A 72,089-nucleotide genomic window follows, 5' to 3' on the forward strand; every position below is an offset into this window, starting at 1 on the left:
GGAAAAAGAAATGCTGTTAAACAAGGACATCATCATCTGAATCTCTAACACTCCAACAGTACTTATTCACTGCAGAATTTGCATGTACAGTAAAATGATCTTTGAGCTCAATTTTTTTTGTATATTTTCCCGCCTACTCACACAGTTCCACTGACCGTAAATGCTGAATAGCTTGTCTACAACTAAAACCTCTCAACCAAGCGAAAAATCAGACTCCGCTCCAGCTCAGTTTCCCATATCTTGTTGTTACATCTTTCACACAGTTGCTCAAACCCCAGGACAGAATGAACTGGCAGGCAGAGGAAAGTTTTCAGCCAAAAAAAAAAGGCAAACACAAACTGTGTGAATCACATAAATGTTTATTTTTGCAAATCATAATTTACACATGTGTCACTAAAGAAAAAAACAAAACAGAAAAGATATTATTTCTGTGACAGGTGAAACAGACTTCCAAATGAATATATAAAGACGAAGACGTATATTATAAACAATTATAAATTAATTATGCTGTGTTTTTTATTAATTATGCAATATGAGGAGGTTTCCTGGAGTGAATCTGCAACATGTGGATCTGTTCAGATGTTAAATCTGGTACATGTATTTAATTTTTAAAGCAAACTGTAATGATGTGAGCATCCGCAGCTTTGTTCATTGTAATGTGGCAGTTTTGTGAACTTTAAAGGAACAGTTCAGCCAAAAATAAACATTGTTATTATTTACTCACACTAACGTATGTTCAAAATTATGTGTTAAGCAGTTTCAAAATGATATGTCAATTGAGTGGTGCTAAAAAGCTAGCTAAACTTGTATTAAAAACCGATAAACAACGTACACTTAAAAAATACAGATTTGATGCTTGTTTAGTTGAACCAACACAATTTATGCACTTTTTGGGGACAACCTAATTGTTTTATGTTTCCTCCTGTGGAATAAATTCTGTGGAACCCTTTATTTTTTACAGTGTACACTTTATGTCCCAACACAAATCGATTAAGTTAGCTTAACAAATTCAAGTAGATTGAACATTAAACAACTAAGTTGTCCCAAAAAATCTGGAGAATTGGGTTGTTTCAACTCATTTAAAATAAGTAGCTTGAACAAGCAGCAAAATCTTTTTTTGATTGTACTAAACGGACACTAAACCTAAATAATAGTGGGGGAAGAAAAATCTAGGACTAATTTATTTAATGCTAATTTATGAAAAATTTTAATTAGTTGTTTTACATACACACCAAAAAAAGTTTACTCCACTGGAAAAAGAAATGTATTAGTTTACAAATGATACACTAATTTAAGGATGTTTTTAGTATAGCATAGCAGCAAGGTGTTGTACAAGGAACTGAGCTGAAAAGAGTCTGCATTAATTGATATGATTTTTATTACAGTTATTTTGTGTATTGCTGTACACAATATTTGTTTTAACTGAAAATGGCAGTGAACTGTATAGTTATATTTATGACATTTTGCAAAATGTTGGTAGTGGTTTGATTTTCCAGCGAGCCCTGGATGGTTTTTGTCCATATAATGCATGTCAGTAGGGTCCAAAAACCATATTTTACTTAGATTTCACAAAATACGAGGGTCAGTAACTAAAGATGAATTATTCAATTTTGGATGAATTGTCACTTTAAAGGGTACATTTACATGACACCAATGTACTAAAAGCAGAATTTCTTTGTCTTCGCTTTTTTGAGAAAAGTTTCATATGCATAAAATGGATTTACACAGCCACTCACATTTTAATCACTTTGGATAAGAGCATTTGCTAAATTAATAATTGTAAACAGATCTACAAAAACAGCTACAACCCTGTATTTTGCATGCCAGGTTAGTAGATGTCTCGAAAACTATTGCACATCTATACACATAAGGTCCTATATTCACCATTGTTTGTTTTTTATAGCAAGCACTCGCTTATGTCTACAGATTGAACATCTAGTAGTATTAATCACCTGCATGAGGTCACCATTTTCAGTAAAGCAGCATTTGTATCATTTTCATTATCTTCGAAACCCATTTTCAAACGCTCACATTTTTTGACGTTTTGTGTTGGCACCAAGAACGACAACTACAAAGACAAAAAACGTTCTGATAGAAAACAACAGACCAAACTGTAGCGTAAGAGAAACAGATGTGTGTGAATCCCTGTAAGAATAACAAACTTCAGCTAGACTTAAAGCTAATAAACGAAAAACAAAGTAGTAAGACAGGCTCGAACAATTTAAAGCTAAAGACGATAAAAATGAAACAATGATAAAAATACATGGAAGTGATGCAAGCCAGGCTAGCAAATTGAAGTATAAAAAGTATTTAGCATTTTTGTTCTGCCTCCTTTGAAAATGCTGGGGAAAACATTTTGTGTTGTTTTTATTTTAATACACTGAATACAATCTCTAAATTTGTTTAATTAGATACATACATTTAAGGTTACATGAGCTGGATTCACTGGTAAGATGTGCTAGCAGCGGTAATGGGATAGTGAGCAGTTAAAGCTAAAAGAAAAGCATAAACAAAAAATAAGCCGATTTTTAAAATTCATTTTAATGAACTCCACGGTAGTTTCTTATTTATCAGGGGTTACCACAGCAGAATGAACCCCCAACTATTTTAGCATAAGTAGATGCCTTTCCAACCGCAACCAAGTAGATTTTTAAATCAAGAATACACGATTCTGAATTCACTGGTCAGATGTGCTAGTAGTACAAGCGGGTACACACTACATACTAAGGACAAGCGGGTAATGCAAAAAAAAAAAAAAAGAAATATATATATATATATATATTTAGCATTCGTCAAATACATTTATTATATGTATATTTACGTCTATCATGCATGGTTTGAACTCGTTTTCGAAGGCTCCTCTAACCGCCTCATAGATGTCGAACTAAAATGATACGCTACCAATGACTAGTATGGTCTAAGCAGTTTTATTTGCAGTGAGACATACAGTAGATCATCCAGACAGCACATTGATAAAAGACACAAACTTTACTTGGTAAATTACACACATGCAACTCAGTCAACAACAAGTACAGATATGTGGCTCTGTGAAGCTCAAGTCCAAAGTGTTTAAACCGTCTGACGTTTTCAGGATGCGAATGAACAAAACAAAAGGGCACTGGAAGGAGAGCGAGAGAACTCTAAGAAACCACACATTTAGTGAAAGGCAAGGAAAGTGAGGCTAGTCCCGTACGGTTCTCCGCCAGTTTATAGTTAATAAAGCAAATAAATAAATAATCATAACGGAGGAAGCACACATAATGGTTTCCGCACAAGTGCACATTCGCCACTGAGTATCCGAACATACAGCAACACATTAAGATCAATCTCTTGACAAAAAGTAGGGACAAAAATACACCTTTTTTTTTAGCGGAGGATATTTCTTAAGCAAAGGCAGAGGGTGAGACGGTAGCAAAATTACAAGCTATAGAATAAAATAAAAAGAAAATCTTCGACAGTACCTGAATTTTATATAGATTTTTTAATCAAGAAATGGCACAGGATTGAGACTTTCATGATTCTTGATACCCCATCCAAACAAAATTGTGACTATTTTTGTTTATACTGAAGAGTTTTGCTCTATAGATTTCTCTGAATCTATGTACAGTTGAAGTCAGGATTATTAGCCCTCCTGAATTATTTAATAAGTCCTCCTTCTGTTTAATGAAAAGAAGACACATTTCTAGACATAATAGTTTTAATAACTCATTTTTAATAACTGATATATTTTATCTTTGCCATGATGACAGTAAATAATATTTTACTAGATATTTTTCAAGATGCTAGTATTCAGCTTAAAGTGCAATTTAAAGGCTTAATTAGGTTAATTAGGCAAGTTGGGATAATTAGGCAGGTCATTGTATATTGATAATTTGTTCTGTTGGCAATTGAAAAAATATTGCTTAAGGGAGCTAATAATATTGACCTTAAAATGGTTTAAAAAAATTATTCTTGCTAAAATAAAAAATAAAAATATTTTCTCCAGAAGAAAAAAAATTATCGGAAATACTGTGAAAAATTCCTTGCTCTGTTAAACATCATTTGATAACTATTTGAAAAAGGAAAGAAATTCACAGAAGGGCTAATATTTTTGTCTTCAACTGTATGTAAGTGGTCCAGATGTTTTTTTGTGTCCCCGAATAGGCATGTATATGAAATATCAGGCATATGGATACATAGTTGACTAGGGGTAGAGCCATCATTTGGTCCTTGGGATATTGTTAGTAATTTAGTCTTTTTTTTCAACACACCCAATTTTACTCATGCCAGCAGTTGTTATCTTCACACTAATAGTCATACACTTTGAGCTTCAGATTTTCACATTAAGACCTTCTCTCTGGTCTCGGGCAGTTTCAGGGCCAGCACTCCGCCACTGACCAGAGCAGCGAATGACAGCAGAATGGGGATGACTTTGGTAATGCCTATGAATGAGGCGAAGATTGAGCTTCCCAGAATGGCCGCCAGCTTACACATGGCGTTTAAGAATCCGAACGCTGTGGCTCTGCAGAAGAAGTTGAGAACAGGCAATGAAACACAGCATGTGAGTACAATTGATTTCTTTTATTAAGCCTGAAATAAAGCTACGATTAAAATGAAACAAAAAAAGTAACAAAGTTTGAAATGTTGCCATCGCAACTAATTAAATAATGTGCTCACATTCTGAATGTACTAAAAACTACATCTGAAATAAAGCCAAGAAAAGTTTAAAAGTTCACCCTTTGTAGCATGGGTATCATGCACTAAACAAGGTGTGAGACTTTCTATGAGCAAAACAGCAGAATGCTGCTAAAGCTAGTTTAGCATTTACTGATCTGCTAACAAAAACAAAACTAATTTGTAAGTTACCAAAGGCCCACTATAATTTACAATTGTCTATCCGCCAACCTGATTTCACCAAGTAGGACATGTTCCTGGATCAACATCTATGTTGATCCTAGAACAACATTCCAATCAGCCCATCAGAATTAAGGCATACTTTTAGCATTTATATTAAGTTTGTGTTTTTGCATTTCTTTGATTGTTATTCAACTATTATTCATCTCTGATTTCGGGAATAATTTATAGTTTGTGTTGGGTTTAGGTGTAGGTTATGGGTATGGATTACATTTTCAAACAAAAATAATGTTCCAGGATCAACATAGATATTAATCCAGGATTGCATCGTACTTGGTAAAATCACGATGTGCATTTGTTATCACTATACTTTCACCGGCCACTATATTAGGTACATCTGTCCAACTGCTAGTTAACGAAAATTTCTAATCAGCCAATCACATGGCAGCAACTCAGTGCATTTAGGCATGGAGACATGGTCAAGACAACCATGCTGCAGTTTAAACTAAGCATCAGAATGGGGAAGAAATGTGATTTAAGTGACTTTAAACATGGCATGGTTGTTGGTGCCAGACAGGCTGAATGTAAGTATTTCAGAAAATGCTGCTCTACTGAGATTTTCACGCACAACCATCTCTAGGGTTTACAACGAATGGTCAGAAGATTAGAAAATATCCAGTGAGCGGCAGTTCTGTTGGTGCAAATGCATTGTTGGTGCCAGAGGTCAGAGGAGAATGGCCAGACTAGTTTGAGCTGATAGAAAGGCAACAGTAACTCAAATACGCGTTACAACCGGGTTATGAAGAAAAGCACCTCTGAAAGCACAAAATGTCCAACCTTGAGGCGGATGGGCTACAGCAGCAGAAGACCCAACCGGGTGCCACTCCTGTCAGCTAAGAACAGGAAACTGAGGCTACAATTCACACAGGCTCAGCAAAATTTGACAATAGAAGATTGGAAAAACTTTGCCTGGTCTGATGAGTGTCAATTTCTGCTGCGATATTCGGATGTTAGGGTCAGAATTTGGTGTCAACAACATGAAAGCAACATGAATGCCTTGTAATAATGATTCAGGGTGGGTGAGGTCGTTTAATGGTGTGGGGGATATTTTCTTGGCACACTTTGGGCCCATTAGTACCAATTGAGCATCGTGTCAACACCACAGCCTTCCTGAGTATTGTTGCTGACCATGCCTTTATGACAAAAGTGTAGGCTACCCATCTTCTGATGGCCACTTCCAGCAGGATAACGCTCCATGTATTAAAGTGCAAATCATCTCAGACTGGTTTCTTGAGCATGACAATGAGTTCATTGTACTCAAGTGGTCTCCACAGTCACCAGAGCTCAATCCAATAGAGCACCTTTGGGATGTGGTGAAACGGGAGATTCGCATCATGGATGTGCAGCCAACAAATCTGCATCAACTGTGTGATGCTATCATGTCAATATAAACCAATATCTCTGAGGAACATTTCCAGTACCTTGTTGAATCTATGCCACAAAGGATTAAGGCAGTTCGGAAGGTAAAATAGGGTCCAACCCGGTACTAGTAAGGTGTACCTAATAAAGTGGCTGGTGAGTGTAGATTACAATAATTACTATTAGTCATACCTTTTAGAAGCTGGGTAGAGTTCCACAGTGATGACCTGAATGCCATTCCAGGCTGCTACGCTAACACCATAAAATAGACACTGCCAGGCAATGATGGCGGCTTGACTGAAGCTCAAGAACAGAAAAAAGGTGCATCCCGCAGAAACAAGCATCGAACCACCTGGAGAGAGAGAGAGAGAAAAAAAAAACATGTATTTTAGTTTTTAAATCCCATCCTGGTTAGAAACTAAACTAGCTTACAAGGTATTAGCCTTTAATTAGCGGTTTAGCTCACCTATAATCTTGATTCGTCCAATCTTATCCATGAAGAGTGCCGAAATAATATTTCCAGGCAACACGGCTAAGCTGCCCAAGAAGCTGACCAAGTAGATGAGGACGTCGTTGTCCTCCTCGTAGTCTAAATGGCATCCCTTCTTGTTGTGGAGGAAAGTGACGTTCTCCATAGTACAGTCAATGAACTTTTCTTCATACAAGTCTGTGGAAATAAAGAAACCATGAGTCCTATTGCTCAAAACTATCTCTGAATTACGAAAACAATCTCTTACCTGTGTCGTAAAAAACAGTACTGCGGATGGTGCAGTTTTCAAACATCGTTTCCGTTGATCGGACGTTTTCAAAGAAGCAATCAACAAATAAGGAGTCTTCAAATTTCACAGACTTCATCTCAATGTTGATGAACCTGCACGAAAGCCGACAAACATTGAGATCCTGACAATTAAAATGCATGGATGTCATGGATAACAGACTTTTGCAGATGGTGTTTATGTGAACGTACTTGTCGTTGATGTATTCCCCTTCTTTATGTACTTGGTTTTCCAAAGAGAAGTTGAAATGAAACTGCTCCACCTTTTCCCGATGGAACACTTTCACTTTGGATTCATATTCCTCATGCTGGAGGTGTTTGATCATGTCAGGAAACCATACCGAAAGCCCATAGTAGCTAAAAAAAATTGCAGAAGAAAGAGAAGCAATTGAATGTATAGTATTAAGACGCAGTTTTTGGGTGGGGTTATCTCTTTTTAGACCAATGGATGATTGGGATGCTGTTTGGGTGTGGAAATTTCAGCTTCTAACACTACAGGTGCTAAAGTTAGCCATTTTTGCTTTAACAGAAGATGATTTAAAGGCTATTTTTATGCAAAATAATCAATCTGTGCAAGAAACCAAACATTATTTACAACATTTCACTCATGGTGAACTTTTGCCAGTGCTAAGGATTAAAAAGTATAATGTTGTGATGTTTATTTAGTTGCAGACTGAACTTTTTACTTCATAAGACTTTAATTAGGAGTTATCAATGAGTATCGATGGGTTTGGCTGTTGATTTTATATTACCTCTATGATCTTAAATCACTCTGAAAGTGCTAGAAGTCATTGATGTGGATTTTATCAGTAATCAAGGGCCATAATTTCCGCTAAAATCTTCGTTAATGTTGTTCTGAAGATAAAAGTGTTAAGTAAAGATTATTAAATAATGAATAAAGTGGTTTACCTAAATGCCATAGTGAACCATATGATGGCCATCAGTAGAGTAGCGAGTCTTAGCTCACGACCAAAGAGAGACAAAACATTTTTGATGACCTGCACACAAAGATAGCTTCATTTTAAGATTGCATATTGAACAACTTGGTAAATCGATAAGACAGATGGTTTTATGGTTTACCAGCTTGGTCAGTGTTAAAGTTCGAACCACCCATCTTTGGAAAGCAGTTCCAGTTGCAGTCTGAATCTCAATGAACTCATCCTCTTGGGTCTTTGGAGTCCTGATTTGAGTTACCTGGAAAAAGGATTCATCATTCATGAGGCACTGTGGTAAAATCAGAGCTAACTGCATTATTTTGGTTAATAGTTTTCCCCAAAATAAAAATTCTGCCATTAAGTTATCCCAAACCTGTATGAGTTTCTCTTAACTGCTGAACACAAAGTAAGATATTTAGAAAAGCTTTGGTAACTAAATAAAAATCGATGGTATGCATTGACTGTCATAGTATTTTATTTCCTACTATCGACTGTCTAGTTACTCTGTTTTGAAACACAACATTTTGACATCTTTTAAAATATGTTTATTTTTTGTGTTCTTCAGATGAAAGGAACTCCTATAATTTTGGTACTGTCAGTAAATGTTAATTTTAGGTGAACTATTCCATATCAAACCAAACCAGCCAAACCAAACTCACAGTAAAGACTTTTTCTGGTTGTCCTTTGGCTCTCCAGTTGGTATCATGAACCTGTTTAAGGATCATCCAGGCTTCATCATGTTTAGCATTCTGGAAGAGAAAAAATATTCCTTTCTCATAACTGTGTGAATATTGCAAATTATGTTTTTGCTCATAATTTGATATTTTTATTCAGAAAGAATGAATTAAGTTGATCAAAAGTTACAGCAAACCAGGGTTTCTGCAGAGTCTTTAAAAGTCTTAAAATGTCTTAAATCTCAAAATCCTAATTTTAGACCTTAAAAAGTGGTAAAATTACTTAAATATTCTGTTGTTGGTTTTAAATCTTTTTAAAACATGTCTTAATGTTCCTTTGTTCATGTATTGCTACCAAATCTGGCCAAAAACCATACAATCACCAACTATAATCTCAATAAAACTGACTATAATCAATAAAAAGGTCATTTTTAACTCTATTTATCCTGATGGTTTAATTATTTTCCTTACTGTAACATTTTTTTAAAAGTTCTCCATGTATTTACTTCTGAGGACACTGACCTGGACAGATTGTTGTGCATAGATTTAGTTTATTATAGTTTTTAAAAGATTTATACATTTTTTTTATGTTAAAGACAGTTTATGTGGGGAAAAAAGTGTATGGATACAAGAAGAGCTTGCTTGTTTTTACACAATATTTAAAATATTTAGCTAAGAAAAAATATAAAATATATATATAAAAAAATAATTATTAATGTATTATTAAATGTAATTATATATATATATATATATATATATATATATATATATATATATATATATATATATATATATATATATATATATATATATATATATATATATATATATTTTGAAAAGGGCTAATAAAAATCTTTCCATTAGGGCCATTTAAAAAAACTCCTTAGCCTTTAGCCCTAGGGTCAAAAATTCAATTTATAATGGTGTTGAAAAGTCCTTAATTGAACTCCGTTTAACCTGCAAAAACCCTGGCAAACACACTCATTTGACAAAAGAGTTCTATTTAAAACAAATGTTTCTCATTTAAACCAAATAATACAAAAAAACACATATTACATTTGAGCAATTTTATACTTTCTTTACTGCAAACGCCAGCTCCATAACGCTGCTCATTTTTTAACTGATGGTAATATGAAATGTTACTTAAGCACCAAATTCAGCTTCGTCATCAGGAAAAAAAATCATGCTTTATCATGTGTTAAAATATATTTTCAAAACAGGTATCTTAAACTATTTTAAAATATTCTTGTTTACGGTACTTGATTTGATAAATAAATCTTTAGAAGCATAACATTTCAGAAATTAATATTCAAAAAGGATAACTTCTAAACTTTTGTATGGTATATAGACTACAGTAGATTTATAGAAGTTCAATTACACATTCGGTTTATTTAAATACCTTGCATAAGTAAAACTTTGCTTATGACAAAATAAGATTATAAATGAGGTGAAATCCACATTGTAAATAAGACTGAATCTATTAAATTAATTAGTCAATTAATTAATTACTCATTAAATTATCTTGCCCACTTATAAATTAGTTTGTGCTGTGTAGTTGTAGGCTGTGAAGTAGTATCACATAGTTTGATTACAAATGTCTACTCTTCTGCATATTCGCTTTGGATAAAAGCGTCTGCTAAATGACTAAATGTAAATGTAAATGAAAAATATTTTGAGGTAGTTTGACAGGTTATGGTAACCCTAAAGCAAGAAAACTTTTATGGTTTTGAAACATAAATTAAACATTTACCTCTAGCAGGAAGCGTGGGCTCTCAGGCATGAACATTAGTCCAACAAAAGCTGCTATAGCTGGGAGAGCACAAACCAGCACAAACACCCGCCAGCTGTGGAACTGGAACTCTGTGCCCATACTGAAACCCCAGCCTGAAAAACAGCACAACACAACCAACGTGTAAAAACTAAGAGGAAATCAGTTATATTATAATATATAAGGAATGGTAAGCTGATTTAACCTTAAGTTAAAAAACATACTACTATTTATTTTTATGCTACAAGTATTTATTTTGTTGTCACTATAGCTTAATATATAGGGTATCATATGTATTATATACTAGTTAGTGTAAGAAGTGCAATGATATTATACAGCGGCTGAAAATAGTCCCTATCTAGATTTCATTGTGCCTGCTGCAGCCGTGGTGCAGCAGCAAAGTTCCTTGATTATTACGCCAGATTGAGAATTTTTCCTAGCCATAAAACCATAGAAAATCTTTTAATTTTGATGTCTGTCTTAGTGCAAGATGTAACAACAGAAGTTTCAAGCTTTAAATAGGAAACAAAACTATTTAGTTATTTTTGAGATGCTAATGGTCTAATCCGATTCTGTGATCTATGCTAAGCTAAGCTAAAAGTGGTCCCGGCAGACCCGGAGATCAGCTGTATGGATTAAAACATGTTAAAACTCAATTGTTTATCTTTAGGGGAGTTGTAAAATGAGCATAGTGGAGAGTTCCTTCAAAACTGCTTGCCATTAACATGGTATATATGTATGTACTGTACCGTATCGTGGAATGATGCCCCATGCAGTGAAGGAGGCGTAGATGCCACCCATCATCCAAAACATGCAGAGCCAGCTGAGATGTTCTCCTCTCTTATCCATTTGCAGGAATTCCGAGAAGTACGAGTACACGATTGGGACGGAGCCACCGATCCTGCAAGACAACATGGGGCCGAAGTGCAATTATTCCAACCTACAAACATTCATTACCTTTTTCTGGTCCACAAAACCTCTGTAAATGAGGTACGAGAGCATTATTAAGAGTCATGATGTAGTCCTTAGGGTGTTATAACTTGAAACTACTACCAGAGGCTGCAAGATTAAAAGTTGCCTGTGAATCAGTATTATAATTACAGCCTTTCTTTGGAGTCAGGGGAAAAGGGATTTACAGCAGGACTCGACCTCTAATGGAAAACAGTGAGTTATTTTGATGCAATTAAATGGCTTCTGAGGTGGAGGGCAGACCTTTGTGCTTTATTTCTTAATGTATTGTTAGTATATCTTTGTTTTTGTTTTCTTTTCTCTTGCTTACCCTATTCCAGAAAACAGCCTGAAGAAGAGGAAGAAACCGTATCCCTGGGCGAACGAGGAGAAGAAGGCAGAGATGCAGTTCATGGCCAAGACGATGATCAGACATTTCCGTCGACCTACTTTATCAGCCAGACCACCCCAAATAAACGCTCCGAACATCATTCCCAGAAACACTATCAAACCTGCAGGAGAAATGGTAAACCATTAGAAATCAATTAACATCAATATTTAATTTTTTTTTATTTTTTTTTAGTTTAAGGTGGCATTAGGGGCAAAGCAGTGGCGCAGTAGGTAGTGCTGTCGCCTCACAGCAAGAAGGTCACTGGGTCGCTGGTTCGAACCTCGGCTCATTTCTGTGAGGAGTTTGCATGTTCTATTTTTTGCCTACCTACCCTAACCTGCCTAGTTAACCTAACTAACCTAGTTAAGCCTTTAAATGTCACTTTAAGCTGTATAAAAGTGTCTTATAATATCTAGTAAAATATTATTTACTGTCATAATAGCAAAAAAAAAAACAGTTATTAGAAATGAATTATTAAAACTATTATGCTTAGAAATTTGTTGAAAAAAATCTAAACAGAAATTGGGTAAAAAAAATAAACGGGGGCTAATAATTCAGGGGACTAATAATTCTGACTTTAACTGTGTGTGTTGTGTGTGTGTGTGTGTGTCTATATATATATATGGTAACTACTAACTAAGAATACTAATAATATGCCTTCATTTGTTTATTTTATAATACTAATTTAAAATATTAATTAGTATTTTTTCATTTATTACTTTTAGTAGTCATATTGTTTGACTTCCTCTAGATGGCATCCTCTCCTTCGTTTCCTTCTCAATTGGTATACAGTTAGCATTATGATTCTGTTCATCTCCCAAACGAAATTTACTGCAGAGTGTTTACTTTCAATCAATCTTATCTAATGAGATTCAGTAGATTCTACATGCGTTTTTTTTAATTAAATATGTAAGATCAGAACTCAAGTAACCACAATCAACTCAGGCTAATGCAGCCTCTCAAATGGAGGGAAAGGAACAAGGAATGAACAGTCAAAAGGTTAAGTGATTGCAATGAAAGGTTTTGCAATTCTGGTCAATCTTAATGAGCGCGAGTGGGTGTTCAGAAGCTATAGCAGAAATCACAGGTGTGCTGTTTGGCTGACGAAACACAGCTAGCGAATGTACCTGTCAGCGGGAAGCTCACTTAAGAGAACTGCCATTAGGTTTGAACCTTTGTGCAATGTCGGTGGAGGCACATTATCATTACTCCGCTAGATTACCTCCTTTTTTGAAAGCTGAAATTATTACAATTATGCTTCGCAAATGTACCAGAAATTTAAAAAGTTGAAATGGAGTTTAAAATAAGTTACAATTGCTTAAATGATAGGCTTGAAAATGGTGCTGACAAGGATGAGTTCAGTATCCAAGGAATGCACAAGTTTGTAACTAAAGTATTTTTTGTTTAAAAAAAAAGGCAAAAATGTTAATTCAATTAAGACTTCAGACATATATCCAGAAATCACAATCCATTATCAATACAAGGAAGACTCTGGTGCTTTAATCGCTGCCATAAATATTCAGAAAGACTTATTTTACATTTAAATTCAGTCAATTTGGGCTACACGGTGGCGCAGTGGGTAGTACAATCGCCTTACAGCAAGAAGGTTGCTGGTTCGAGCCTCGGCTGGGTCAGTTGGCATTTCTGTGAGGAGTTTGCATCTTCTCCCTGTGTTCACGTGGGTTTCCTCCGGGTTCGCTATATAGGTGAATTGGGTAAGCTAAATATCGTAGTATATGACTGTGATTGAGTGTGTATGGGTGTTTTCCAGTGATGGGTTGCAGCTGGAAGGGCATTTGCTGCATAAAACATATGCTGGATATGTTGGCAGTTCGTTCCACAGTGGCGACCCCGGATTGATAAAGGGACTAAAGAGGGTCACACACTAGAAGGTGTCCAGCCACGACTCAGGACACTGTTCATATTTCTGCCGTGACACAGAGTGTCATCTGATTAGTTTCATTTTAAATAGCGTGCGAATGTGCGCATCTGGTGTGTGACGCAGCGCTAAGACGAAAAGAAAATTAATGAATGGATGAATTTAGTAACATTTTTGTCCAAAGCGATTTATGATAGAGGAGATATTCAGCAAATCAAAAAGTAGAGGCAATGCACACAAGAAGTGCTAATTATACAAAGGAACTGTTAATGCTCAGAGAGTTAAGTTCCAAGGAGTGGGGAGTATATATATATATATATATATATATATATATATATATAGAGAGAGAGAGAGAGAGAGAGAGAGAGAGAGAGAGAGAGAGAGAGGGAGAGAGAGAGAAAGAGAAAGAAAGACAAAATAGTGTTTCTACAGGTGGTTTGTCAAGCCCACTCACTTGTGTTCATAAATGCACCATGTTTTTTTTTTTAGATGGAGTGATTGTAAGAAAGAATCTGGTGAAAATGTGCAAAAAACTAAACAAAAAAACAACATGGGCAAGTGTCTTTTACAGTGTCAGAAAGAGTTAGTTTTCTACAAGTGGTTTGTTAAGCCCACTCACCTGCGAGGCACAACCTCAATCATTTTGTTACATCATTACTTGTCTTCTACTTCTACAAAGTATTGCAATTTTTAAGATAAATCAACTTAATTAATAGTTAAATTCTCTTTAAACTTTATATGAATGCCTTCTAAATATATGATTATGCTTATTGAGAGATAAAGTTGTGGTCACATTTGTAAACTTCTGCAAAATGCAAAAAAGAAGTCCAGATTTATGGCATTCGTATAGAATTTAATGCATTTTAACAGTAAAAGTTTGTTGTACAACAATATGTTGGACAGTATTTAAAATAAGTAATTGACTACTATTGCAGCAACCCATCAACTAGTTTTAAAAACATATTTGCATTACAAAATCTAAGCAAATCTCAAAAGTATAAATCTAGTAAAAACATTTTACCAACATAAAAAAATTATAAAAAATAAAAACAATTAGTAAGTTTGGTTAGTGTTTTATTTGTAGAATGTCAAATAAAATTTCCTTTTTGTCTTAGTGAATACAATTTTAAGGCTGGTGCAGTAAATCAGCCATGAGACTGAGATTTGTCTTCAGATTTAACCAATTCAAATCATTTCAGTAAAACAGTAAAACATTAAAAATCACAAAATTAAGTTAGTTTAACTTATAACTTTTAATAAAGTTGCTTTGACTTAATGAAAAAAGAGTTATGGTAACTCATAAACTGATTATATTTAGCAAAACTCAAACTGAATGAGTTATGAATGAAATAATTCAATTTTTTGTGTTAATTTATCTCTAATACAAATCATTTGAGTAATTATATAGTTGTTTAGACTTAATTTGTATTACTTACTGAACTTAGCGATTTCATAACTGAACTTGTAACTGAAAATGTTTAAGTTACTAATACTCTGAACATTTGATGATAGCAACACAAATAATATGTCTATGGGACCCTCTCTCTCTCTCTCTCTCTCTCTCTCTCTCTCTCTCTCTCTATATATATATATATATATATATATATATATATATATATATATATATATATATATATATATATATATATGTATACTTTACAGTACACAAATAATTTGCCGCAACGGGTTTGCTCAAACAGTAACTTCTGCTATTAAAGGACTTTCTAAGCAAAATCTATTTAATTCTCCAAAGTATGTAACATGCTACCTAACAGCTTGTAAACCTCTCAATCTGCAATTCAAATAGAAGTGGTCTCATATAATTTGTTCATTAAAATGTATGTAATTAATATAAAATGAAAATAATACGTTCAAATATGTACAATTGGGCCAGGTATTCATTCATTCATTTTCTTTTCGGCTTAGTCACTTTATTAATCAGGGGTCACCACAGCAGAATGAACCGCCAACTTACCCAGCATATGTTTTACGCAGCTGATGCCCTTCCAGCTGCAACCCAGTACTGGGAAACATCCATTCACTCTTGCATTCACATACATACACTACGGACAATTTAGCTTACCCAATTCACCTATATAGCACGTCTTTGGACTGTAGGGGGAAACCGGAGCACCCAAAGGAAATCCACGTGAACATGGGGAGAACATGCAAAGCAAAAGACTCAAACCAGTGACCTTCTTAATGTGAGGTGACAGCACTACCCACTGTGCAACCGCGCTGCCCCGGGCCAGGTATAAATAAAACATTTTCCTCTTTATTATGCTTTCACCCACCAGTATGTGTATTCTCAGCTCCTCTGAACTCATTATCAATGTTCTCTGTAGATTTCCCCCTAAAACTACATACCAGAACAGGCATGAAACACAAGGGCCTGGCTTGGAGTATACAGATGGTCATGTGGTGAAGCAGGTTTGCTGTACTACTGGTGAGAGAGCGAGCAGATCAACATATGGAGCAGGTCTGCCATTATCCCCCACCGCTCGACACAAGGATCCTCCCAGCACACCATTGGTCAGGCGTAATCCACAGAGTCATGCAGTCGTGACGGTGTTTCAGAGCCAAAATGAGACACGAAGGCTGAGCCGATGCCGTGATTTCATTCTTTATTGCAGTCCAGATTAATATGACAACCTGAATTTACGTTTCAAGGGTTGAAGGCGGCGCTTGTCAGCTGAAATACTTTCTCGTATCCCAGACCAACACACGGAGGCTAAGTAAGATATTTGTACGTCTAGATTCTACCTTGCTTTCAAAACATTGTTATTTTTGTGTGTGAATTCCGCCCAGCCTGACTTACAACAGTGGATTAACCAATGGTGAGAGTTTTGGGTGGGGCTATTTGATTTTTAAGACCAAGAGATAAATGTGGGTTCAGTAAACTAACGAAAAGAAATTCAGAATGTTTCCAGTGGATAGTGGCAAGATGGCTCAGTGGTTAGCGCTGTGGCCTCACTGCAAGAAGGCCACTGGTTTGAATCCCAGCTGGGCCAGTTGGCATTTCTTTGTGGAGTTTGCATGTTCTTTCTGCGTCACGTTGGTTTCCTCTGGGTGCTCTTGTTTTCCCCACAGAAAAAAATCTAATTTCAATTTCAGTCAAGACACGATGAGATTGTGTACAGAAGATGCCGCATTGGACACACAAGACTCAAGCATGAACATTTACTTAAAGGAGAAGAACCACCAAAATGTCTACATTGCAACAGAAACCAAACAGTTAAACATATTCTTGTGGAATGCCCCATTTTTAATGTTCTCAGACAACAATTTTTATCTGGAGAGACTTTAAAGGAAATATTTTTAAATGGGAATCCATCTAAAATTGGAGAATTTTTATCAAAAGGAAATCTTAAAAAACTGTTTTCGATTTTTACCTTTATATTATCATCATTATTATTATTATTGTATTTTACCTTGTACATTATGTATTGCTGTTGATTACTTTTAATTGTTAGAATATTTTTTAATTATAGAAAATTGGTGTTTATAAAAAGTGATAAACTTGATCTATTTTCTTTTTGCCATGACATAGCCATAAAAGCCGAAATGGCAATAAAATTAAAACTCTCTTTCTGTTTCCCCCACAGTCTAAAGACATGTGATATGTGCTAGGGTATCTGCTGCATAAAACATATGCTGGAATAGTTGGTGGTTCATTCCGCTGTGTCGATCCCTGGTAAATAAGGGACTAAGCCAAAGGAATGATATTATTTTAATGTTTTCATTGAACCTTATCTTACAGGTTTTAAGATTTTTGTGAAAATAAAAATGTATGATTTTTTTTTTTATGTAAGCATGAACTTAACCATAAAATATATGAATAATAAAAACACTTGGTTAGTAAGTTCGATTAGTCTTTCAATTGAAAAATATCCTAAAATGTCACATTTTCTATACTCATTAGATATAATTTTAAGGCTAGAGCATATATTAGAATGTTGTACAGTAATTTAGCTGGGAGAAAGTTTGACTGGTAAAACCTTCTTCGGATTTTGACCAATTCAAACCACTTGTATCACTTCTGCCATTAAGATAGATGGACAATTTCGGCTACTACATTAACTTTTTCAAGGCAAAAGGCGTGATCACATTAGCAAAATGTAGCACACAAATAGTTTCATTGCCCATTTTAGCAATGTATGAAGCATAGCTCACATATAATCACTTTCAGAATAAACAGCTTTCAGTTGATCAACACTGCAAATCCACAATACCAAATGAACCCTACATGAAATCTCACTCACTCTCTACTTTTTCTTATTCCTTTTTTTATCAAGGGCCACCACATCAGAATTAACTGCCAATTAATCTGGCAAATGTTTTACCAGCAGATCCTTTTAGATTGAACTAACTCATGCAACCCTAATTGCTGGGAAAGACCCACAGACTTCCACTCAAACACTACGGCCAATTTACTTGATCTAATTCTCCTTTACCACATGTCTTTGGACTGTGGGGGAAACCGGAGCACCTGGAGGAAAACCATGCTAACACTGGAAACCATGCCAACTCCAAACAGAAATGCCTCCTGGTCCACCAGGGACTCAAACCAGGGACCGTCTTGCTGTGAGGTGACAATGCCAACCACCTAGCCACTATACCATGTGAAATATGTATGGGGAAATAATTCACCCTCACATAAAATTTGCTAGGATACCAGTTAAGATCACTGGATTTTACCAGGTTATTGTAAATGAGACCACTTTTTGAGAGAGTTTCAGTACCAGTGTAACCCCTGTGGGTCTACAATACCCACTTCACCAGTATCCCCACTATGACGGGCATCTTAACTAATGCCTGCAGCCTATAATGCAAGTTGCTCCTGAGTCCATTGGAGTGAGTTTTACTCATACAGCTTTAACTAATGACTCTCTTACCCACCCTACTCTTCATCCACCCACTTTTAGTTTTACCTATACTGCAACAAGTGGAATTCACACCCGTGCATCCAGCATGGGAGATGAGCATGTAAACAAAAACACTACAGGCCACAACTTCTAGTGCGAGAGACCCTTTCTCAGTGACACTGATTTCCCTTCAACCTTATTGTCCTCCAAGTTTTGCGAACAGTGTAACCCCTCTCTTTCAACCCTCACTTTTCCAAGTGGGATTCAGACTGACATCTCCAACATTAAAATCTGCACACTAACAAGGACACTAAAGACCACAGTATCTAGTATCAGTTGCTAGTGCGGCTCTGAAGCCAAGGGGGTTTTATTTGTGCAGACTATAGTACCTCACTCATTAAAACCTCACTTCTGTTCAGGTCACAGGACCAATGAAACCTCTCTTGTTCTACTTAGGCCAACATTTTTTTATTGTACAGCCATAGGTTGAACCAGTGGTTCTCAATTCCGGTCCTCGGAACGATCAACTCATTAACAGAGAGATCCATGAACTGATCCTTTTGTGTCAAAAAAGAAAATTAAACAAAATCTGCAGGGCGAACATTACAAAATACTTGTACTCACTTCCCTTTGGCGTATTCCTTGCTTTATGAGGGGTCACCACAGAGAAATGAACCACCAATTACTCTGGCATATGTTTTACTGGCACTGGGAATACAACACTCAGTGTGGAGGAAGCACAGACACACTGTCCTATTCACACACTACGGCCATTTCACATGTACCACATATTTGGATTGTGGGGGGAAATAAAGCACCTGGAGAAAACCCACACAGACATGGGGGGAGCATGCAAACTCCAGACAGAAGGTCTTCTGGTCCAGCTGGGACTAGAACCAGCCACATTCTTGGTGTGAGACAACTATGCTAACCACTTGAGCACCGTGCTTCTCTCCCTCATACTAATTAAGTACATTTAGAAGAAATGCTAACTGGACCACTGGCACTGAACCAATTTACACCATTCATTGCTACTCTTCCAACTAGATACACAAACATTGCACCATCATGAATTGAAGAATTCTGGGCTAAGAAGGAACTGCAAAGTGGCAGACCCACGTACAAGACTTCCTGTTTGGTTCAAGACCAGCTAAAGCTAGAATGTCTATATAAAGACGGCGGTTCAGAGCAGGCTCCATTAGTGATGTGAAGTATATGAAAAGCAAGTGATGAACATAACCTGACGGTGATTTGAGGGGGAGGTGGGCAAGGGATTGTGTATCAGAGCAAGGTCAGGAGGGAAGCTATCGATCTGTTGGGCTACTGCTGACTCGGTTTTTCTTCACCGACGGGCGTGCAGGATGGAAAGTGCTCGCTCATTCTGGCTCCCTGATGCTCACAGACAGTCTTTACTCTCATACACGTCACTTCTGCACACACATCAATATCACTTAACCAAACGGGGGGAGGTTTTGCACCGTCACCCCTGGTGCCTTGGAAAATTCAGTTTGATAGACAGATTTGTACATTATGTTGGGTATTACAAGGTAAGCCAAAGTCTTTAAATCTAGCTTCCAGCTGTAACTAATGAATTATTCAGCAGATCCATCTGAAAATGTTGGGATTATCAGGTAAAACTGATTGTTTTCTCCCAAATGAGATCAAGGGGAAAAAATCTAATATATTGATCTTGCTTCTTAGCTCCTCCTTTCATTTTTAATAGTGATTTATCACAAGGGAGTGCCTGCAGAAGCGAAAATCTTTTATAAAAATAAAATTCTGTCCTAGCTATAGAGACAGCTACCTGATTTGTATGCTTGCTTGGTCTTACTTAATTGTCTCTCCAAGGTTTTAATCTGGCCAAAACCCAGCCCAAATCTGGCCTACCTTTGGGAGTCACGAGTCAGTTTCCCCAACTGCTTTACTAAGCAAGAGCGGATTGATGTAAAACCGAGCGAGAAACCCAGCCGCATGAATCTCAGCCGTCGAATTCTCCATTAGCTAATTTAAGAACGTTTTTAATTGATGGTCTCTTTAAGTACCAGCTGGCTAAAATTGACTGTATGCCATCACTCTGCTCTGTCTCAATTCACAAAATCACTAGGATTCATTAGACTAAAACTTTCATCAGCATATGCATATGGAACAGCTTCCATGAGTCCATAACCAGCAGGATTTAATTTAGTTTTGCTTGGTAGCTTTATATACTCCAACAATGATTCAGGAAAAATTATATCTACATCTATATCCATAAAATTCATTACGTAGGTAAGTGTTTGTGATCATTTTAAGCTTATAGTAACTGCTGTATTGAACATTTATCACTGCTTAATAATCGAGCATGCCATAGACACTGTGCCATATGTACTGTATAATGTTAAATACTGTACATTTGGCACAGTGTTTATAGCATGCTCGATCATTGTGCGGTGATAAATGTTTAAAACAGCAGTATGCTAATTTATTTAAAAAAAATCTCCTTAGTTTGCATATTTTCTTCAGCTAACACTGTGCTGTTTGCATTTTTGTTAAATTGAGCATTTTGTTATGGCTTTATTTTATGAAAGTACAATCAAATAAGCATTCAAAAAGGATATGCTAGCAACCTATTAGCTTATTAGCAATAGAAATGTGAAACTGCAAGCAGTGCATCATGGAAAATGAGTAACTCAAATTATACTTTAAAATCAACACATGATTACAGAGCTAAAGGTTTCAATCATGTTTTGATCACTCATTTTGCTGGATTTTTACTTTAGCTAACAGTTAGCATTTCTGCTAAATTAGCGTAATTTAGCATTTTAATATTAGTCTTAGCAGTGGAGATGTAAATGTAAAGTTGCCGTTTGGCAGTACATTCAACATGCAACATTTTAGCTTAGCAGAAATGTAACGCAAAAATGCACTGCATCATGGGAAAACACTACAGAGCAAAGTATACTTAATAAAAAAACATGTAAAACAGTATGCTATGTAGTGCTAAAGATTTAAAACAATAATATGCTACATTGCTGACAGTATCATTATGATGCAGATTTACTTTAGCTAACAATGCCCTATTAATATTTCTAATATATTATTGGTATCAGCCTATATATCAGTTATCGGCTTCCGATGATAAATAATTATCAGTTATCAGCTTCCAAATACAAATAATTATCGGTTATCAGCTTCCAAATATAAGTAATTATTTTTATCGGCTTCCAAATATAAATAACTATCGGTTATCGGCTTCCAAATATAAAGAATTATCATTATCGGATTCCATATATAGAGAATTATCGATTATTGGCTTCCAAATATTAAAAATGATCTGTTATCAGATTCCAAATACAAAGTATTATTGATTATTGGCTTCCAAATATAAAGATTTATCGTTATCGGATACCATAAATAAAGAATTATCGATATCGGCTTTCAAATATAAATAATTAGTGGTTATCAGCTTCCAAACATAAGTAACTATGGGCTATCAGCTTCCAATTATAAATAATTATCGGTTGTCGGCTTCCATATATAAAGAATAATGGTTATCTGCTTCCAAATATAAAGAATTATTGGTTATCAGCTTCCGGAAAAAAAAAATTGTTATTGGCTTCCAAATATAAAGAGATATTGTTATCGGCTTCCATAAATAAAGAATTATCAGTTATCGGCTTCCACAGATTTATAGTTATCAGCTTTCAAATATATGTAATTATTGGCTATCAGCTTCCAAATATAAAAAATTATGGGCTATAGGCTTCCAGATATAAATAATTATCGTTTTTTAGCTTCCAAATATAAAGAATTATCAGTTATTGGCTTCCAAATGTAAAGAATTATCGGTCATCAGCTTCCAAATAAAAATAATTATCGTTGTCGGCTTGCAAATATAAAGAATTATCAGTTATTGGCTTCCATATAAAGAATTATCGGTTATCAGCTTCCAAATCAAAATAATTATTGTTATCGGTTTCCAAATATAAAGAATTATCAGTTATTGGCTTCCAAATGTAAGAAATTATCGGTTATCAGCTTCCAAATATAAAAAAAAATTTGGTTATCGGCTTTCAAATATAAAGATTTATGAATTATTGGCTTCCATATATTAATAATTATCAGTTATCAGATTCCAAATATTAAAAAAATATTGGTTATCGGCTTCCCAATATGAACAACTATTATTCCCAATAATTAGTTAGTTAATAGTTATTTCCCAAAATTTTCATTTAGGTCCATCCGTTGGTACTTTTTCAAACTCGTGAAAATGGTGACTTACCCAGCATTCCCTTCTCAGCGTGGGACAAACACATGTCTTTCTCAGCACTGGGTAGAACCAAAGCCACTACAAAGCACTCGACACTGTCTGCCATGAGCGCCAGACCCAACACCACAAACAGGGTCCACTGGAACTTCCCATGTCCACAGTCCTCCATGATGTCCTCGTATTGTTCGGCAAGCTCCTCGAGTTCCGACACGGTGTCCGTCGGGGTCCTTGCTTTCGCTCTCGCCGCCCTCCGAGCAGCCTTGACCTCATCTGGATGTGGGATACCCTGATATTCCCCTTCATACATTTGATCATCTTCATCGTGTCCTTCAGTAGCATCACTGGCAGCGTCTTCTTCTTGGGGAGGGTAGTCGGTTTGATACCCGTAGCCGTCCTGTCCTCCCTGTCCATACGTCCCATAACTGTCTCCATCTCCCTGGTGGTAAATGTTGTTTTGGTATGGGTCCGCCATGGTTTCAGAGATGTTCTTAGCTAAATTTCAAGTCGGAGCCTATATGTGCATAATCCGTAGCTGCTTTGGTACGTGTTTGATCTGCTTGCGTGTTTACTGCTAAAGAAATCAAGCTGAAGAACCTCCAGTCAGCAATGGGTCTCTTGAGTGTGGCTGTAAGGATGGCTGTTGGACACTTTTAATCACCTTTGATTTTTGGCGCTCTCAATGGGCCACATGCTGAGCCTGCAAATAGAAAACAACACTGATGAGTTGATTTGGATAAGTTCAACATGTTTCAGGATCAAGTTTAAATGGAGGACACATAAGAGTTTTATACACACTGATTATATTGAGCTTAAAACAGGTTTCATAAAGGAACATTCCACTTGCTAGTTAAGCTAATTTTACGACTACCCTAGAGTTAGATAAGTTTTACCATTTTTGAACCTATTCAGCCGATCTCAGAGTCTGGTGAGTGCACTTTTAGCTTAGCTTAGCATAGATCATTGAATCAGATTAGACCATTAGCATATTCCTCAAAAATGACCAAAGAGTTGTCTTTAAGGGTGCTTTCACACTTGGTTTGAATGCCTGGTCCAAACCCAAGTTTGACAGTCCCCCCTCTGTTTTTTTGTGTGTAGTTCCTTTATTCACCTGGATTCACCACAGTGGAATGAACCACCAACTTATCCAGCATATGTTTTACACAGCGGATACCCTTCCAGCCGCAACCCAGTACTGGGAAATACCCATACAAACTCATTCATATACACTATGACCAATTTAGTTAATCCAAGTCACCTATAGCACATGTCTTTAGACTGGGGGAAACCGGAGCACCCAGAGGAAACCCACGCCAACACAGGGAGAACATGCAAACTCCACACAGAAACGCCAACTGGGACTCGAACCAGCAACCTTCTTGCTGTGAGGCGACAGTGCTAACTACTGAGCCACTGTGTTGCCATATTCTAGGCCGAAATGTTGGAAGTTACATAGCTGGGGACTATTTTCAGGCATGATCTCATTGCATCTTCTGCAGCCATGGAATGACAGCTAAGTTCCTTTATTATTACACCGGAATGAGAGTAAAGTTAGCCATATCAGCCTAGAAAAAAGCTACTTTAAATTTTTCATCAGTCTTAAAACATGATGTAACTACAGAGGATCCAGGCTTTAAATAGAAACATTATCAAAGAAGAATTTTTGAGTGAGATGCTAATGGTCTAATCCGATTCAATGAATTATGCTAAGCTAAACTAAACTAAAATGTTCCTGCCATAACTGTATATCGGCTGATTGAATTCAAAAGTGAATAACCTCAAATATTTAACTCTAAAGATTTGTAAAATCAGCCTATTTTTTATTTTTATTTTTGGAGTGTTCCTTTAAGGTAGTGGTGTCCACACTCGGTCCTGGAGGGCCAGTGTCCTACATATTTTAGTTCTAACCCCAATTAAACACACCTGAACCAGCTAATCAAGCTCTTTCTGGGTATACTTCCAGACAGGTGTGTTAGTGGAAGTTAGAGCTAAACTATGCAGGACCTCCAGGAGCGAATTTGGACACCCCTTCTTTAAGGCTTTATGACGAGATAATTATTAATTGTCATATAATTCACATATGTTTCCTTATATCAATTATTTCAATAGAAATATTGATATAAAAGCAGCATAGTGACATATACTTTACAGCCAATAATATCTACAAGTACAATACACTAATCATGCATTATTTAAACAAAATCCCCTTTTTTGTTAAGCAAGTCACGACATGCCGCATTAATATTGTTTCCTCGATTTCACACTTTTTAAATAGCCTTTGTAAAGCTGTGACCAACAGAGCTTACAAATGAAAGCCAGGCCTGTCACAAAACATGAAAACCTCTGCTCATTTATTCACCAGCCATTCAGGTTTCTGCTAATACAGCAAATAAGATCGGTCTCACTCTACATGAGGATTTACGCAAAGGTTTTGCACATGTCTTATTCCCTATGGTTCATATTTTCACACCAGCAGAACGAAGACAGGTTGTGAATTATAATAAAATCCACCATACATATGTTAATAACATCCGACCGATCTGTTACTACCTTTACGGCCTGTGGATTCGTTACAGGAAATGCCGCTAGCGGAGACGTTCTTGAATTAGGTGCGCGGGTCATTAGTTTAGTTAAACACGGAGTCTGATTTGAATTTCTGTGGTCAGAGCGAGAGGGCACAAGTGGGATCTTCTTTTGAATTGCTAATTCGAGTAAGCGTATAATGAATGGCGAGGTCATATGCATGAGCCTCTTCCAGATTAATTAGCGCTGATGAGGAAGACATGGAGATGACGTACGTATAGTCAGCCTTATTCACTTTGCATTTGTCTAAATTGATTATTGTTATGTGTTTTATATGGCTTTAATTAGACAGGATAGAAGAAAGGAGCGGGTGAGTGTGAGAGTAGTATGAATACTGTCAAGAACATGCTAATCAAAGAAGGCTAACTGGAAACAGCTGGCCATTAGCAAACAAGCTCAATATATGTTTTCTGAGCTTTTGTAGTGGTAAATTATTAAACAGAAGCTAACTATCAAAGTAAACATGTGTTGTTCAGTTAGCTTATAGCTCATTACCCTAAAAGGCATATTACTAGCTGATTAGCAAGCAGTTAAACAAGTGGCTAAATTGGCTAATGTCGAACAAATAAGCAGGTATCTGTTTAGCCTACTACTTTGAATTTACAACTTTGTTATGCTCTTTTTAAAGTTCTGTAACTTTAAAACTTTGGCTTTCGTCAATGCTAATATTCGGGAGGGGTTAGCGTGTGTATTACGCTACAAATCCTCATACTAGTATCTCAGCCTGCTGAGTAATATGTTAGCCTATCACTTCAACAGTCTATTAGGCTCCAAATTTAGCACGACGCTAGCCATTTAACCTGCTAGATTAGTGACAAAATGTTACCTCTCACTTTAGCAATTACGCCACAAATGTAGCATGATGATAACCAATTAGCCTGTTAGATTAGTGAGAGAAATGTTTGAAAAGACAAACGGCTTGGGGAAAGGGAAATTTGGGTTTTTGTCAGTGCTAACTTCTGGTTTAGTCTATCACTTAGCTATCAATTAGGCTGACAATTTAGCATGATGCTAGACAACTAGCCTGCTAAAGTAGTGACACCTATGTTAGCTTATCAATTCAGCAGTCTAGTAGGCCTTGTGCAAATTTAGCATGATGATATAGACAACTGGCCTACCAGATTACTGACAAAATACGTCAGCCTGTCACTTTAGTAATTACATTGCAAATTTAGCATGATACTAGTTGATTAGCTTTTTAGATAAGTGACAGAATTATGAGAAAGGCCAAGCGGCTTGGAGAAAGGAAAAATTTGTTAGGGTTTTTGTCAGTGCTACTTTTGGTTTAGCTTAGTATATCTCTTAGCAGTCAATTAGGCTGACAATTTAGCATGATGCTAGTCAATTAACCTATAAAGTAGTGACACCAATGTTAGCTTATCAGTTCAACAGTCTAGTAAATTTAGCATGATGATAGCCAATTAGCCCACCAGATTACTAAAAAATAGAGTAGGCTGTCACTTTAGTAATTAAACTGCCAATGTAGCATGATGCTAGCCGTTTGGGTTAGACAAAACAAGAATGGGTGTTGTTCAATAGTTTTAGGACAACTTTGATGAAAGGTGATGAACCACGAATGTTGACTACTGTATGTACAGAGACCACATTTCATTACGGAGGTAGACAAAGTTCCTGTTTTTAAAATGCTTTGTGCTTGTCCACTTTCAGCCATTTCCTAAAGTAGTTAAAAAGAAATACCTCCATGTCGACGAATTAATTCAAATTGCCTCAAAATACTAATACTAAGGCGTAAATGATCTCTTGACCTCTTATAATCAGATCACCGAAAATCCAAAGTGGAAACAGGGCCAAACAAGCAAAGTAAAAACACATTTAGCATGTGCAAATGTTCATCAGGGTCATCAACAACAAACACAATGAGATTTCCCTCAGGAACAGACCCAATCAGGGCCTATTAGAGAACTGTTGTTCAGTAAAAAAAAATCAATTTGCAATCATTTTAGGCAGCACAAACCCATCCAAACTCTCGCGCTTGTCTTGTTAAACATTGGTTCCCATCTGTGCATTATATGAGAGCAGCGACTTCTGGCACCAAAGCGCTCGAGCTCATTAAATGGCTTTTTATTCAAGATTGATTCACTCCCCCCTTTTTTTCCGGCTCCTGTGTGGATAACAATGAATTTGTTTATTGTTCAAAAGAGGATTGCACTGGGTAAATGTGCAATTTGGCATTTTCTCAGGCCTTTCGGCATCTGCGACAAAGTGGCTCATTGCATGTTGACAAAGACGAGTGAAGGTCAGAGTTACCAGATGGGCTTTTCTCTAAAAGAATCCGTTGCAGGTTTATCTGATAGCTTTTCCACCGAGCCTTGCAGGAGACATTTGGTTCTTTGCAAACTGATATAAGAGGCACTTTCTGAGCAATAGTTACTATGACAATGCTAATAGTTACTATGACAATCAGGCAAGACTTTGCGAGTTAAAGGAAGGGCTGTTTTTGCTATTCAGGCTAATTATAAATGTTAAAAGAAGGGAGACTTGAGGAATCGTGGAATCGATGCTTGTTTGCATGGACACGTTGCCTTTGAAAGGAATGGCAAAGTCACTGGCATTGATTGCAAATATCGCAAAGACACCAGTCAATAAGTTCTTACACTGAATTTAAATGAGGAAAAAAGAGAGTGTGCACATTTTGTGGTACAACATTCATTCATTTTCTTTTTTGGCTTAGTCCCTTTATTAATTAGGGGTCGCCACAGCAGAATGAACCGCCAACTTATCCAGCATATGTTTAACGCAGCGGATGATACAATAAAATGAGGAAATAAAAAGATTAAATGGACAGTTTACCCAAACAAGAATAAAACCAACATAAGACTCATTCTGAAAATGTAGCCCTATACATTTCTGGAGATCGTAAATTGGGTAGCCAGAAGTAGGTATGGCTGTATTTCATTTTTTTACAGATGATGCAGGGCGGTATGATGGCGTTCTTTTTCACGCTTACCAGCTGACCGTTTAGCTTCATATGGCTTTCCGGCTGTTACCAGTTTGTTCAGTAGCTCGCCATGTACGTACGTCACGATGGGGTTCGAGTCTGGTGAAGAACGGTTTCAGAAAGCAACAGCCAATGGAAACACACTCTGTTGAATTCGTGACAACAAAAACTGCAAAAAAAACGTAGCTCCTGGGACGTATTTGACGGTCTCCAGAAATGTATATAGAGGTATGTTTTCAGAATGAGCCTGGGTTGAATATAACAGCTAAATATGTCGGCGAAATAAGGAAAATCACACAACAAAATAAGATAAAATTATTTAAATTAATGTTTTATTAATATTACGTCTCAGTGTTTTCACATAATCAAGACTTAAGCTGAACATATTCATTCATTCATTTTCTTGTTGGCTTAGTTCCTTTAATAATCCGGGGTCACCACAGCAGAATAAACTGCCAACTTATCCAGCACGTTTTTACATAGCGGATGCCCTTCCAGCTGCAACCCATCTCTGGGAAACATCCACACACACTCATTCACACACACATTCATATACTACAGACAATTAAGCCTACCCAATTCACCTGTACCGCATGTCTTTGGACTGTGTGGGAAACCGGAGCACTCGGAGGAAACCCACGCGAACGCAGGGAGAACATGCAAACTTCACACAGAAACGCCAACTGAGTCGAGGCTCGAACCAGCAACCCAGCAACCTTATTGCTGTAAGGCGACAGCACTACCTACTGCGCCACTGCGTCACCTGCTGAACATATTGTATAAGAATATAATATACAGGTGAACTGCCTATGCTAAAAAAAATTGACCGTAGTGTATGAGTGTGAATGAGTGTGTATGGATGTTTCCCAGGGATGAGTTGCAGCTGGAAGGGAATCCGCTGCATAAATTGCTAAATAAGTTGCCGGTTCATTCCGCTGTGGCGACCCCAGATTAATAAAGGGAATAAGCCGAAATGAAAATGAATGAATGAAAAACCCAATGTCAGAATTGTCTACATTTGACTAAATTTTTTGTTACAACAAAACACCATTTTTAAAAATGAAATACACACCAGAGGGCTGATTTGTGCATGTTAGGTAAAAAAAGAGAAAACACTCACCACACACACACACACACACGTCAAGCCAAATACACAACCCATGCATCAAACTAAAACCTGGGCATGAAACATTCAGCAGACCACGTGGAGCCCGTCATTCATTATCCATGGAGATAACAAGATTCTGCTTAGTTGCTGGATTCAGCTATAGCTATATACAGACATCAGACTTTTTGCAACATACTGGTGAAAATTCTAAGCAGTATTGAAATAAATCTTCCTATCATAATATCTACAGGATGAAACCCACAATCTGCAACTGGTCAGGCCTGTTCAGTGCAACAATAAATTGGTTTGTGCATTGAATAAATGTAGTAAAGTTGAAACAGTTTTACTTGTGGATGAGATTAAACTGACATACAGTACGTTTTATCCAAATTAACTTCATAACATCAGTTGAATGTTTGAAAACACTTCTGATTATTTCTATAAGGTTATTACTATTTATTCTATAATTGCTAATGTTGTAAATATCTTATTACTTGTTATCTTTGTTGTTGTATTTTTCTTATTTCTTTATAACATAATCTGATCATGTGATTTGTATGTTTCCACTTATACACATATTGAAACACACACAAACACACACAATTGAATACATATAAAAATATTTGTGAATGTTGGCAGTCATTCATACAATTTATTAGTTTGCTCATGTGATTTATGTAAATATTGTCGCATATGGGGTTGCTTTCGTTTTTACGCTGTTAGCTTGTCAATAGCGTGGTATTGCAAAATGGTCAGTTATTGCAACAGCACTAATTTTCATATCAAGGTATTAAAAATAGAATAGAATATTGATATTTTTCAAAGTATTGTATCGAAGCTAGAAATGACAGTATTGTATTGCAAAATTGCCGGTTATTGCGGCAGCCATACTTTTCATATCACGGTATCAAAAATTATATTGAATATCGATATTTTTCAAGATATTGTATCGAAGTTAGAGATGACAATATTGTATTGCAAAACTGTTGGTTATCGCGACTGCCCTAATTCTCAGATAAGGGTATTGATAATTGTATCAAATATCGATATTTTTCAAGCTGTTGTATCAAAGTTAGAAATTACAGTATTTTATTACAAATTTGCTGCAATTGCGACAACTCAAATTTTTTATATTAAGGTATCAAACATGGGAACATTCATTCATTCATTTCCTTTTTAGCTAAGTCCCTTTATTAATCAGGGGTCGCCACAGCGGAATGAAACGCTAACCTATCCAGCATATGTTTTATGCAACAGATGGCTTTCCAGCTGCAAAACATCACTGGGAAACACCCATACACACTCATTCACACACATACACTACGGACAATTTAGCTTAACCAATTCACCTAGCGCATGCCTTTGGACTTATGGGAAAAACCGGAGCACCTGGATAAAACCCACGCGAACACAGGGAGAACAGAATTTTCATATTATGGTATCAAAAATTATCTGTAATGTCACTATTTTTAAGGTATTGTATCAAATTTAGAAATAACAATATCATATTGCAAAATTGTTGGCTCTTGCGTCAGCTCTAATTATTTTATTTTATTTTTTTAGTAGAATTAGAATTAGGCCCAATCCTAATTCTATTTTTGTACCCCTACCCCTTCCTCTTAGCCCTTGCAACCAAAGGTTAAGGGGAAGGGCTTCAAAGTTTACCCCTAAGAATTGGGACAGCAGTACATCACCTGCACACGTCATTGTATGTCCTCGCGATCTCTTGCTTCATATGAGTTCAGATGATGGCGACTACTGTAGTGATTCCAGTTTTGTTATTTTTTGGTATTTATCTTCATCACTGAAATCACTGAAGCCATGTATTGTTATCATAATGATCTAATGTGGCTATAAGATCATAACAGTACTGTGCATTTACACAGTGTTCATATTCATTAATGTAAACACACCAAAAACAACATGAACATTATAGCAGACACTGTAAAAAGCCCATTCCCCTGCCACTAGACTTTTCTGACATGCAGTGTCATCGACTGTCAGAATGTTGTGGGACTGCTGTACAGAAGTTATTATTAGGGATTATAGATCTCGAAATTTAGCTGTTTTTATTTCAGTTATTTTTTTTTTAAGCATGATGGTAAAACACGAACGCGGTTATGAATATATTAAAATGTGTTTGTTTGTTGTTAAAATTTGTAATAATGACAAAAAATACGAATTAGTGGATCTCCTTACTTCCGGGTCCAGTTGGACCTAGTGTATTCTGTGAAATTTTTCCTACCCCTTGGTTTCGAGTGTGGTCCTGAAAAATCTTCATTTGAAGAAGTGTATACCCCTTGCCCTTAGCCCTACGCCTTCAAGATAAAGAGAATTGGGACACCACTACCCTTTCACAGGCACGCGCAAAACGAGGGGTAGGGGTAAGGGGTAAGGGGTAGAATTGGGATTGGGCCTTAGATAGCCTTAATTCTCATAATACAGTAACAAAAATTGTATCAAATATTGTATTTTGTCAAGGTGCTGTATCAAAGTTAGAAATGACAGTATTGTATTACAAAATTGTCGGATATCGCGGCTGTCTTAATTCTCATATCACAGTATCCAAAATGGCATTGAATATCAATATTTTTCAAGCTATTGTAATTGAAAATTACAGTAAATTGTTGTCATTGCGACAGCCCTTATTTTATATGAACATATACAAAATAGTATTGAATATCTATATTTTTCAAGGTATTTTATCAAAGTTAGAAATAACAGTATTGTATTGCAAATTTGTTGGTTATTGCGACCCCTAATTCTCACATCACAGTATTGAAAATAGGCGACGCAGTGAAGCAGTAGGTAATGCTGTCACACATCAGCAAGAGAGTTGCTGGTTCAAGCCTCGGCTGGGTCAGTTGGCATTTCTTTGTGGAGTTTGCATGTTCTCCCTGCGTTCGCGTGGGTCTCCTTCGGGTGCTCTGGTTACCCCCACAGTCCAAAGACATGAGGTACAGGTGAATTGGGTAGGCTAAATTGTCCGTAGTGTATGTGTGTGAATGAGTGTGTGTGGATGTTTCCCAGAGATGGGTTGCCGCTGGAAGGGCATCCGCTGTGTTAAAACAGGCTGGATAAGTTGGTGGTTCATTCCGCTGTTTTGACCCCGGATTAATAAAGGGGTAAAACCGAAAAGAAAATGAATGAATGAATGAACAGTATCGAAAATGATCGAAGTTAGAAATTACATTGTTGTGAGAACACTTTTCACATCCCTTATCTTTACAATAAAATAATAATAATAATTATATTAATAATAATAATTGTTGTTGTTGTTATTATTATTATTATTAATTGTTAAATAGTATTATTATAACTACAATAATACTGAAACAGATATTTCATTAAGTGTGTGCTCACAACATCCTATTTTAGTTAAAATATATAAATAAAAAGATTAAAAACATAATATAAAAATAGAAATTAAAAAGATAATACTCTCTCGAAAGATCTTATTGGATAGGTGTGAATTATCATTGTTCTTAATATTGCAGTAAATACCAGAAAATATTGTGATATAGTTTTCATCCCTATAGGCAGGGTAGCCTAAGATGACGGATTGCTTGTTTGGGAGTGGCAGATGAATCGTCAGTCTGGAAAGAGATCAGAGAGGATTGTGGTTTGGGATTTTAATGCATTGTGGGAAATAATGTGGCTGGCAATGGTAGTTTTTCAAGTTTTAGGTTGAGCACCAGTGCGTTTGACAATGCAGCAGACCTATATTACTGACAAGTGTGAAAAATTAAGGTGTTGAACACTGTTGATCTGTTGCATTAACTTTAAAGTAAAACGATGAAAAGAGATGAAAATAAAAACAAGTATTGAGAGGAATCTGACTAAAGTAATTAAGCAAAAGAATAAAACACAGCAAATGTAAATTAAAAGCCATACTTTTAGAATAGACAATAGCTAAGTGATACCTAAATAAACCTAAAATTTAGAAAATGTAACATGAAATATTTATTAAAAGTGCACAGACATGAAAAATAACGTATAAAATAGATCCTAAGTCTAACTAAATATAGAAATCTGACACACAACACAGTTACCAAAACTAAAATTCACACTGAAACAGAAAATATGTAAAAACTGATGCAAACTTTTGATGTAATGTATTTTTTTATTTAACAATAAAATGAATGTATATGAGCTACCCATATATTAAAAGAACACCATGCAAAATTTGTCTGACAGAGAGAAGTATCTTCTGTCCACCTCTTCTTCATCACTGAACACCATGTTCTTGACATTATGCATAAATTGCCCTTTTACAGATCATTCAATATGCCAAAAAACTGTCTGAATAGAGGATCAGAACAAATAAACAAAGCAGAAGAGACAGTGCTGTGAAAGAGCTGATGTGAAATCTCTCCTTCTCATATTTTATAGCTCATTATTGTAGACATCGCACAGCAGGAAAAATGACAAGGCTCTTCAAATGGCCCTCATATCACTAAAATGGAGGAAAATTTCACCAAAAACAGCAGGACAGTGTAACTGATGCCTATTACTGTAGACCTCTGTATTTTTATTCACTATATTCTTCATATACAAGATAATAACAACATTCTGGAAGATTAAAAAATTTATGTTATATAGTACCATTCATGCAATGTGTCCTACTGTATATATAGTGTTATACATACATGCAACGTGTCCCACAGTGTCTCTTGTAAAGTGTTATAGAATGTTTCACAAGTTAGCAAGAAAATATCAAAGAGATTTGTGGATCATGATGCATTGTGGGAAAGAATGTGGATTATTAAAAAGCATTTAGGTGAAATTTAGATGCATTCAAGCATAAAAACAAATGAAAAAAAAAAAACAATATTTTACTGGTTAACTGAAGAATAAATATATAATACATATACAAATGCACTTTTTCCAGCTAGTTGTAAAATAGTTCTCATTTTCGTTTAGGATAACTAAAAGTATAGAGTAAAAGTATAAAGACTTTTTTTTGAAAATGACTAAAAACACAACATTAAATCATTAAAAATGACAGGAATTAATATGAAAGCAGAAAATCTCAAACATTAAAATTCACAGAGACCGCACTTAAAATTGTGATTCTGGAGAAAAATTTGCATTCAGTCTACATTTACACAGTAGCTGTGTTTCCATCCAAAAATGCGATTTACTTTATGCGCAAACTGGATTATCGCATAAAAGACGTGCGAATAAAGCAGCGTTTTTATCCAACGAGTCAAATCGAACAAAATTGCCACTTCCTGATGAACTGGTGCCAAATATTAACAGTAAAATTGGATTTGCTGCATTAGGAAAAGTTGCGTGAATCTTTTCTTCATTTAATAAATGACTTGAGCCTCGTAGGCAATCCTGACAAACAGTGAATGTGCTGTGGCATTTGAAGCGGTGAGACTCGGTGAGACAGACACTCTTAACAAGTCTGGAGGTCATTAATAATATAATAACACTAGTACTGATACAGTTCAGTAGACAGGCGTTCTAGAATGACTTAAACAACATTTCTGCATGCGCAAACTGGAATTTGTTTTGTAAAAGTGTTTCCATCGTAAGTTTGTGTAAGTTTATCTTTTCATATAAAATAACAGTATGTGCAAACATTTTTTATGGGCATTTTCAAAATTTATGCACATCTTGGTGTTTACATCAACCGTTTTTTGCGCATGTCCAAAATGCGCATAACAATAGGTAAATGGAAATGTAGCTAATGATGTATCAAAGCAGTTTTCTTGTTTTTAAAGACAATAATATTGCCCGATGTTTGTCTGTCTCTAAAATATTTTCAAATAAGGCAGCATCAGAAGTGCTAAAAGTTAATGATTCTGCATTTTTATATCACTTAACTTAAAATTGTAAAGAAACTTGCTGCGCAGCTTTTTTGAATTGACTCAACTTTTAACCCACATACTGCACTTGACTCAATTTGAGTCAATTAAAAAATCTCAGCAGCAAGATGCCTCAAAAGTTTAAGTTGAGTCAGCTTTTTTTAGAATTTGAAATCGACATCATTCCTACGGTGGCCCAGAGAGCTAAAAAAACATGCAAATAGAAAAAGGCTAACAAATAGAGAAAACATCTTCATCGAATACACTTTTGTATGCAATTCATCACAACACATGCAAAGACAAAAAAAAATGCGTTGCTAATAGCAGAGACCACAACGAAAATCAGTTGGGGGACCTTAAAAAGTGACAAACTCAGCATTTTCCTTATTAGAGTCAGCGGTGTTGTCATTAATTGCATCATTTGTCAGATTATTAGTGCTAAAAATAAACAAACAGCAAGGAACCGTATGTTAAAATAAACAAAATACTCAACTTTCAGATCTCCAACACAGGGGCGACGCTGGCTGGTTCAGGCCCTATGACAGAAATTTTTTGGTCGCCCTTTTAAGCGAAGACTGCGGTGAGAGGGTGGTATCACGGAAGAAAGTGAATAGCGGGGATGGGGTAATAGCAACTCCAGGGTCCCCTAAAGTGCATGGGCCATTAGAACCGTCCTAACTTTCCTCTTCTAGTGGCCCCCCTGCTTAAACATCAGCACGGACTTTTGAAGAATTGGTCAAAATAGCGATTCATGGTTCAGTTATACGGACTTCAGTCATTTAGTTTGTCTTTAATCGATAGAATGTACTAACACAAATTTTGAATGTTTCAAAGAAGGTTTGTTTCCTCCATGAAGGTATAGGCTGAATTCAGTGACGTGATTTTAAAGAGTTTCTTTTGTGAATGAGTCATCATTTTTTAATGAATCATTTGCATTACTAAGTAAGACTCCCATTAGTCGCCACCTACTGGTGGAACAAAGTAAAAATCAAGTGCAGCCTAAATAAACGCAGTCTACTGTAATTGCTCATAATTGAATTTACAGATTCATCATCCTGGCTCTGAATCAGGCTTTCAGTTTGTTGATGTACTTCTAACTAAAACTGAATATTGAGTAGGGGCGGGGCTCATAGCAAACTAAAGGTGAGAGGGGCGTGGTTAAGAATATTGTGGCTGTTACTCCAAACTCAAAAGAAAATGGTCAGATTATGAATAAAGTTTTTCAGTGGATTAAATTGAATTAATTGATAGCATAACTAAATAACTTAATAATAACTTTTGATTTCACCCATTTGACTTCAATCATATTTGTTGATTATTTGAAATGCCCTGATGATATTTGATATCTTGTTACTTGGTTAAATTCTTATGTAATCTTACCGTTTTCAGCAATGTCCAATACCTGATTATTATTTTTTGGCTTCTGTTACACCATTTTTTACACCAAGTTCTGCTTCCCTAAACATTATATATGTATCTAGGCTATGTGCACTCGATCCCTTTGGTATTATATCTTTCTAACTATGCAGGTTTAGACGTGAATCTGGGGCATGAACAAGAACTCAGGGTTCATTTTTTCTTGAAAGCACACCCTGAAATAAGTGCTGAAGGGTGATATTTTGTTACTGAGAAGTTGCTGTCGTCTGTGGTTTGTTTAAACAGCATGTACTGTTTGGTTGAGGCATTGTTAATAAAGTATTAATAACAAAGTATTTATTTGCTCTATTATATCTTTAGGTATTCTTAGACCTCCAAACATAAAAATAACAAAGTCTCAACCGAACAGTACATCCTGATGTACTGTTCGGTTGAGACTTTGTTTTTTTTATGTTTGGAGGTCTCAGAGTACCTAAAGATATATTAGGAAAATTATATATATATATATATATATATATATATATATATATATATATATATATATATATATATATATATATATTCCCACATATATACACAGAATTTAGGTATAAAAAATGAAAAAAATTAAATAATAAATCCCAAAAATAATAAAAAGAATAAAAGCAATAACACACATTTAAATAGAATATTAAAATAATAAATAAATATTAGTCAATAATATAAAATATTAGGAGCATATATGAGGTCCTAATAATAATAATAATAATAATAATAATATTAATAATAATAATAATTATTATTATTATTATTATTATTATAGTAATAATGATAATAATAAATCCTAATAAATATTTTATTTAGCAAATTATTAAAAATATATAATATAATATAAATAAAATAATACATTAAAAAAATGTAAATAAAAAACAAATATAAATAAATGCAAACATTTGTATAATTTGCAGATGCCCAAAATTATGTTCAAAAATAATAAAAATATATGAATAAAGCTTGTAAATAAAAAAAACTCACAAAGATAAGTGTAAAAATAATACATTTCCTTAACCAGTAACCTTACGCAGTAAAACCACTCACAACCATCAATTTAAAACAAACAGAAGCTAGTTTAAGCTGGATAATTTCCTCAACAACATATAATTTGCTGCAGTAACAGTGATAAGTATGAAAAAATTATATCATATTTCCACACAAAAGTAAAAGAACTTAAAGTTCAAACAAAACACCTGCTGACAGAAAAGCACAGCAAAAAAGTCCCATGTGGTGAAGACAAATGTCAGATGTATCAAAACCACACCGAACACAGCTCTCCTGACAATCACTTCTTTATTATTAGAGACGCTTTTACAGTTCTTCAGCTCTCTCTGAAAGAGCTCACAGCTCAAACTTTTTCATTTAGAGTTAAAGAACCCCTATTATGCACAAAAAGGTCATATTTTGGTTTTGGAGGTCTCCAAAAACACTTTCATTTTGTTATAATATGCATTTATTTTTACCTAATTATCCCAGCACCTCTGATTTGCAGCGATTCCTCCTATGTGATTCTAATCTGTGCTAATTGGTCCGATGACCCAGTCTGTTGCGATTAATTGACTGTGTTCATCGCGTGACAGAAAGAAATGCCCAAAACGGCTTATTAACATTGTTGAAATAGCCAGAGTGCAGAGTATATGCGTGAGGCTAATGCAGGAGTGCATTAAAGCAATGCAGTTAAACCCCAGCATATTGCTCTGTTCTTAATCATAAGTTATAACAATGACACAGCTAATGGTGACCATAGCAGCGACAAATGGCAGAGGATCACAAGCTCTCAAGACGCGATATGTGAATATAAAGAGTTGATCAGAAACTGTACAAGCCGCATGGAGCGATTACAAGTAACAAGTAAAAACACAGTTAAATACATATTTTCAAGCTAGAGAATACAAGGAGGCAACCTTTTTAAACACACTGATTTCCCCACATTTTAAAGACATGCACTGTAGGTGAATTAAATAAGCTAAATTGGCCGTAGTGTATGAGTGTGACTGTGAGACTGTATAGCTGTTTCTCATCGCTGGGTTGCAGCTGGAAGGGCATCCGCTGTGTAAAACATATGCTGGATAAGTTGGCAGTGCATTCCTCTGTGGCAACCCCAGATTAATGAAGGAACTAAGCCGAAATGAAAACAAATGAATGAATGAACGTTTATAATTGATTTCACATTATTTACTTAAGTTTTTAAAAAAAAATGGCATTACATTTAAAGCGATAGTCAACATTTTAGTGTCATCTTTTTTCGCCAACAATAATGCCCTGTTTATTCATTAGATGAGCAAATTTTTTAGTCACGTTACTAGCTAAATATTTTTCACCCTCATTTTTTTTATTGATGAAAGTAACACAAATTAAAATTAGTCCAAAATTACTTGTACTTGTTTTGTTGGTTTGATGCACAACATTAAAAACTGATCGACCAATGAGGTGTTTTTGTTAAAGTTTCCTGTAGCGGCTGAAGTTACAGTAAAACATGACTTGGTAGTGCGCAACTGGCCGAGCACACTTCTATTGCAGATCAAATAGGTTTGGTTGGTGAGTTTCATGTCACTTAATTTTCTTTCAAGGCTTCTAACTTTTTTTCTGCAAATCTTTGGCCAAGGTGTTTGTGTGCTGTAGTGGAGAAGGTCAAACTGAAGCAGAAGGCTAAAGTGAAAAAATACTCAAGAAAATAGTGTGAGGGCTACTTCTGTGCAAGTAAATGTCAGAAATTGTGCAGTGTGACCTTGCGTACTTGAGTAATTATGTTCTTTATTAAGAGACATCTAACGTCATTAAGTGATTTTGATTTTTCAGTTTACCCACTGGCAGTGAAAACTGCTAGGGTGTTAATGCCAAATAAGTCTCTGAAGATAAGTGCAAGCAAATATCAGCTAACATATTGATACCAACACCCAAAACACCCTAATTTTGATTTCAGTGGGCTTTAAAAAGAGAGTTCACCCAAAAAAAATTAGATATAGGTTCTAATCCTTTATGAGTTTCTTTCTTTTGTTAAACACAAGAGAAGATATTTTGAAGAATGTTGAATGAAAGTCATTGACATCCAGGATAATAAAATGATAGGGAAGTCAATGGCTGTCAACATTTTTAAAAATATCTTCTTTTGTTTTCAACTAGAGATTGAAACTTAAAAAGGTGTGTAACAACTGGAGGCACAATTTAAATTTTTGGTTGACCTATCTCTTTAAAAGCTGCGTGTAACCTCTGAATCAGAGCTCCAGGAACACATCCAGACATCATTTCCATTCATTTTCATGGCTCAAACCTGCTGCTCTCCAACCAGGAGGGTTTACGTCAGAAGCAGATAGAGGGGAGAGATAATGTGTCTGTGCCAAATCAAGTTTTCACAACAACAACAACCGTATTGCAAAACATGCTGCAGCCAATTAGTTTTAGATGCTTATTTTAAATATGATTATTTATATAATCAAAATACTTAAGTTATATACCATTAAACCATTTTAATGATCCAAATTACATACATTTTAAAAGAAATAGATGATCCAAAAAGGATCATTCTGTCATCATTTACGTATCTTATTATTTTTTTTGTTTCAAACCTTTAAGAGTTTCCTTCTTCTGTTTAACACAAAAGAAGATATTTTGAACAATGCTGCGAACCTATAATTATTGACTTCCAGAGTATGTAGCCAATGGTTTCATTTTTTTATGTGAGAGTAAGTAAATAATGAGCAAAGTGTAATTTTTGAGTTAACTAACGCTTTAAATTAAAAAAAACTAAAATGTAAAAAAATAAAGTAAAAATAATTTGAAATTAAATACAAACATTTGAATATAATCTAAATGTTTAGATAAAAAAATAAGTTAAACAGCCTTTAACAAAAAGATTTATAATTGAAATCTACAGACACAAATTGATAAAACGTGACAAAAAGAAACGCTTAAACATGCAATTATTTAAAAAAGTCTAAAATGTACAAATTTAAGTAAAATTAAAAGTAAATAATGTGAAATTAAATACAATTATTTCAATATAGTTTCAATATTTCAATAAAAATGAAAAAAATATTAAGTTAAATGGCCTTTAAAAAGAGTTATTATTGAAATCCACAGAAACAAGATGATGAAATGCATAAAAAATGTAAAAATGCACTTATTTAAAAAAAAATCACAAATGTTGGTAAAAATAACTGTAAATAATGTGAAATTAAAATACAAATATTTAAATATGAGTTAAATAAAAAAAAAGTTAAACTGCCATTAAAAATAAAAAGTACAATTGAAATCCACAGGCACAAATTGATAAAGTATCTCAAAAGAAACAGTTAAAAAATGCAATTATTAAAAAAATTACAAAATTCACAATTTTAAGTAAATTAAAATGTAAATAATGTGAAATTATATACAAATATTTAAACATAATTTCAATATTTAATTAAAAAAACTAGATTAAACATCCTTAGTTATAATTATAATTGAAATTTACAGGCATAACAATATCACATTAAATGCAAATATTTAGTTATAATTAAAATTTTTAAATAAAAAAAATATTAAGTTAAACAGCCTTTAAAAATAAGAATTGAAACTAACTGACAACATGTGTCAAAAGAAACACAAAAAAAATGCAATTATTAAAAAAAAATCACAACTTTAAGTAAATTAAAATTTAAATAATCACCCAATAATGCACTTATTTAAAACAAGTATAAAATTTACAAATTTAAGTAAAATGAAATGTAAATTATGCGAAATTAATCAAAAATATTTAAATTGAATTAAAATATATTAATAAAAATTTAATTATGTTAAACGGCTTTTGAAAATAAGAAGTATAATTGAAATCCATTGTCACAAATTGATAAAATACATCAAAAGAAATGATTAATTAAGCAATTACTTAAAAAAATTCTAAAAATTCACAAATTTGGGTAAAATAAAATGTAAATTTTGTTAATTTCAATACAAATATTTAAATACAAATAAAAAAACATTAAGTTAAACTTCAATATGCAAATATTTAAAACAAAATTGATAAAATGTGTCAAAAGAAAAAAAAATCACAAAAAAACTAAGTAAAATATGTCAGAAATAAAAGTTTTGTCTCTTAAAGGAACACCTGAATGTCGACGTATCGGTAAATGGTTTGATGGCTGACCTTTATCTTGTGATGTTAGTGTGTATAAATATGAAGTGAAAAAAGCAGAGAGCATGTGAGTGTGTGTGTGACGGGTTTGTCTTCATGACAGATGAGAGCTGCAATTTAATCCTGCTTAATACTGCGGAAATTTTATTCCTTCTACTGGCCACGAATGGCTTTAGATTACAGTCTATCTGTGTGTATGTGTGTGTGCATTGATGACAAAGGAAAAGGATTTATCTCCCTGTCTCATTGTGTTTTGTTATTGGCGTGGACGGCTGATAAAGTCTCATCATTGATAAAGTCTGAGAGCTTTGAGAGTCACTTCGAGCAGGAAATGAAACAAAGCCGCTCCTGTTTGGTTAGTTTGTGTTTGTTTTTTAACTGGTTTTATGAGTCGCTCACACAGACTACGAGGATCTGAAATCAGAACAGAAGCTGTCGACGCACGTCTTTGATCTTATTGCAAAGTATTGGTCTTGTAATATTTTACTTAAATATTATCACTGTTTACAATCGGGGATGTAGTTATTGAGGATCCAATCAATTCCTGCTGGACAAAAGTATTGTTAAATATGCAGTTTTACTCTATTTTTACCCAGTATTACTAAATAATTAAATGCATAAAAATTAAATTAAATTTAAAAATACTAATTAAAAGGGGTCAAATATTAAAAAAATGTTGTAATCTTATTAAAATTGTAATATTATCATGTTAAATATTTTAAAATGTATACTAATAATATGTACTTGTTTTTCAAACTTTGTTTAATAAACTTTGTTTATTAAAATGTATATAATAATATTATATTATAAATTATAATATATAATAAAAAATATCAAAACATATAATCAAATATGGACAAATCAGACATGGACAAAATTAAGACATTTTACCCACTGCAAATAAATATTAAAACATAATATTTAAAAATGCAGTAATATTTGATTTGCATTGTGTTTTTTTTATTTTATTTTTTTACATATACTTTTATTTTAACATCAAGAATTATAGGATCCCAAAGAAAAGAATCTGTCCATTAAAATATTATAAAACAACATGCATAATATAGCATTATAAATAATATACGATAAATAAATAAAATACATTAATCAAATATATAATATAATATAATATATAATATATTATATTATATTATAAAATATAATAAAATATAATATAATATAATATAATAAACTAAATAACATAATGTGATATAAGATATTAAATAATATAATGTGATATAATATAATGTTATATACTATAATATAAATAATATAATATAATTCAATATAATATAATAAATTAAATAATATAATGTGATATAAGATATAAAATAATATAGTGTAATATATTATAACGTAATATAATATAATATAATATAATATAATATAATATAATAAATAACATAATAAAATATAATAAAATATAACATAATAAAATATAATATAAATGTTTTTCAAACTATCCTTAGTTTTTAATTAAATTTTTTTCTAATCTAAGCTAATCTGTATCATTTTCTTATGTTAATATTACATAAGTATTTTGAAATGAAATAAATATTTGCAGTTTTACTTTTGGATTCATTTCTATTTATGTGCTTTCTGCTTCTGTTGAGAAGCTTGTATCCAGGTTCAGGTGTGTGTGTGTGTGTGTGTGTGTGTTGATGTATGTTTTTGCTGCTCTGCTCCAGCTGGGTATTGCATAACCACTGCTCTCTGACTTCACACACACATACACACACCTATTTTCTCTTCCTTTAATCATGTGCTGAAACACACACAAAACAATGAGCTTCAGAAACACAGGCATTTACTGTACATACATCAGTAATATTACACATGGCTCTCTGTAATATTTATAAAACTGTTGATCTCAGGGTTTAACTGCTAGAAAGACACTTTATTTTCAGATTTGATAATTAATTACTGTAAAAAAACAGGGTCACTTTTGACATCCGGAGAAGCTAATTCAAATGTGTGACAGATTTTTCGAAATATAATATAAAAAATAAAATAAATGCATCAATATATAAACCACAAATAAATTTCACCCTTTTTTTATTTAATATAATATTTAATTTAATCAGTTGTAAAATTTTTTTATTTTTTTAAATTTTTAAAATCCCATATATATATATATATATATATATATATATATATATATATATATATATATATATATATATATATATATATATATATATATATATAATTTTGTTGTTTTTTGTTTTTAAAACTTTTATATGTACTGTGTGTGTGTGTGTGTGTGTGTGTGTGTGTGTGTGTGTGTGTGTGTGTGTATTGTTTTTTTTAAGTTTATATAAAAATAGCTAAATTAAACTGAATCAAAATGAAATGTAAAAATATTAGTTTCATGTTAATTAATTAAATATTTTATTTATATACTCTTTTTAAAACCAATTAAAATCTAAATTAAAATAGAAATTACTTTTTATTTGTTTATTTTGTATTATTTTTCTTATTTTATTTTAACATTTTTGTATTATTATTATTTTTTATTTATTCCCCCTATCTGTCAATTGCTGGGGAAGGGGTTGTTTTGAAAAAAAAAATTAAAATTAAAATCTTAAACAAAAAATTAAAACAATATATATATAAATAAATATAAATGTTGCCTTGCCAAAGAAATATCGTTATTTTCTTTATTTACTTTCTTTTTACCTTATTTTAAGTAATATTTTTATAATTATCCTTTTACTGTAACCTAAATTAACTTTAATAATCCTTTCAGATGCCTCACAGCAAGAATGTCCCTGGTTTGATCCCTGGCTGGGTCAGATGGCATTTCTGTGTGGAGTTTGCATGTTCCTCCCGTATTCACGTGGGTTTCCTCTGGGTGCTCCGGTTTCCCCAACAAGTCCAAAGACATGTGGTATAGGTGAACTGAATAAGCTAAATTGCCCGTAGTATATGTTTGTGAATGCAAGGGTATATGGGTGTTTCCCAGTGTTGGGTTGCGGCTGGAAGGGCATCCACTGTGTAAAACATATGCTGGATAAGTTGGCGGTTTATTCAGCTGTAGCGACTGTGATGAATATACAATGAATGAATGAACACTATCAGAGTTACAAGTAGAGGTCAAAGGTCATCGCCTACAAATATGCTTGCTCTAATGTAACATCAAAACATCAACATCCTTTCAAAAACACATTCAAAAGCACCTTCGAAAGATCTTTTTTTCACATCACGCAAAACCAAAAGCCTAAATCCTTACAAACAAAAGCATGGAAATGAACTCCATGCTCGTGCATTTTAAACTATACAACATCCTCCATCTTTAATCCTGTGGTCGCCACACACTCGATAACACCCTTTTAATACTATCGCACACACACACAGACAGACCGAGAGGGATAAATACAATCTGAGAGCTCCATTAAGCTGAAGACGGGATGCACTCCACTATTCCTGAGCTCCACATGACAAATTCACAGTTATTGATCCATTCCCGTGCCTTGCAGTTCAGCACACACACACACACACACAAAACCTGAATGTAAAGCGTTATCAAGATCAAGCTGAGATTTCATTTGCAGCATAACGTGCATTTATTAAAACGACTGCGGTGTTCAGCACAGATTACTTTAGTGTAGATGAAGGGATTTAGTGCAGATAATCAGGTGTGGATTGTAGCCTTTGTACCATTGGCATCATGCTAACGACAACCAAAGGTCTCTATTATTGAGAGCCATTGGGTTTATGTTAAGTCTTATTGATTTACTTGACAAAACCGCTGGTCATAAAATGTCCTAGAATACATTAACCAAATGACACTCTTTGCGAGGCCTAAATTATGCAGTAGGTGAGTGAGTTTGTAGTTATGAGGTGTTTTATCATTTCTAATTAGAGGCATATATAATTTTAGCATGTTTGGTTTAATTAGAGAGCATAGCTTGACTGAAATATTAACTCAATAAAGACAAAAAAACGTCTAAACGAATCACAAGTGAGACAGAATGTCACAAGATGCGACAACAAAAACTTAATTAACATTATTAAAATCACAAAAAAATCTAATTACAATGTAATTCTTTTAATTTGTACACATTTGTTTTCTTGTTAAATGGTTTTAGTTATAAACAGAAAATTACCATTGTTAAGTCATTATCTGAACATTAAATTAAAATGTCTTTCATATTATTACATGGCTGTCTGAAGTACTCGATTTTGATTGGTCAGTCATGACATAAGGTATGTTATCCCGGGATAACAACTGCTAAACAACAAAAGCTAATTCGTGAACTTGGAAACTATGCTTCAGCTAGCTTCGTTTCTGTCAGATTTGCATTTTTGACTGTTTGGCGCCTTTTGTGGCTGAATAATGTTCAAGTTTGTGAATACTTCATCAGCTGTTTTCATTTCTGTCAGCTTTGCATTTAATTAAAATGCAGACCTGCGTTCTGTGTGGGTCCTAACGCCCCATTATATTGATGGGGACTCTATACTGCTCAGTGCCGTCTATCTGATGAGAAATTAATTTGAGGTCATTAAAAATTCCAGGATGTCCTTCGAAAAAGAGTAGGGGTTTAACCCCGGCCCAATGGCTTCTGTCTATAATGGTGTTATAATCATCCCCATATCATAATTGGCTTCATTACTCTGTCTCCTCTCCATCAATCAGCTAGTGTGTGGTGTGCGGTCTGGAGCAATATGGCTGCCGTCGCAAAATTCAGGTGGATGTTGCACACTGGTGGTGGATAAGGAGATCCCCCCCATTGTGTAAAGCTCTTTGAGTGTCTAGAAAGGTATTATAATAATGTAAGGAATTATTAATTGTTTTTATTATTATTATTCATATTATTCAATGATACTTATTACTGCTTTTATCAACATGTTGATTATTGCTTTTATTGGAAAATATTGATTATTCATTCTAACTAAACCGATTACTGCTTTTATCAACCAATATCAATTATTAATTTTATTGGCTAATCCCGATAATTGGTTCTATTCAATAATACTGATTACTGCTATTATCAACCGATATTGATTATTACTTTTTTAGCCATTACCGATAATTGGTTCTATTCAGTGATGCTGATTACTGCTTTTATCAACCGATATTGATTATTACTTTTTTAGCCATTACCGATAATTGGTTCTATTCAGTGATGCTGATTACTGCTTTTATTGACCAATATTGATTTTTGCTTTTATTTTCTAATACCGATTATTCGTTCTATTTAACTAAACTGATTACTATTTTTATCAACCGATATCGATTATTACATTTATTAGCAATTAACAACTATTTGTTTTGTTTAGGGATACTGATTACTGCTTTTATCAACCGATATTGATTATTACTTTTATTAGCCAATAACAATAATTGGTTCTATTCAGTGATACTGATTACTGCTTTTATCAACCGATATTGATTATTACTTTTTTAGCCATTACCGATAATTGGTTCTATTCAGTGATGCTGATTACTGCTTTTATTGACCAATATTGATTTTTGCTTTTATTTTCTAATACCGATTATTCGTTCTATTTAACTAAACTGATTACTATTTTTATCAACCGATATCGATTATTACATTTATTAGCAATTAACAACTATTTGTTTTGTTTAGGGATACTGATTACTGCTTTTATCAACCGATATTGATTATTACTTTTATTAGCCAATAACAATAATTGGTTCTATTCAGTGATACTGATTACTGCTTTTATCAACCGATATTGATTATTACTTTTATTAGCCAGTACCAATAATTGGTTGTTTTTAGTGATTCTGAAAACTGCTTTTATCAACTGATATCGATTATTACTTTTTTTTTTTACCAATACTGATAATTGTTTCTATTCAGTGATACTGATTACTGCTTTTATCAACTGATATTGATTATTTCTTTTTATAGCCAGTACCAATAATTGGTTGTTTTTAGTGATTCTGAAAACTGCTTTTATCAACCGATATTGATTATTACTTTTATTAGCCAATAACAATAATTGGTTCTATTCAGTGATACTGATTACTGCTTTTATCAACCGATATTGATTATTACTTTTATTAGCCAATACCAATAATTGGTTGTTTTTAGTGATTCTGAAAACTGCTTTTATCAACTAATATCGATTATTACTTTTTTTTTTTTTACCAATACCGATAATTGGTTCTATTTAGTGATACTGATTACTGCTTTTATTAACTGATATTGATTATTACTTTTTATAGCCAGTACCAATAATTGGTTGTTTTTAGTGATTCTGAAAACTGCTTTTATCAACTGATATCGATTATTACTTTTTTTTTACCAATACCGATAATTGGTTCTAATCAGTGATACTGATTACTGCTTTTATCAACTGATATTGATTATTACTTTTTATAGCCAGTACCGATAATTGGTTCTATTCAGTGATTCTGATTACTGCTTTTATCAACTGATATCGATTATTACTTTTTTTTACCAATACCGATAATTGGTTCTATTCAGTGATAATGATTACTGCTTTTATCAACCGATATTGATTATTACTTTTATGTTATTGGCAAATACCGATTATTGATTCTATTCAGTAATACTGATTTCTGTTTTCATTGATCTACACCGATTATTGATTTTGTTTAGCATTACTAGCTGCTGCTTTTATTGACCAATACCTATTATTGTCTCTATATGTGAATACAGATTATTGGCTGATATTTACATGCATATGTAACCATTACACTCTATATGTAAAGTCATACATTGTTTCGATTGAGAGTTTTAAAGTGGATGCTGTGTGTGACAATATATTGCAACACTTTCAGAAACAAGTTTTTTTTTAAAAACACAAGCAAAGAATCATTCACAATGAGACTAGAAATGGATATGATGAAAGTCAAACTTGATTTCCTATTGATTTTAACATCTGAAAAAACGACTCTCTGTCTAATCAAAGACAAGCATAAGATAAAACATGAAAGCTCAAGCTTTAAAAATGGATTTTTTCCAGCTGAAACCGAAGAGTTCATCAATAGCCATAAAGTGCCTTTGTCCGAATGCGTAATTATTCAATTAAAAAGCAGCACAAAGGCTCTCGGGGTGAAAAGCCGCCATGTTGATCTATTAGGGAAAACCCTGCTGTGCGCGGCACGCTAGTAAAATATTAAACAGTCTGCAGACGCTCGTGCACTTCCACAAATTCGCCTGCGTTTTCTTCTACAGCTGACTATTTATGCATATATGTTTTATTTATTCTAATTCCGTGTTATTCAAGGGAAGCTCCTGGCTGACATGAAAAATGAGCTTTTTTTGAGATGGATTAACGCTTTATTGTGGCGATGTCGGCTTTGACACCCTGCATAGTTTTGACAGATAAACAGATAAAAAAGTCGGAGGTTAATCCTGGTGATTTCTGGAAGCTGGTTGAAACACAGGCGAGGAGGAAGTGGATGGAATAAAGAAATCTCTTATTGTAGTACATTAAAGCATGATGTTCTGGGCAGTCTGCTCCAGCGTTTTCTTTTCTGCTCCCTCTTGAGATTCACCGTCCAGAAAAAAAGCTACTTTCGCAAACATAAAACACAAGCCCACTGTAGGACTGCAACATTGGCATTAAATTAACAGCCAGCGCTATGCTGAAATAAAGAAAACAGAGGTCTTTTTCCACGTACTTGCATTCAAGTTCTTCATAAAAAGATGAGGTGAAAAGTTAACTATAATGTTGCAGTTTAGGAAGGCAGTGGTAATAATAGAGCCCCATTTTTCCTATATATTTTCCAATGTGGATTTTTAAAAAGACTTTGTTATTACACATGGATCAGATCAAACCAGCTTCAAAGAGAATCATAACATTATCAACTTTGATATGAAGCAGAGATGTACATGAAAATTATATATGAAGAAGACTTTGTGCTACATTCTTGAAGTGTTGTAAATGACAATCGAATTTTAATATACGAAAAATTGTAAAACTATTGATTTGAAATAGCTGGTTGTGTATATAGATAAGAAAAAGTTTATTGTAAATTATGCAAATGTGTTTATATCAATGAAATCATAAAGCCAAGGCACTCGAAAAGTAAGCAAAAAAAAAAAGAAAAAGATAAATAATTTTTTTCACATATTTTTTCGAGTGTCTTGGAATTACGAATGTGTTGTTTATCTTTATGAATCCCTTATCTAAAGAGCACGATAGTTTAATTATCCCTGAAGCCCTTTTTTTGGATTTTGTATTTGTATTTATATCAATACAGTAGTCCCTCATTATTCACGGGAGTTGCGTTCTAATAACCTGAAATAGGTAAAAATCCGTGAAGTAGTCCACTTTATTTACAGTTATTATAAATTTTTCTTAAGGCTGTAAAACCCCTCACTACACACTTTATACCTTTTTTCAGACAGACGTTAACATTTTCACTATTTTCTCTCTTGTTTAAAGAGCCCCTATTATTGGTTTTTAAAAAGGACCTTCCATGTAGTGTGTAACAGTTCTAAGTAAAATGAAATATCTAGCTATGGCTTCAATCTGAAAGTGCACAGTGTTTAAAACTACTGATTCATTTATAAAAGAGTCGACTCATGGTGCTTCAAATGAATTGTCTTGATAACGAGTCTTCAGCCGTTTTGGTGTGTCATTGATACGAAACTGAAGCCCTGCCCAATTGTTGTGCACGCAAACCCGGTAAAACTTAACAGTGGATCAGTTTCTTCTTCCATTTCACATCTGTAAATAAGTACGATTAAAATGGTTGCCTACTTGTTTTCTCTAGCTTCTAAATTTTGTATTTGTATTGTGTTTTGCTACTTGCAACCGCTTGAACTGTATCATGTTAACTCTTTATATTCTTATATCGCATCTAAAGCCACATTAAAAACGTGACGCATGCCACTGTTCACGGATTTAAATGCATTTGTGAGCTCGCGTTCCACTGCCGTTTGTCATTGCTATGTCCACCCCGTCAGCTGTCCCTACACACGTGCAGCGGTCAAGGTTCAAAGTAGTCCAGCTTTTGCCGCTGTATGGATTAATTCTAAATGTGTGTCATGGTTAAGAGTAGAGCAATATGCTGGTGTTTAACTAAAAAAGAAACAGTGTGCTAATTACGACGCAGAACACGATGCGCTGTAAAAAAAAAAGCATGTCAAATTGCACGAAAAAAAGTCTGAGAAACTGCAAGGCCTTGAAAAGTGTGACTCGTTATAGCCAGGGACCACTGTTTTTATGTATATAATTTTGTTTTTTTTCAGTGATGCCTGGAAGAGGGCGGGGCTAAATATATGTTTAATCAATCTTACTGTTTACTTACTGATTAGCTTGGTAGCTAGTTAAGACTGCTACTCTAATATGCTGCTTTGACTTAGCTAGTCTTCCAGTTTAAAAGTGGCTAAAACCTTTGTATAGCATCCAAAAACACAATCCACGCTAGCATAGAGGCTAGCTAAGACCTGCTAGCAACTTTTGGGTTAAAATATGCTTAAGTTAGCATGATTAGTTAGTAATGTTTGATGGTGTAAGCGAAATTTAAGACTAGTCGTCAGCTGAAAATCAGATATTTAGCATTACATGTTTATTATATGCTACAACGATCAGCTGTATGTGTTTGGCCTGCTTTAATTAGTAGTAATATTAAATATTTTATAGAAAGTGTATGATTAGAGTGGTGAAAAGTGGCATAATGGCACTCAACAAAAGTTTGGGGAAACAAAAAAAGCAGACAAAATTTGTCAGTTGCTACTTTCTGAGTAGTTTGATGGCTAAGCTAAGACCAAAAGTGATTTAGCCAGATTAGCTTGCTAATTATAAAACATAGTTTTTATGCACTAATTCTGCTATTACTTTGTTTTAAATGAAAAATAAATAAATAAATCAATAAAAGATAAGGTTTATTGGTTATTGTTTATAATAAGGCAAAGGACTACAATCAGCATTGACAATAACATTTAAAATCATGGAAATTCATTCATTCATTTTCCTTCAGCTTAGTCTTTATTTCAGAGGTTGCCACAGTGAAATGAACCGCCAACTATTCCAGCATATGTTTTTAAGGCAGCGGATGCCCTTACAGCCAAAACTCAGTATTGTAAAAATGATGGAAATATATAACTATTCATCTGAATTTGCTGGTTGTATATAGAAAATATGGAATAAAATTTTAAATTAGTGCTCTATTGAAGTGGGTGAAGCTTAAAAAACTATTTCAGCATGCTTAAATTTTTGGTTTTTGGTTACTCATTGATTGGTGGAATTTTCTGCATAGGATTATGGGTAATGTAGTTGATATGCACTCATTTTGCTATTAAACAGTGATTGTTTTAAATAACGGTTTGAATTAATCGTTTAGCAGTGGACTGTCTTTAGAGGGTTAACTGGTTATTTTTAAACATCTGTTTCCCTAAGAAGAAATGTAAATGACATTAAGTCATGATTTTTATTACAGTTTATTTAAGCTAGGGTGTTCAGACGTCCTGATTTTCCACAGACAGTCTCATATTTCAGTTCTATTTTTAGTTTCCCGACTTGCAGCTTTGAAAACAATTGAGAGAATCCACTCAGATCATTATAGTTTCGGAGAGGTATTGATATCAGTATACCATTTGCCTTTAATAGGTATATGTTTTCAAAAAAATGTTCATTTTTGAAAGCATGACAGAGCTTTGCAAAGACTAATATATGTGGAATGAATTTAAACCTGGTAATCTTGAAGGATTTAATTTAAAATGAATGGGATTCATTTTTCCCTGTTTGGAAAGTGTTTGCTATTTTATAAAATCCAAGTATTTGCAAATGCTTTAAGCCGTTGCCTATCTGCCAGTGTAACATTTCACACCATAATGCAAAAACTAGCCTGAATTCAATTGAAGCCAGATCAGTCTCAAAAATTTACAAAATGAAATTCATACATGCGCAGCACAATTCACATTCACAAAATTGAAAAAAATTAAACACAAAATTAAAAAATTATAAAGTAAAAATCTGAAATATTTTCGCCAAATGAACTGAATTTGTGTATTTATGAATCATGTTTTAAATTTACCAATTGGATTTGTGTATTTACGAATCCTCTTTTGAATTTTTTAATTGGATTTGTGTATTTTTTTAATTGTGTTTTGAATTTACAAATCGTATTTGTGCATTTTCAAATCATGTTTCGAATTTACGAATTGAATTGTGTATTTTCGTATCATGTTTTGAATTTACGATTTGGATTCATGTATTTTCGTATTATGTTTTGAATTTACGCATTGTACTTGTGTATTTTCATATCATATTTTAAATTTACAAATTAGATTTGTGTATTTTCAAATTGTGTTTTGAATTTACGAATTAGATATGTGTATTTTTAAATAATGTTTGAAATTTATGCATTGGATATGCATATTTTCATATCATATTTTAAATTTACAAATTGGATATGTTTATTTTTTTATATCGTGTTTTGAATTTAAGAATTGAAGTTGTGTATTTTCGTATCGAGTTTTGAATTTACAAATTGGACTTGTGTACTTTCATATCGTGTTTTAAATTTACGCAGAGAATATGTGTATTTTGTATCATATTTTGAATTCATAGAGTTTGCTCTGCTAACTCAAAGCATTTTCCAAGATCTCTTTTTTTTTCCTCGCCACGAGGTGCCTCTAATAAGTCATATTTCTATAACATGTTTTCTGCCTTTGATCACCAGGAATCCTCGGAGGAGCCATTTGAAAGCAACAGAAGACAGCTAATGATCCACATATGTCTACGATGGTGAGATGGAAACGTTTGTTTGGTTTACTTAGTCCTCCCGTATGAATAAGTTCACCTGCAGTTACACATGTAGCACAGTACTATTAATACAAACGTTTCTTAATAATGATGATATTAATGAACATTTTTTTGAGTCTGAGATAGCGCTTCTGGTGCCTGCAAGACATTTAGAGGATATAAATAATGCATATGTTTTTATCCATTGCAAGAAGATCCCCCCCACCCTTCGGTGCACAGTTTATAAATACACTAGCAACTACAACTAGCATTCGCCCACATATCTCTGAACACGCATAGTGGAGTGCATTTAATATGACACATTATAGTTTAATCAGTTCACACGCTTGCATCATTGCACAATCTCATTCTCATAAACTTAATGGCGCTTTTCATGTCAAAAAGACGAGGCCAAGAGATTTTTCTTCCTTTCTACCAAAGAAATCACGAAAAAAAAAAAACAAGTTTCGTTATCAAACTTCTCTCCTCGATTGATGATCGTTCTGCTTTTACGATCGTGCACTTTATCATATTAGATTATTGCATCACTTAGTCTCTGCGGGAGAAATATTTTCGGTGAGTATTGATTATGTAACTGCTTCCAAAAACTACTAGGCAGCAACCTAGACGCTCATTGATTCATTCTATAAGCAGAGTCATCATCTAAATGCCTTTAAACCATCTATTTGAAAGAAAAAACTCCTTTGGTTGAGTTTTCTGTGCAGCGACGCTTGGCTTTTCATGCCTCTGTGAGCTTCAAACAGGCTTCTTTCCTTTAATATTTCATAAACTTTTACTCCCTGCAGTGCATTGCAGTCTCTAGCATAGACTTTCATAAGAAACAAAGCAGAAGAAATCCCTTAGATCTAGCACACAAGGCATGTAAACAAACAATCAACTTTCTTACCGTCGAAATTATGCTGACTTGGCATCAAATTAGTCCCTCTGTTTAAGAAAAAAGTAAAGTCTCCCAAAAAGACGGAGTATCCGGCCTGAGTTTAAACATGGAGAAGAGAGAGAGGGATCATCCAGACAGCCACAGAGATGCTGAACAGGAAGATTAGGATGCGAGCGCTCGCACTCACACTCTCCATCCCTCCTCCCGAGCCGTTCATTATAGGAGGAGCTTGCAGAACACGCCCAAACAACTCACAATGGTAGAGTCCAAGCCTACCTCTGCTCCACACTCACTCCCACATGAACCAGAGCTGGCGGGAGGAGCACGTACTCTGCGTGTGTGTGTGTGTGTGTAAGAGAGAGAGAGAGAGAGAGAAAGAGAGAGATACTGTAGAGAAAAAAGGAATGCACATCAGGGAGGAGGACTTGGGCTTGGCAGATGGATAGTTGCTGATGGGGGAGGGAGTCTCTGCTTTATAAATGACGGATGAGTTTGGTTAAATGGACACTGGGGTGAAAATGCAAAACAATAGCTCACCTGGGCACATCCATCCTTCTATCTATCTATCTATCTATCTATCTATCTATCTATCTATCTATCTATCTATCTATCTATCTATCTATCTATCTATCTATCTATCTATCTATCTATCTATCTATCTATCTATCTATCTATCTATCTATCTATCATCTATCTATCTATCTATCTATCTATCTATCTATCTATCTATCTATCTATCTATCTATCTATCTATCTATCTATCTATCATCTATCTATCTATCTATCTATGTCTGTCTGTCTGTCTGTCTGTCTGTCTGTCAATCATCAAGCTATCTATCTATCATCAACTATCTGTCTGTTTTATCATGCTATCTGTTTTCTACCTGTCATCCATCAATCTATCATTTATATATCTATTTAAATGTCTATTTATTTGTCTTGCCATTCATTCATTCATTCATTCATTCATTCATTCATTCATTCATTCATTCATTCATTCATTCTGTGTTTTATTTATGTTTATCATTCCATATGTATTCTGTATCCATCTGTCTATCATTTATATATCTATTTAAATGTTTGTTTATATATATATAGCCTTTCATTCATTCATTCATTCATTCAATTATTCATTCATCTTATGATTTATTTATGTTAGTCTATCCATTTTTCTATAATTTACACATTTATTTAAATGTCTACTAATGTCAAGCCTTTCATTCATTCATTCATTCATTCATTCATTCGTTTGTTCGTTCATTCATTCATTCATTCATTCATTCATTCATTCATTCATTCATTCATTCATTTATTCATTCTTTCCTTGATTGATTCTGTGTTTTATTTATGTTCATTCATCCATCTGTATTCTGTATCCATCTGTCTATCATTTATATATATTTAAATGTCTATATATGTCTAGCCTTTCATTCATTTAATCCTTCATTCATTCATTCATTTATTCATTCATTCATTCATTCATTCATTCATTCATTCATTCGCTCATCTTGTGTACTATTAATGTTCATTCATCCAACAGTATTCTCTATCCATCTATCCAATTGTATCTCTGCAGTAGTTATCATATTTCCATCATCTATCTATTCATAAATACATCCATGCATCAATATTTGTATTTATATCTGTCATCTGCTGTTTTCGTCAACCTATCATTTGTTCATCAACTCATCTCTAAATTGCTCATTCATCTTTCCACTCATCCATTCATCCATCTTTATTCATTCATTAATATTCCAGTTGATTATTTATCATCTATCTAAACATCTACACAATAATTCATTTATCTATCCGTCCATCTGTACTATTTGAATCTATCTATCTATCTATCTATCTATCTATCTATCTATCTATCTATCTATCTATCTATCTATCTATCTATCTATCTATCTATCTATCTATCTATCTATCTATCTATCTATCTATCTATCTATCTATCTATCTATCATCCATCCATCCATCCATCCATCCATCCATCAATCATATTCATCTCATGAAGGGAAGAAGCATCACGATTCTTCTATTGTTTACTGACTGCAGTGCTCTCACCTGGCAAGGAGCATGTGCGTGCCAAAGAGCATCAGGGTTTGCCATATGGAAGTGCTGCACACTCTGTGCTTACGAACAATGACTCGCCTAAAGCCTTCGATAACTCATGTTTACAAAGCAGATGAAATATACATTGTTGTGTATTGCTCAGTCAAGTATCCCATGCACTGAATGTATTTAGTTTCACATTTACCCAGCGCCATTAGTGCTGACAGACATATGAGTTTTGATCCATATTTTGTTGTGGCATGCTTTATTCCACATATTGTAAGTAAATATTCAGAGGAATATTTGGAACTGATTTATTTAAATGAATCATTTGAATACACTGATTCATTTTACCTACATTTTTCACTGATTTTTACATGAAGCATCTCCCCAAAAATAAGCTACTGAAAAAACTGAAGCTACACTTTTCAGAACAGCTCACCTCAATTTGTGGTGTTGTTGTCAAAATCTATTGGCACAAAATGAAAACAGAATAAAGCAATAGATCAAATCTTTCACTTGCATAAGAAACCATGTTCTTGCTGTTATTCTGCACCAGCCTACTGCATAATACATTTCTGAACCGGCTATGATGAATAAAGTCATGCAGCATTTATATGGTGCAGGGGGAAAGACTTTCTGCCTGATCTAATATGGAGCTCCAGCAAGTGCAGTGTGATTCCAATGCTTCCTTCATGTGTTTCTACCTCCATCCCATCATCTAGTCCCCCCCCTCCCCCTGGCTCATCAGGCCTGGTTGGTTTGACCTGCTGCTGGGTTGTCATTATAAAGAGTGGATGTCCCGCACAGGAAAGGGAAAATCTCACTAATCCCACACCACATAATTCTGCCTGCAAGAGGATTAGGGTCAACCAGCAGCCCATGACCAGATTTAAATCATACTCCTCATCTGCCATCATCATCTTCATCATCATCATAATCACAATCTAAAACAAGCGGCCGTTTGAGGGAGCTAGGTATAAACGTGGATCGAAGCCATCTCCAAAATGGGCAGGTCAGCTCCAATTGGGTGGGACTTGAGCTCCAAGTGGGCTGTACCTAACCCTAACCACCTACCCTAATCCTAAACCTACCCCTTACAATAATCTCTTGGTTTATTAGTCTGCCTTCAGCCACTATGCCCCTCGCTGCTGGAATCAGCTTCCAGAAATGATCAGATGTGCTTTAGGCACATTCAAATCAAGACTGAAAACACATCTGTTTAGCTGTGCCTTTACTGAATGAGCACTGTGCTGCGTCCGACAGATCGCACTATTATGTTTTTCGTTTTCTTTTTCATTCTTTTATAACCTATTTTAACTCATTTTAATTTGTTTTTATCTGTTTTTAATAATTTTTATTGTCTGCATTTTATTTTCCTAAACTTGTCTTTTTTATTCCTGTTTATGTAAAGCACTTTGAATTGCCACTGTGTATGAAATGTGCTATAGAAATAAACTTGCCTTGCCTTGCCTTGCCTTGCCTTACACATACCCTGTCCCTAAACCTACCCCTTAGAGTAACTTATTGTTTATCAATGTCTACACCTACATGGTGGATACCTTGCATGTAGCCATGCATTTATAATTTGCATTTTGTTTGTGTTACTATGACAGTAATACTTCCAAAACACATTTGGCTGTGGGGCTTCTATGTTTTTATGTTCCTCTGTGTTGAGTTTCTTTACAGGTTTTTTTTAGTCTACACTGTAAATGCATGAAATGCTAACTAACTGTAGAAGTAGCTCAAACTCACTCATTTAAGAAAGAAAGAGACAGGAATTGACTGTGTGAAGACCTGCTGCAAAGATGCAGAAATATAAATCACCCCAACCCTAAACCAAAAGCCCTATGGTTATAAAAACAATCATTTTTAATGTACAGTATCACAAATATTAGGCTATATAGATGTGCACATGCTAGGTAGCCACAACTGTAACCTCTTCTTGCCTTAAACTAATCTAACTATGAAGTAAGTCCCTCTCACTTGAAGGTCTCTCACCATACTTGTAGCGCAAGTCCCACCTCTTGGAGGTCTCACAACCTCTTCCACTTGGGGTCCATCTACTTGGAGGTTTCTCAACCCTCCCACTTGGAGTTCCCCACACCTAAGTCCGGCATAAGTACTTCCCATTTGGAGGTGCCCCAACTTACTTGCAGCACAAGTCCCTTCCTCTTGGAGGTTTCCCAACTCTCTCACTTGGTATCCCCCGACCTATTTGCGGCCAAGTCCTCCCTCTTGTACATCTTCCAATCCTCCCACTTGGGGTCCATCTACTTAGAGGTCTCCCAATCCTCTCACTTGGTGTCCATCTACTAGGGGGTCTCTCAACCTTTTCACTTGGAGGTTCCCCAACCTACTTGAAGCACAAGTCCCTGCCTCTTGGAGGTCTCCCAACCCTCTCACTTGGGGTCCATCTACTTGGAGGTCTCAATCCTCCTACTTAGAATCTATCTACTTGGAGGTCTCCCAATACTCCCACTTGGGGTCTATTTACTTGAAGGTCTCTAAGCTGTTCAGTAAGAAGCGTTCTCGCTCAGCACAGTGAAGATTGCTTTAGTTATACCGTTTAGTCGTTTGGGATACAGTGACAGGCAGTCAAATAATTCGCAGAACAGATCCACCACTTTTGACGCTCATAAACAATTATTGCACTGCAGGAATTAGGAGGTTTGCTGAAGGTGCAGCTGTCATGCAGTGAGGGGTTTGTGTCTTTCATAAACTATGACAGTTTGCGTTCACTGAACAGTAAGAATGATTAATAAATACATATAAAACAGTCCCGTAAAAGTTATATCTTGTCTTTAGTTTTTGTCTCAGGTGCACTTTGCACTCACACTACAAGCATACCTGAGCCCAAGTGAACCGCGCTCTGGCACACCTCTTCCAACCAGGCAAGGGCCGGCTAACTGAACCTGAGCCCTATTCAGAGCACTCACACTTCTCAAACAATTGGGGAAATAGGCCTGGGCACGGTTCGGATAGCATAGTATGAGTATGCCCTTAGGGTCCCCCAACCTACTTGCGGTGTAAGTCACACACTATTGAGGGTCTAACAGCCCTCTTACTTGGAGGTCTCCCATCCTATTTGTGGCTTAAGTCACTCCCACTTGGAGGTCTCTAAGTTCCACTGGAATTTATTAGGTTTGAGGTGGGGTGCTTTATCGAATTTAAACTTTAGAGAAGTAACAATACATCTGTATGAATCAATACAGCACAGATAACGATAAGGTGTGTGTAATTTACTAATAACAGGTGCAAAACAGGGTTTAGACAGGCTTTTTTGGGGTCAATTAATGGAATAAATACTGCAAAATACTAGTAAACTGCAATGAATGATTCATTTAACTAATCATTTTTTAAAAGATCAGACACAAAAATCATTTATGCGTTTCAGTCCTAATGTTTTCTGTGTGACATTAAATTTCGCAAATTGCTATTAATTCTGACCTTTGCTATCTGGTGAAAATATTTATATATTTGAAAAGAAAAAAAAATTGTATATCTAAAATATATAATAATAATGTCAAAAAGTGGATGTCCCAATAGGGATAAAGGATGTGCAAGTTATTTATTCATGTTAGATATTTCAGTAACCACACAAGCATTTTACACTATTAAAAAAAAAAAAAAAAAAATCCAATCGTAAATGTTTGTGACTACCTCTGAAAGTGCATAAATGTTTGACAACCAAAAAAAATTTAACATTTCTTTACAAAGACAACCCATCTACTGACCTGGCATGCATATTACAGCCACTTTTAAGAAATGCAAAGTATATTTTTTGTACATAGTTGCACCCCAATATAGTGTAGCTATTTATTTCACATCCCTAAATGTGCTAACTGCTTTTAAACATACAAGTAAAATGCTCACATGTGAGTATAATGACTCGATAAACACCTGATAACCCTCCTAAGCGAAGGCAAAATTTCCCTGCTGCCTCGTAGAATTATTACTTGGTGCAAACATTTAATTTTTGAGACAGCTACTTAGAGGAAAGACTGTGTAATGCAAAATCATTCTGCTTATATTTCCATGCTGCTTAAGTACCCTTTTGGCTCAGAAACAGCATTCATTGTCTGTCTTCGATGGGCCTTGGATTGACCAAATGCAATATATCCAGCAAAGGATTGGCTGGGGTTTAACTTGATGTAGATGTTCTAATCAAACCACAGCTCTTAGTTTTGCTAGTGAATCGATAAATGTGAGACGTCAGATGCTGACTGCTGTGAAAGTCTGCTGATTGGCTGTAGCCATTATCCTTCAAATGAGAGCCCCGCCCACTTTGAGTAGTATCTGGTGGTTTGGACATTTAGTAAAGCTCGTCAACAGATTAGTAGACAAGACTTTACATTAATCAGACTGAGCCCGCCATCAGTAAGCTCTGGAATAGATCATCATTAAAGTCTGAAAAGGACTTCGAAGAGACCCTTCAGTCCCCCATGAGATATAAATCAGAATGGCTAGCAGTAAGCGATTTGCCGAAGCTCTCATCTGCTCTGGAGGATCCTCCAATAAAACCAGCAATAAAAAGCGGTGATATATTGCATGAGTGAGAACATGGCGCTGGAGATTCACTGCAATGTGGGACCTCGGGGCTTTTGGTCATTACAGATTTTTAATAGAACAATTCAAATATATTCAGTGGCGTGGATAAGAGTTGGTTTTTAGTAAGGTTTTGTGAATTAATTTTGTAAACGCTGAATAAAGATAAAAGTGTAATATAATTTTTAACAATGAGTAAAAAAATGAATTTTTCAATATTTATATGATTGCTTGAAGTTGATCTTTTTACAATCAGAAAGAAGACATGCATGAAAACCATAGAGGCATGAGAATTTAAATTTAATCCTATACTAGCAAAATGAAAAAATATATGTATCATTTATTTGATTATAATTACAGTAAAAGTGTGAATTATTATTTTGAATTGTAACTTGCTCATGTAATGCAAAGCTGATTTCATTGTCGTACCAATTCCTTTGGAAATCATTCAAATTTGCTTAAGAAATATTTATTAGTATCAATATCAATGCTAAAAGCAGTTGTGCTGCTTAATATTTTGGCAAAAACTGCTATTTTTATTTATATATATATATATATTTTTTTTTTGTAGCATTATAAATGTCTTTACCCTCACTTTTTACCAATGTAATGTCTAGTTTTTCACGATTTAATTCTGTGATGTTTTTTTTTTTGCACAATTTTTGTGGTGGTATATATATATATATATATATATATATATATATATATATATATATATATATATATATATATATATATATATATATATATATATATATGAATTAATGAATTTTAAGTAAATTTGAATTATTATTATTATGTTTGCACAATTTTTGTGGTGGTATATATAAATAATTTATGAATTTTAAGTAAATTTGAATTATTAGCCCCCCTGTTTAATTTTCCCCCCATTTCTCATTAACGGAGACAACACATTTCTAAGCATAATAGTTTTAATAACTCTTTTCTAATAACTGATTTATTTTATCTTTGCCATCATGACAGAACATAATATTTTAGAGTTCTATTATAGGGTAATTAGGCAAGTTATTGTATAACGATGGTTTGTTCTGTAGACTATCTAATAATATTGACCTTAATATGCTTTTTAAAAAATGAAACACTGCTTTTATTCTAACTGAAATAAAGCAAATAAGCTTTCTCCATAAGAAAAAAATATTATCAGACATACTGTGAAAATTTCTATTAAACTTCATTAAACATCAATTGGGAAATGTTTAAAAAAGGAAAAACAAAAAAAATAAAAAAAAATAACGCTTCTTTATTTTGGTCTCTTGTCAAGACAAGATCTAAAACAGTAGGGATTAAGCCAAAAGAAGGTTGTATAAATCTTATTTTTATCCATAATCTTACTTTCTCTCAGATTTCGCTCCCCAGAGCGTTCCTCACTCAGGAAGTGCGTTAAGGGCTTCTCCTACCATAATACATCTAAAACACGAATCGCTGTAAAACTCGTTAATGGCAGGGAAGCATTTTGTCTCGTTAACAGCAGGAAAAGAGTTCAACGAAAACATTTATCAATTTTACGCACACTATAAAACCAGACATACATGTAAAGCACAAATAAATTCTTAAATTCTTCAATTCAGATCCTTCAATTCGGTCACATTCAGCTGCCGTCATCTTTGAACCAATCCCCATAATTGTAAACTGTTTGCTGTTCTGTTCCGTTCTGTTCAAACTTTTTTTTGCAGTCTGAAGTGTGTCAAACACACAAAACACCCAATTCAGTATGCCTAATCTAGTCTTTGCATTGACTTCACTGGTAAATCACTCATGTTTCATCTGCGTCTGCTTACTGCACTGGCTGCAAAACAATTCCCTCCCCTTTAATGTAATGATTGCGAGGGTGCAGGTGAGATGTCTCTTTTTTCGAGACACTCAAATACATCACATGTGCTGCGTATGCAATGTATATAAGTCTTGTCAAACAAATAATTGCAAATTGAAATAAATATAACTTGATTATATGGTTTGAAATTGGATATTTTATGAGATTATTTACATTTTTTACGATTATTTTGGGTTTAATTAAGAATTTTTTAAGATCGCAAAAGTTTTCAACGTTTTGATGATTTTGCGTTGGATTCAGCGATTGCGGAATCGCAAAAAACTAAGGGGTCTGTAATGTATCCTTGCTCAATGAAAAAATGAATTATTAATCCTTTCTTAATGGATTAATTTTTCCCAAATTTGTGAATATTTTTTACAGTGTCTTTTTTTTGTTTGTTTGTTGTTTAAAACTTTCTCCCTAGATTGAACATACTGTAAAACAAGCGAACCATATATCTTACAAACCTAAACTGTTTTCCAAAAGCTATTTTCAAACTGGATAAAAGACCGTTTCAGTCGGAAATATACCAACACAGAAAGTATCTAACCATTTCATACAATGTGACTCATAATTCTTATCCTTATTTATAAAGCACTTCTTTCCCCCTGAGCTTGCTATCAATTTCACTGAAACCTCTTACCCTTTAAATGCAGAATTTGTCGAAAACACAAATAGTACCTGGCAACCCGCAGAGAGGCCAGGTGCACCCGGTCTGCATGTGGGGGTGGATTATCTTTTCAAACAACTGAACTGAGGCAGGGCTGCTGAATAAACAAACCACAGAGGTGACGTCTCGGCCGCCTTTACTCTCCTGAAGCAAGCAGCAGATAAGCACATCATTCTGGATGCCAATTATCATATACTTCACCACAGTCAGATAAAATGCTTGCTATGAACTTATTTATCCAGTTGAATAAGATTCACATATTGCTTACAGTTGCCCTTATTATGCTGTTTGAAAGTTTGTGATTTTGTATCAGTGCTCTAACACAATAGGTCTTTCTAGGAAAGACTTTCAAAATGTGATGACAAAGGGTCCTGACTGAGTATCAATATGTGACAAGTTGGGAGTGAGAATGTGTTGGCAAGTGGAAGTGGATTTGTTTTAAGAGGACATTGTGTTCTTGACAATGCCTTGGCTATGTATAAAGTGTGTTTGAGGGTCATTTTGTTCATGGGCCTGAATGAAGTCTATATGCAGACATTATGCTAATTTTGCGTATGATGTAGGAATAAATTACATTGTTCTTTATGAATAAATTTTAAATTACATTAATAATAAATTACATTAAATAAATTACATCGTTCTATTGTTCTTTATTTGGGAAACAATAGCCCCTTTCACATATACAGACTTTTTTGGAAAATTACCATCAGTTTTTCGTAAAGGGATCATGTGTGAAATTTTTGAAAATACCAGTAAATTCGTTCTGCCAATATAGAGGTATGTTTAGGTGCATTGTTGGTACGTTGCTATTTTGAGGAACTGAAAAAGACATTGACCAACCAAAAGCTGGTCTAAAGTCCAGCACAGACGCGTAGTTATGCGCCTGTGTGGCTCCAAAACGCTTAATAAACACAGGATGTACCAACACAATCTCACGGCAATTCGTAACTTTTTCATTTAGTGGCTAATTCGTATGAATTCGTACGATCTAATTCGTACAATTTAGTACGATTTGCTTATCCCCCAATGACGGTTGGGGTTAGGGGTGGGGTCAGGTGCCACGCCTCCTTTTTAAAATCGTACCATTTTGTACAACTGAACTCGTACGAATTTGTACGAATTAGCCACTAAACTGGCAAAACGTAAAATACTTACGTTTTCTCGTGAGATCAGGCTGGATGTACAGCAATACACAAATATTTTTACATGCCTTCTTCATCTCGGGGGGCTTGTTTCAGTTATTCATGACAATTTGCATTTGTACAATGTTATTATTATTAGCAGTATTTTTTATTTTATGCCTACTGTATATATATTTGTTTTAATAAAAACAAGTTTAGATTTCTCCACCTGGTTTTGGAGAGGTATGCATAACCATATGAGGCATAAGAATAGGAGGTGTGTTTGGATATAACTCAACTTTTTTTACCACACTTCTTTATTATTGTTTATTTATTCGTTTGCTGGAAATTAGAACTGATTTTAGAAATAGTTTTGAAACAAGTCTTTGTCCTTAACAAATTAAACGAAATATGTTGGCTAATGCATGTCTTCAGTAGAGTGCGTACAATTCTGTTTCCTTATCTATGAAAGTAAAGGAGTAAAGTAAAGAGTAAAAGTAAAGAGAAAGTAAAGAGGCCGAATGGAGGAGGCTCGTTCTTAATTCTCACGCAGATGGTCTTGGTTTTCTTGCTAGTGAAGTGTTCAGTTTTTCCCTTACACAATTTGCCATGTAAATAGCAAATGTGCCATGGCACGACACAACTGACTCTTAAAGGGAATGTTAAATGAGACTCTGATTGACTGATTTAATTCACATAATGGTCAAAACACACCCATAACTCCATACCTCAAGAGAATAAGCCCAACCCTGTTAGACCATGCATCAAGGCACAAACCATATTTTTTTGTTCTTAAAATAGCAAAAGTGGATTCAGACACACCCTTAATGCTTTTGGGCCATGCACTTTAGACTTTGCACCTAGATCGAGTCCTAAGATGCATTCACATCCATGCTGTTTGTGAAAATAATGTGATGTGGTGGTGCGTTGTTAGTGGTATTATGTTAGTAACTGTACCATAGACCTGGTTTCGGGCGGCAATGGTGATTGGACACTTTGTGGGGTTAGGGGGTAGAAATACGAGAGTTTTCCAGTAGAAATAACAAAACGGGAGGAAGGCAGTAGATGGGTTTGAAACACGGAAGACTCACGTATAGTATTGTGTATTTGGGAATTTGGAATTTGGGAAATTCTGGAACATCCTTGCCTGTGTGAACGACACATATTTGAAATTTTCCAAATATTTAACTGTATTACTGTGCAAAAGGGACTATTAACTCCATTTATCACCCACTTTGATTCTTGAATCTGTTATTTTGCACACTGCTCAAAAGATAATAGGCAGTCAGCGAAATAGCCTAGTGGTTATTGTGCCGACATATGGTGCAGTAGCATGAAAGGGCGTCCTGAGTTCGAATCCCGGCTTTAGGGTAGGATTTCCCTACCCTACTCTCTCTCTCTCTCCAATATCGTTTCCTGTCTAAATACTGTCCTATCTAAAAAAGTATATATATATATATATTTTTTTTTTTTATTAAGATAATAGGCAAAACATATATCATAATGGGGGACTTTAAATCTGTTTTCACAATGAAAACAATGTCCCTATACATACCTACATGCTTTTCATTCACAATACAGTCTTTATGTTGACCATGTTTTCACAGGCTTTGTCTAAAACTCATCTCAGCTAATGGTTTCAAACTGTTTGTTCAGATGTGCTATTGAGTCATTCCAATAATCAGTCTTGGCAATTACAGACATCACTTATAATGAGTTAACCTGTTCAAGTCTGTTACATTCTACTAATGAGAGATGTGACATTTAGCAAACTCTCAAGTCTTGTCTTACTTCAGCCTTTGGTGTCTCAGTTGGAGCCCCAAGCAGAAAGGTCAAGCTCTTCTGTTTGAGTGATTGTCTGGCAGAGTGACCGTGACTCAGACTGGAAAGGTGTTGATGATATATGAAACAGATCCGGGATTACCTGGTCTAACTTGAAGGGTCACATACATCCCACCGGCTCATTAATCAAACTTGAATTGTCTTCATTTAGCAGCCTTCCACCTGCCACATCTAATATAAAGGCAAGAAAATGATGTCACTGCAATAAATGACCAAATACAAGTGTTTTATATAATCGTTAAGACATTGAGATCAAATAAAGATACTTCTACTTTAGTGAAACAGATTTCTCAATGACACCTGAGGGAAATAAAAATGTTCAATATAAAAGTGTGAATACATTCTCATATTCTCATAAAATATTTCTCTTTAAGGGGGGCATCTTAGAACATTGGAAGAGAAGCTGGGCAGAGCTGATGAAGATCAACCAGGTTGCAGGGATTTGGCAAAGGAGCCTTGCTGGAGAAGCTTGGTGGAACCAGAGAGACACCAGACTGAGATAGAGCTGGTAACCCAGAACAAAACAAAGTGCTGCTGGGACCTAGCAACAACAGAAAGTCCTTGGTAACAAGGTGGAACCACAACATTGAGTGGCCGAGATGGACTCAGGGTGCAGAAGCAGTGTTGCCAGTGTTGGGGTTTTCTTTCACAATTGGGCTTAAATGTGGTTGCAGGAAAAATGATGAACCTTGAGCTTACTTTTTTGGGCTACTTTTCGCAACATTGCCACCAAAATGTTTTTCTTTCTCACATTTCCTATTGGACATTGATCCCATAGTACATAGCTGGCAACTTAAAGACTGACAATCGGACAATTGACTGGTTAAAATAATCTGACATCATGTCACATATTATAAATGAGTGGAATGTCAGTCATGCCCACATCTGAGAAAGGTATTTAGATGTGTTGTTTTGTGCGGGAAGTCAGTCAGTACTTCATGGCATATTATGGATCTAAAAGAATATGTATCCCAGAACATCAGATAAGATAACATGAAGGTTTCTCTTTGTGGAAATCCAGCCGTTGACTTTAGTAGTAGATTAAGCTACTTTATATTTCTATTGGGGCAGATTTGAGTTGTCACTGGTCTGGAAAATTGTCTTGGACCCGGCAACCCAGTGCAAGAGGTTTGAGGTGAAACTGGAAGAAGAGAGAAGCACAATGGGGCAAAAGGGGTGGAGGGACAAATCACATAAGTAGAGCCTATACTGTAGGTCCATGGCGAAGGTGACAACTGACAAAAGCAGAGGTGGAGGTACAAAGTAGCCTGATGGGGATGGAAGGATGTCAGTTCAAGGTATAGAGAGGGGAGTAAGGAGTCAAGGTAGAGCCAACTGATGTTCCTCATAAGTGTCAGACTCCGAGGCATGAGGTTGATTTAAAGCAGGGGTCATCAAAGCTGCTCCTGGAGAGCTACCTTCCTGGAGAATTCAGCTCCAACCATAATCCAACATACCTGAACCAATTAATTAGGACCTGAAGCGGCACTTAATAATAAAGACAGGTAGGTTTGGTCAGGAACTGGGTTGGTGACCCCTGAATTAAAGAAGCAATGCAGGAAGGCTAAGGACGATCCAGATTGCGAGGGGCAGTGAGCGCAGAAGGAGGCCTGAGTGAGTCCAGTGGAAACAAGCTAAAGAACTGAAAAGCACGAGTGGATAAGGATGGAGTGGGAGGCTGAGCAGGATCAGCACTACACTGGAAGACTTCAAACGATGAGAGTAATGATGACAGAGAAGATATTGAACTAGACTTAACAAACGATGACTTGGAACTGGTCCATCCTTTTGCCACAGATGGTTTTCGGCAAGGATGAAATTAGGTTGGATCTAGTTTCGGCAGTAAAATTTTATGAAGCATGAACTGAACATTATAGAGCCACGAATGGACAACGAACCAAAAGGAAAGCAGAATTTACATTCACAGATTGTGGATCACAGAAGGGAGGAGCTTGCTAGAGCCGAAGTGGGGAACGACAAGTTACAAATGAGAATTTATAAGCCCATGGTGAATGTAGAGTTGGACTATTGATCAAGGTGGATGTGGAGGGATGAGGTAGCCTGAAGAAAAATCAAAGGATGCCAGCTTATGGTTTTTGGCAAGGTGGCGCTGATGTGAAAAGGTAGAGTGATGGAATATGGAGGACCGCAGTGGGCAGCGCACCAACATGGCTCATGGATCGTTCTCCAACATCTCCAGCTATTTTTTTTTTAAAGATGTCTAATAGATGTCTAAATATAGTCCTCTTGGCTAACAGAAGACTTTGGGCTGTCAGTAAAAAATCTAATTGACGTCTAAGAATAGATCAAAACTAGACTAGTCTGTCTAATCTGTCTATTTGATGACTAGATGTCTATTTGACCTCTATTAAACACATAATTGTTTGCTGGTTCCAGTATAACCATTTTTTTTTCAACATAATGGCAAAAATGGCCAAACAAACAAACAACAACAGTAATAGAAACCTCAGAAAAGTTTTTTGTTTTTGGATAGTTAATGATGAAATTACATCATGTGGCAGTGGTAGAACAAGTGACTGATGTACTTTTGGACTTACAGAAGAAAATCTTAAACATGCAGGATGATCAGAACAAAAAGAAGTGAACTTTACAGTGACATGAACATACAACAAACTGAAAGCGACCAAGTTTAAATAGACATACAAAACTACTAACAAAACAAGTTTCAGGTGTGAACAATAATCAAACAATTCGTAACCATGGAAATTTAAAGCAAACTGATACAGACAGAGAAAACCCCTTTACAACTTCAATAACCTACAACTGAAGTTGACAGCCCAGGCTCATTCTGAAAACATACCCCTAGATACATTTCTGGAAATCACCAAATACGTCCCAGGAGCTACGTTTTTTGCAGTTTTTGTTTTTGTGAATCCACCAGAGGCGACTGTGCACCCTTTTTCAGATCTCAAATTTCCAGCGCGAGTGCCATTCATGCCTGCTAGAAATTCTGCTGGACTGTAAATCCAATAGAGGCCGCTGTTGACTGACTGAATGACTGACTGACCGATTTACTAACCCACCCTCTTTCCTTAAAAACAACCAATAGTGTCACCGATTGACCCTCCAGCTATGGAGTAGGACGTTTTTAATAGGAGGTCCTGCAGAATTTCCAATTTTTTTTCTGAATTAATGCACATTTTAACTTAATACCAAGTGTCTGCAGATAATTTTGCCTAACAGAGTTTATTTTAAACTAATCCTGTGCAATGAAGATAAAAACTAAAGACAATAAATGGCTAAAGCCTGCAACAACATGGCCACTGTTAACGGGTTAACGGAGCTCATTAAGGATTCAGGCGACATTCAGACTATTAAATCTGAAATAATTTCATTGCTATGCCGGGATCTGGCATAAATATTTCGATCTGAACTACGGTCCGTGCTAGGCGATGACTTATCGACCATTATGTGGAACATTCTCTCTCCACATGTTCGGATGATATCATTGTGCTACATTAAAAGGTTGACTCTTTCGGCTACTGTGGTAAAACTAGTAGAAAAGTATGAAGATTTGGAAGCCAGATCTTGTCGGAATAACGTAAGGATTATTGGTGTTCCAAAAAACAAAATACTACTACTGTGGTGGTCTCCAAACTGATTAAGAACGCACTCAACATGGTTTAGGACATTCTAATTGACAGATCGCATCGCGTATTGTAGTCAAAACCCAGACTTTGTTTTGGTGACATGGGAATATCTATCTTTCCAGATCTCGCTTCCAAAACAGCACTACCCAACCAGCCTTTAATGATGTTTGCCAGCAGCTTCACTCTATTCCTGGAGTGAAGTTTGGATTTCTTCATCCAGCAAGACTACGCGCCACTTATAATGGGGTGGAGAAACAGTTTAGCCTGCCAGAATTGACCAGAGAAAATGCCAACAAGCCTCTACAGAACAGATGAACTGCTTTATGAGTGACTAGGGTTGACTGTATCATCGCAGTGAACTTATTTTCAGCGATATGCCCTACTAGGCACCGGACTTGATATATTAGAATGAGGTTTGGTTTGCATAATTTCGGATACTGTTGTAATGTTTTACATATGTGCAAATTCTAAATTTGGTAAATTAAGAAGTAAAATTGAGTTAAGTTTCCGTGTTTTTTTTTTATTATTATAATTTGTAAAAATGAAATGCAGCCATACATACTTCAGGCTACATAATTTGTGATCTCTAGAAATGTATATAGGGCTACGTTTTCAGAATGAGCCTATGTTGGAAGTCGAGCCACAGGCATGTCCACCTCACAAAACCTTTCTGAACACATTAAATTGATGCCAAATTGAACTCTCCACAAGTCTACAAATCCTTCATGAACATTGATTGGCTTTTCATTTTGTTGTTTGAATGCACAACTAACTTCCTCCAGTGACAAGAAAATGCATACATTTTAAAACTTAAAAAAAAAGATTACCTGTTGATTACCCTTTAAAGACTAAAGGGTGTTCCTTTTGTTTTGTATTGAGGGGTTCTGGTCCAACAGAATGATGCAGAAAGAAGGGGGAGAGACTGGAGTTCCTTGATGCAGTCTGTGCAAGGACTGAATGCTAATCAGACCGAGGCCTTTCCTCATGCTTACAGCAGTGCACATACATCTTGTCAACCCCTGCAATGATACACACACACATATGCACACACACTACAAATCCAAGAACCCTTCCTCACAGCCTTAATAACTCAAACACTGTTACTTTTTCCTTTATTTGTTGTGCTAGCTGCACTAAATAACATAGACACATGCTACATATTAACATTTTATAGACAAACGAATGCACATGTAAATGATTCCCGCTGGGGAATCGAATGAATCGTCTGTCATCGCAGCACTGCAGCAGGTCTGTTTTAAATGATCGTTTAAAGAGTACATCACACTTGGAGGAGTAAAATCTTTTCTGAATGGCAAAGGCGTAGGTTGTTGCTATAACAGCTAAATAATTCAGCAATATTGACGTGACAGAACGCTAGCTTTGCTTGGCATTTGTCATGTAGTATGAGAGCTTGAAATGTGAGATGGAGAGATAGGTTGAAAGTTAAGTAAATGCATGAAAAATAAATAAACATAGTGGTGATATTATTTTGTAATATAGTCTTATGTACAGTTATAATTTCGCTTTCATAAACTACAAATAATGATTTTTAGTGTTTTAAAAATTAAAATCAGCATATACTTTCAGATTTTCAGAAAAAAAATAGACTATAATATTTATTATTATTTATTATTATTATTTATAGCATTTGAAAAAATATTATCATTATTTTATTCATTTTAAATGTATTCTTTATTATTTATTAATAGCATTTGAAATAAAGTATTATTGTTATTTTTATATTTTTATTTATTATTATTTATTATTTATTTATAGCATTTAAGATAACTGAAGTATTATTATTATTATTTTATTATTTTTATTTATTATTATGGCATTTAAAAAAAATAAAATGTTATTATTATTTTATTATTTTATTCATTATTTTTTATTCTTTATTATAGAATTTAAAATAAAGTATTAATATTATTATATTATTTTTATCTACTATTATTAATTATCATTTATAACATTTGAAATAAAGTTGTATTATTTTATTATTTTTATTTATTAATATTTCTTCTTTATTATTTTATTTTTAGCGTTTGAAATAATTAAAGGTTTTAAATTATTTTAAATTATTATTTTTATTTA

The 72,089-nt window shown here is 34.7% G+C and overlaps 1 protein-coding gene and 2 long non-coding RNA genes across 3 annotated transcripts; 2 read left to right on the top strand and 1 right to left on the bottom strand.

Annotated features, from left to right (window-relative positions):
* Positions 1-2,911: 2,911 nt before the first annotated feature.
* Positions 2,912-54,474, bottom strand: sv2bb (synaptic vesicle glycoprotein 2Bb). Its single transcript, XM_087311890.1, has 13 exons — positions 54,327-54,474; positions 22,749-23,433; positions 11,684-11,864; positions 11,154-11,305; positions 10,387-10,520; positions 8,622-8,711; positions 8,108-8,221; positions 7,937-8,025; positions 7,220-7,384; positions 6,990-7,123; positions 6,719-6,919; positions 6,445-6,604; positions 2,912-4,501 (listed from the first exon to the last, which is right to left on the bottom strand). The coding sequence occupies exons 2-13, from the start codon at positions 23,206-23,208 to the stop codon at positions 4,318-4,320; spliced, it is 2,064 nt and encodes a 687-aa protein (XP_087168016.1). The 5' UTR covers positions 23,209-23,433; positions 54,327-54,474; the 3' UTR covers positions 2,912-4,317.
* LOC141380908 (uncharacterized) lies at positions 15,723-18,908 on the top strand. The gene is made up of 2 exons (XR_015526224.1): positions 15,723-15,874; positions 15,968-18,908. It is a non-coding gene; the product is annotated as an uncharacterized LOC141380908 (long non-coding RNA).
* On the top strand, positions 45,236-50,398 carry LOC147830812 (uncharacterized). The gene is made up of 3 exons (XR_015526233.2): positions 45,236-46,848; positions 47,006-47,552; positions 48,106-50,398. It is a non-coding gene; the product is annotated as an uncharacterized LOC147830812 (long non-coding RNA).
* Positions 54,475-72,089: the final 17,615 nt, after the last annotated feature.

This window comes from Danio rerio, chromosome 25 (assembly GCF_052040795.2).
Source record: "Danio rerio strain M-AB ecotype USA chromosome 25, GRCz13ab, whole genome shotgun sequence".
NCBI classification, from domain to species: Eukaryota; Metazoa; Chordata; class Actinopteri; order Cypriniformes; family Danionidae; genus Danio; species Danio rerio.

Bases quoted from the DNA above. Each gene is read 5' to 3' on its own strand.
- sv2bb (XM_087311890.1), bottom strand. From the start codon at position 23,208: ATGGCGGACCCATACCAAAACAACATTTACCACCAGGGAGATGGAGAC. The intron at 8,712-10,386 runs GTAAATGTTTAA...TTTCTCTTCCAG, and splicing joins GCCCACGCTTCCTGCTAGAG to AATGCTAAACATGATGAAGC. The intron at 6,920-6,989 runs GTAAGAGATTGT...TTATTTCCACAG, and splicing joins TACTGTTTTTTACGACACAG to ACTTGTATGAAGAAAAGTTC.